The sequence below is a fragment of the Acomys minous genome (genome assembly GCF_964271855.1).
Source record: "Acomys minous genome assembly, chromosome: 17".
In the NCBI taxonomy this organism is placed as follows: Eukaryota; Metazoa; Chordata; class Mammalia; order Rodentia; family Muridae; genus Acomys; species Acomys minous.
This window is the reverse complement of record NC_140500.1, coordinates 16,549,059-16,621,147: the sequence shown is the minus strand read 5'-3', so window position 1 is coordinate 16,621,147 and position 72,089 is coordinate 16,549,059. Positions and strand designations below refer to the sequence as shown.

Sequence of the window (72,089 nt, the reverse complement as noted above, 5' to 3'; positions counted from 1 at the left end):
ATAATCATGTGTTTCTTTCTCTTAGAAAGTGATAGCTTTTCTTCTGAAATGTCAATGCTGCTGATATTTTCTTCCCTTTAGCATGGTCTTCACTGTACAAAGCACCCTCGCAGATGCCTGTTTTAGCTTACTGTTCCCTAGGATTAGGATAAAGGAATGGCTTGCTGGATAGAGCAGAGCTATCAACTCACCCCAAATCACAGCTAATTCACTCTCTGGCATAAAGTAGCTGGAGGTGGCTATGAGAAAGGCCAGACAGTATGCAATAAACAGAATAAGGAAGGAAATTACTGCCTTCATGGCTTTCACATGAGCTCTTGTGCTGGGATCTTTGTATCCTGTTACCTTGAGGTGCATCTTCCTGATGTGTCTCCAGAGGGAGAGGAGTAAGAGGAGGAATGAGACCAGGGCCATAGCAAAAGGGAACAGCATGACCAGGTTGAGATTTACCTTGACAGAAACATGTCCCGCTTTATTAACTTTGCATCTCAGGGTAGAGTTTACTCTATCCTTTGTCTTCACACAGCGTCTGAAATCGTCATTCAGATTCTCAGTGACTGGAAGGCTACAACACAGGGAGAGGATCAAGCAAGCCAGCAGAGTCTTGAGAACTAGCTTGTCGATTCTCCACTTTATCCAGAGGAAAAGAGGGTGGAAGAAGTTTGCTATTTTGAAGAAATAGAAAACGCTGAGGCAGGTGGCAAACCAGACACTTAAATGGTTGGTGAGTGTCCAGAAGAAGTCAATGGTCCTCATTTCTTTACCTCTGTTGTAGATGTCTGGATACCACACCAATATGAAACAGTCTAACAGGATTATACATTGTAAACAAATTCTGGACATGGCCAGACTCGTGAGGATTAAATCAATAGCGGCAATCTTCTTACTCTTGATCCAGCCCGTGAAGTTTACCAATGCAATGAATGAATTTCCTAAGATCCCTACCAAGGCCTCCCCAACAGCTACAAGCATTAAGGTAGTATCCACTTTAAATGTCATTTTTTTTTAAAGTAGAGAAGTATCCAGTTAGTTTCTGGCTGACTTGATGTAGTTTGATCTCTACTCTTGGCTGTTTAGAGTTTGCTATCCTTGTCTTTACCTCTTTAAGTTGTAGTCTGTCTTGTGATGAAGACTGGAGTTATACATGAAGACTGTAGGTAGTTTATCTAAACTTTAATTAGTCTTATAAGCAGTGTGTTTGATGATCCTTGGCCTGGGTATTGTGTGTCTGTTAATCTTCTCCGGAGGTCATTCTTTTCTATGCACAGTTCATTTAGGCTTGAGCTACTATTTGCTAAGATGCAAATTGACCCCAATTCCTCTTCCATGGTCCCATGCCATTTATCTGAAGCTAAGTTTTCCAAATTTGGGACCCACTCATCATACTAGTAACTCTAACACAGCTCCTAGATCGAATAAATAAAAAAACATAGGGCACCCAGTCACATTTGAACTTCAGGTAAACAATGAACATTTTTAAAAAGAACATTTTGGAACTTAGGCTGTGCAAAAAGATCAGAACTTTTAGGGGGTACTGAAGCTAAATTTAGCTGGGTGCCTCATGTTACATTAGGTGACCCAATGCTCAAGAACTTTCTAGCAATTAGAAAGATTGGAAGCGGCTGAAATTAATGGAAGACTTCTGTCTTGGTGGATAAGCATGTTGTTTATTATTAAAGAAGTTAAAACTTGACTCCGCATTGAAAAATGGACATTTTAAGAAAGTTTAACAAACTAAGTGTCCATATAATTTAACTCTGCATTAAACATTTTTATTGATTCTTTGTGAATTTTATATCACGTATCCCTACCCCACTCATCCCCCCCATCCCGTCTTGTCCACCCTCTGCCTTGCAACCACCTCCCGGCACTGAAACCAAACTAAATCCAACACAAACAACAGCAAAAACTCATCTTATTGTTGAAGATATAGTGTGTAATGGTGTGTGCCACGATATACCCTTCCCCCCCCCCCACAACTTTACTTGCAAATGTTCCTTGCAATGAGTCATTGGTCCAGTTTGAGGCCTCTGGCCTCTACTACACTATGAATACTAGATCTTAACCAGGACTTCTCTCTGATACTGTGTTTTCCTCTGTTACAGGGATTCTGCAGCTTTGAATCTTCAGGACCAGTCCCTTCATGTGGTCCAGTCCTTCATAGATGGGGTAGATGTTGGCGTGGGCCAAGTCAAGGCTCTGGATCTCTTCCTGGATGGTAGCTGACTTGGTCAGTCCATCAGCTCTCCTACATCCACATTACCAGGGAGAGTTCTCTAACACTGCCTTGGCTAGCTCACCCAGTACCATTGCTGTCAAGGGGCAGGACCAGCTCTCCCACTCTCATGCCCTTGGGAGTGGCTCACCTGTGACCATACCACCAGGAACAGCTTTACTGTGCTGAGGTGCACAGTGCTCCTCTGTGTACTGCAGCCTGTGAGGGGCTGGGACAGCTTTCCTGCATGCCACAGGTGGCAAGGGGTAGGGGTGGGGCAAAAGCATCTCTCCCTCACCCATATCACCACATGTCAGGCAAGTGTCAGAGCCAGCTCATCTGCACCCATGCCACTGAACCAGTTCCACTGTGCTGCCCAGGCAATGTGGTGGTGGTGGTGGTGGAGTTGCTGTCATGGCCTTTGATGATGAAAGACCCTGATGCTGCAGGGCCATGGACCCAGACATGGTGTTCAGTGGTAGCACTGGCCAGGGCCTCACTGTAGTCCCAGGTAGCATCACTAGCTACTCATAGCAGGCTGTTTCTAATTACTCTCGAGTCTCTTGTTCTGCCTGTCTTCATTGTACACACACTGTTTTGTTTCTCATGCATCTTTGCTGTACTTGCTTGCTTGTCTTAGTGGCACCCAGGGCTTCTTGTTGTCTGGGGGTCATCTCTGGCTTGTTCTCCCTCCGTGGGCCACATGGCTTGGGTCAACTCTCCAATTTTTTAAAGTTCATTATTTGAGCCAGGCATGGTGGAGCACACCTTTAATCCCAGCACTTGGGAGGCAGATCACTTTGAGTTCAAGGCCAGCCTGCTCTACATAGTGAGTCCAGGACAGGCAAGGCTACACAGAGGAACCCTGTCTTAAACCCTGCCCCATTATTTGTGTTATACAGAACACTAGTTAAATGATACAATGCCTTCTTCCATCCTCTTTCTTTTCTTCTTTTTCTTAAATGATACATTGTACATTATTAAAATTTAAACTTCTGTTTTTTAAATACACTGTGGTGAAAGTAGAAAGAGAATCTGTAGACTGAACAGAAACATTCTTACAAAAATATATATCACAAAGGGCTCACAGGTGGAATATTAAGGAATTCTGAAAATGCAGTAAATAGAAAATATTTCTATTAAGTAGATGAAAGACTTGAACATTTTATTGGTTAGGGGTTTTTTTTTTTGTCATAGAGAGATATGAACATCACATAGGCACACGAAAAGTTACTTGTCGGCGTTATTAGTAGCACTCTGCTAAGGTACCAATGGCACATCTGCCAGATTGGCTTCAGTGAATGCAAACAAGTACAAAGCTCCGGCAATGCCAAGTGTCAACAAACAGCTGAACTATGATGCTTTTTATCTGTGTCTCATTTATATGATCGCTGCAATATGCTTTCTAAAGAAACAGTGGTGACAGTGAGGATGGCCTTTCTTTAAAATCTAATCATGTGACTTAGGCATCCCAATCTGGAGTTTATCTACCAGTGTCAATGTGTATATCTAAAAATCTATTGATATTTGGGTGGTTATGATGTATATCATAACTCTCAACCTTGGAAACTGTCCAGACATCATTTATCAGTTCATGGACAGATGATATCTATAAAAACTATTTGACATTTAAAAGGAAGAAATGATTGACTCATCCAACATGGATCAATCTTAAAAGCACTGACATAGCTGAAAACTAAACCAAGATCTCTAACAGTCACCAAACAACAGCATTCACAATGTAGTGAACTACCGAACTATAATTATGTTTACTTGTGAAAAACACCTAAGAATGCTTTAAGTGGTAAAATTATCTTGGATAAACTGGTCTCTGGTCACCAGACAAACCATAATTTCACCATAAACTCTTAGAGTAAATGAATCTCTGAATCTGTGGACCAGGCATAAATTCTTATACAATGTGTCCCTGACCAATGCTTATGAGAAGTGCTTGACCACTGAACTGCTGTCTCTCTGCTTCTGTAACTAACACTTGCTCACTGCAGATATTCACAGTGTAGTGATAACCTTTAAAAACTTGTACCACAAAAACATGTATAAATTAGAGATCATGGATGCTTCCCACTACTCTGCCTGGACAGCCTCATCAGGGTTAAATAAAGACTATATGACTTATGTAGGCATCTTGGGAGTTTTTCTCTTCAGGAACTGCATAAAAACATTTCCAGAAGAACAAGTGTGCAGGGAGTAACATACTCTTCTTAGGTAGACCTCACACATTCTGGTTCCCATTTGAGGAAGAAAAGTTAAGTTTTAGTGTGACTAAGTTAAGAAGGCTAATGCAGATTCATCATAATATGTTTATAAGTGGAGTAAAATCTGTGAGAAACTTGTGAGTCTCTCAATAGTTTGAACTTTTAGCCCCTTCTAAAATTAATCACTGCTGATCTCTTGAGAAAAATGTTTTTAATGAGAAATAATACTCCATGGAGACTTAACAAACTATTTTAATTGTACTTTAATTATACCAAAAAATATAAAATGAGTTAATTAGAGCATGCTTTTAGAATTACTTGCAAGGGAATATATTTCTACTCTTAGCAACACATGGACATGTGGTAGGAGATTATTTTTCTTTCTATTTTTATTGAAAATACACTGTTTTTCTCACACAATATATCCTGATTATGATTTCCTCCCCTCTATTCTTTCTAGTTCCTCCACACTTTCCTTCTCATCCAGATGCATTCCCTTTCTGTCTCTTATTAGAAAACAAGTAGATATCTCAGCAATAACAAACATTTCAAAATAAGATAAAATCGAATACACCAGAATAGGACAAAACAAAGAGAAGAAAAAAATATCTAGAAAAAGCACTAAAGTAGACCCACTAATTCACAGTCCCAGGAATACCATAAAAACAGCAAACTGGAAGTCATAACATATACACAAAGTTCCTGGTGCTGACCTGTGAGGGCTCTGTACATGATGCCTCAGTCTCTGTGTGTTCATATTTGCATTGGTCATGCTGATTTAAGGAATGTTATTTTCTTGGTGTCCTCCATGCCCTCTGGCCCTTACACTACTTCTGAGTGCTCTTTTCAAGAGTTCCCTGAGCACTAAGGGCAGGGACTTGGTAGAGAGATCTCATTTCAGACTGAGGGTGTCAAGATCTTGCACTTTCTGTGGAATGTCTAGCTGTGGATCTTTGTGTTTGTTCCCATCCTTTGCAAGAGGATTCTTTGATGATGGCTAAGCAAGGCTCTGATAATATTTATCTTTCTGGATCTGGGTTACCTCACTTATGTTGATTTTTTCCTAGTTCCACACCTTTACCGGAAAATTTTATTTTTAAATGGAATATTCAATTGTGTAAATGCACCATATTCTTTCTTTATTCCTCTGTTGAGGCCTATCTAGGTTGTTTCGAGTTTCTGGCTATTACAAATGGGGCATCAGTGAACATGGTTGAACAAGTGTCTCTTTGGTAGTGTGAAGTAACCTTTGGGTTTAAGCCCAAGAGTGGTACAGTTGGATTTTGAGGTAGATTGATTCCCATCTTCCTGAGGAACTACCACACCTAATTTCCATAGCGGCTGCACAAGTTTGCACTTCTATCAGGAATAGATAAATGTTCCCCTTACTCCACTTACTCGCCAGCATGAGATGCACTTGTTTTTATTGATTTTGGTCATTCTGATGGGTATAAGAGGAAATCTCAAAGTAAAGAGTCTCTCTGTAGCCCATGTTGGCCTAGAACTCACTAGATAACCCTAGCTGGCTTCAAAATCATGGAAATCCTTTTGTGTCATCTTACCAAGTGCTGACTGAGATTATGGACATGAACTTCCATAGCTGATTTTATAATGTTTCTAAAGATGTCATCTTACTGCTGAAGTCACATTTATTGGTTAATTCATTTATGATGTGAAGTATAATTAAGTTTCTGGTTTCTTTGAAGACTCAGTTGTGTTACCTAGTGTTTTGCTGAAATCTTTCTTGTGAGAGGTTACATGTTTTTTTTTCTGGAAGAGAGGGCATGCAATGTTTTGCTGGGAGCAGACAGTTGAGAGGACATGTGATGGTGGGAAGGAGTATAAAAAAAATCACTGACAGTGAGAAGAGGCTTTTTGCATTTCTATGCCATACAACACTTCACTGGTCTTTACTGGACTTTGATGGTCTTCATTTTGCAGAGAGAAATGTTCCAGAGAACCTCTTGTGGTACTCTGGCTGATTCTGACCACATCCCTGGACTCATGCTGATTTGGCAGAGCCTTTCTGGTTCTGCTGGATTGTGCCACTGCTACAGATCCATGTGCTGTTTGGTGTTGGCTATTGGACTGGACTGATGGTATCTTGACAACGCAGAAATTGGCCCAAGGGACTATGTCTAAATAGGTCCATAAACCATTTTTCCTATTAACATTTTCTCCCCTTCCTCTGGTCTGTGGGTTAGAAGTGACGTCAAAGCATTTAAGAACCCTAAATAAAGTAGGTTTTGAAAAATGTACTTCTACATACCAGAATAGACTCTTTTTAAAAGTTGATTACTTTTATAAAATGTTTTGATCACATTCACTTCCTCCTCACAATTCTCCTCAGGTCCACCCTGACCTCTCTATGCATACAATTTCCACTTCATGTCCTCTTTTTAAAAAAGACTACTTTGTGTTATTCAAATATTTCTGAGTGTAGCGCCAATTCCCAGAACATGATTGACCTAGCAAGAGTCACATACTTAAAGAAAACTAATTTACCCACTCTCAGTAGCTATCAATTTTTAATAGCTCCTCATCTAGGGGTGGGACTATGTCAGCCTTCATGTTTGCCTCCATGTTGAGATTTTGTCTAGTCTGAGCTTGTATGAATATTGTGCTTGCTGTCATAACCACTGTGGGTTCATATGTATGGCTGCCCTATTGTGTCTGGACAACACTGTTTCATTGATGCCATATACAATTTATATAGAGAAAATTTAATACTGAACAAGGCTTCTCTGGAAAGAGCACATTCTAGGTTTGTTTCATCTCTCTGGAATACAGATGCACCTTTAATCCCAGGAGAGAGAGGCAAGCAGATCTCTGAGTTCAAGGCCATCTTGGGATAGAGCAAGTTTCAGGTAAAGAAAAGCTTATGTCCAGTTGTGGTGGCATATGCCTTTAATCCCAGAACTCAGGAAACAGAAGCATTCAGACCTCTGAGTTCTAGTAAGTTCTGTTCAGGCAGCTTCTGTTGAGTCAGTGAGTTGAGAGGCAGTGCAGTGGCATTCGTTCATGAGTTCATTGCAGGTCAGCAGAGGCGGTTGAGGCCAGAGAAAGAACAGCACAGAGAGAGAAAAAGAGGAGGCAGTTTTACCAGGACAGTTTTACAGAGACAGGTTGAAGAGAGAACATAGGCAAGGAAAGAATAGAACAAAGTAGACACAGGTGAAGACAGAATGAGCCAGAGAATAAGGAGCCAGAAGATCAGCACAGATTGCTAAAGCTAGTTTGAGGCCAAGCAGAGAAGCTGAGAGAGAAGACAGCCTGAATCAGTTAGCTAGGAGAGGAGTTTGAACAGCTAAGAACAACTCAGAATAGTTGAGTTGAACCAGCCAGCCAGAGTTCAGAAAGAACAATAAAGTATGAACTTGTTCAGCACTAGATCTCAGCAGCTGAGAACATTCTAGCCCTAGGTAAGATTGTATGGAGAGTAGAAGCTTTCAGGACTGTAGCTACATAAGCAGATGGAGGCAGTAAGCCTCCAAGATGACAATTACATCAGGAGAATAAAAGTTCCTTTTACACTCTTTATGGTTATTCTTCTTTGATGTCCTCTGAGCCCTGGGTGAAGGGGTACGATATTGATTTCCTATTTACGGGAGCAATCCCAAACTCTTATTCTCTACATACAGACTAAATCTTGTTTAGAATTACTGAGAAGTACTTCACTTTATAATATTTTAATAGAATAATTCTTGGTATTCACACCTTGTAACATTATAATAAACTACTCACAATCCCTATGGCAGCATCTTTGCCCAGATGTTTTGTAAGTATAATATGGATGCAGTTTACTACAGGCAAAATAAAAATCTTCGAAGAAGTGAACTAGGCAACTCATGCTATACATTTATATTAGGAAGACAAGAAGAAACCAATGTGCACAGAACTTTTTAGAGACCAGGGGATATAAAAATGAGTTGTGTTTAGGTCAGCCGTACTTCCTTGGATGGTCCCATGCCAAGTGTTATATGGAAAGCATAAATTGGAATCTATTGGTTACTAAATTGAAAAAAAGAAGTTGGAGATGGATAGGGAATAACTAAGGGAAGGATTTGTGAGTAAATATGATAAAAATATATTGCATGAAATTCTCAAATATTAGTAAAAATGTTAAAAAATGAGCCAGTTTGGATATAAAAATGTGCAAGGGATATATGTATTCATTAGTTTAACAATAAGTCCTGATCATATATGAAGATATATATTCAAAATGAATAAATTAAAAAGGAAAGATGGACACATTAGAATTTTTTTTTAGTTAACTCTTTTTTTCTCTCTTTTATTAATTTATTCTTGTTACATCTCAATGGTTATCCCATCCCTTGTATCCTCCCTCCCATTTTCCCCTTATTCCCCTCCCCTATGACTGTTTCTGAGGGGGATTACCTCCCCCTGTATATGTTCATAGGGTATCAAGTCTTTTCTTGGTAACCTGCTGTCCTTCCTCTGAGTGCCACCAGGTCTCCCCCTCCAGGGGACATGGTCAAAGGTGAGGCACCAGAGTATGTGAGAAAGTCATATCCCACTCTCCACTTTACTGTGGAGAGTGTTCTGTCCATTGTCTAGATCTGGGTAGGGGTTTAAGGTTTACCGCCTGTATTGTCCTTGGCTGGTGCCTTAGTTTGAGCGGGACCCCTGTGCCGAAACCTGCCTATCATCATGTTCTACTTGTAGGCTTCTAGGACCCTCTGGATCCTTCTACTTTGCCATTCTCCCATGCTTCTCTCATCTAGAGTCCCACTAGAATGTCCTCCCCTCTGTCTCAATTTCCTGGTAAGTGAAGGCTTTCATGAGACATGCCCCTTGGGCTAATATGCAGATATAAGTGAGTATATACCATTTGAGTCTTTCTGCTTCTGGGTTAACTCATTCATTATGATCATTTCTAGCTCAATCCATTTATCCACAAATTTGGGGAATTCCTTGTTTTTAATAGCTGAATAGTATTCCATAGTGTATATGTACCACAGTTTCTTTATCCATTCTTCTATTGAGGGACACTTAGGCTAGAAAATTTTATCATTTTGAAAAAAAGTAATTTTTAAATGTGTATAACTTGTGATCTGCTGTATGGGTATTGGGAATTGAACCCTGGTCCTCTGCAAGAGTAGAACTTTGTCTGAAGCACTGAGCCATCTCTCCTGCCCCATTTGGTTTTGTTTTTGAATCAGACTCTTGCTCCATTGTCCTGGCTCTGGGCTCAACTTGCTCTCCCTAGACAAATTTTTGTATTAGAAATTGAGATATGCTATTAATCTCTTTCATAAAAGGAACACTTCACATTATGCAGACTGTTTCTATATGTTAGTGTCTGGATAGTTCTGGTTAGTTTTCATCATCTTTGCATAAATTAGAATCAGCTGGGGGGTCGGAAATTTCAAGTGAGGATTGCTGCCATCAGACTAGTCCATGGAAATGTTCCTGGGGGCATTTCCTTGATTGCTGATCGATGTAGGAAGGCCAGCCTACTGTGGGCAGTGATATCCACTGTGGGTAGCGCCATCGACTGTCAGTATTTGGGCCTGGTTTGTATAAGTAAACGAGTTGAATAAGCCAGGGAAGCAAGACAGGAACAATGTACTTCTAAGGCTTCTTCTTTAGTTCTTGCACAGAATTCCCTTAGTGATGGACTATGACACACAAGTAACACATGTAAACTCTTTTCTTCCCAACCTACTTTTGTTCATGGTGCTTGTCACTGCAAGAGAAACCCAAACAGCATACTGCCAGATGCCTGTTGTAATTTATTATTTTCCAAAATTAAAATGAATGAGTGAGTCAAGGGATAGAGAACTGCTATAGTTTCTCAAAACACTAGAACTAACTTTCATTCTTGCATGAAATAGTTAAAGGTCACCAAAAGAGAATAAACACAATAAGTAAAGAAAAGGGAAGTGAAGTTACAATTTTCATGACACTATAGAGGCTTCTTTGCTGAGGTCTATAAAGCTGTCATGTTGAGTTTCATCAGCTTACTTTGTCCCCATAGGAATATGATTAAGAGGAAAAAAAACAATACCCGTGGTACAAGGAACAGTTTAAAGTTAATGGCTAGATGTATTCCTACCCTGTAGCCCCTTTTTTTACTCAAGGGATGAACATTTTGGTGACATATCTTCCTGCAGCTTCAAGGCTACAGATTGATAGTTTGAGGCTGACCAGTGATGAAATTGCAAAGTATCCCAACAGGACCAATGAGCTATTTTATCAATTTACCACTCCAGCCAGAAAAAGGTGGGTGAGGAGAATTGGCTATTATGGGGAAATAAAAGCCATTATGATGGTGGCAAAGTTTCTGGATACAAGACTAGTATAATGCCACTTAGTACCTACCATTGTACCAATCAGATGCACTCTGGAGATGAGTGATCAGGATGCAGTCAACAGAAGATAGTCTTTGCTTCTCATTTAAGTCATCCCAGTTATTAGTCAAAGTCTTCATTCTGCAATGTCCCTACTATGAGTTCTCCAGTTGTTACGATAATTCAGATTTCTTTAGTATTGACTATGTTTGCAGACACAGCACTTGATTTCAGGTTTTCACGGGCTCAGCTAGAGTATGATGGATTCTTCAAATTATGTATTATTTTTCCACTTCTATTCTTTGACATCATTCATGAAGTGCTCAGTTTTCCTTTGAGAGGACATGACTTATATATTTGCAAAGACCACACCAAGTAGTTTATGCAAATGGATTGAATTCCTTACACTTTGGATATTAATCTTTATCAGATGAATACAAATATGTGAGTCATCTCTCCTCTCTGATGATCGTCTCCTTTGATTATTATAATATGTCAGACATATCTCCTCTCTGTTGATCATCTCCTTTGCTATATAGAAATTTTAATTTTATGCTGTCCCACTTGTCTATTTTTGCATCTGTTGCCTGTACTTGCTGGGTCATATTCATTTGTCCCCCAGACCAACTCTATCTTTCCCAATTGTTTTGTTCCACAGTTTAGAACTATAAACTTTGCATTTGCTTTGGTCCATTTAGCTAAATTCCATATGTTGTGTAATAAAGCATTGAGGTTCATCGTACTGTATGCAGACATAAAGTTTTCTCAAACCTATTGATTGAAGTCTACAATTTCTGCACATTGTGTTGACACCTCTGTTGGAAATCAGTTTATGATAAATGCATAGATTTATTGTTGCACTTGATTCTATTGTTCTTTGAATGTTTCTAAGACAGTACTATGATTGTGTTTTTGCATTGACATCTAGGTATCTGGGTACATAAAAATTTTAATTCTGGGCTTGCCCTTATTGGGTGGGTGTTTTGTTTCTTGGGTTCTGTTGCCCCCTCTGGTTCTCAAGAGAATGTGGTGGTTGTGTGCTGCCTGGTGGGAAATTCTTCTCAGATTCTGCTATCAGTGGTCACTGGGGGTTCCTGGTAAAATTTGTTTGTAGGTATGAAGGCTGACAGGAGTAGAGATGGGCTAGGAAGGGAGATGCTGAGTGCATCCACAGGTGGGAACAAAGCAGGGTATTATACCTGGATCTGATTAGTCTTCTGGTAATGGGGGTAGAGAGTGAGGAGAAGTCACAATGGGTAGTCTACAGCGATGGGGATGAACCTGGGGGATTGGATATGGACGAGAGAAAGGAGAGTGAAGATCTAAAGCTACCATACTTGCTTCATGGGCCCTCTTGCTTCTGTCAAAGGCAACTGGGAGCTTCTAGGGAATGCCTGCTGGAGTTGGGTTCAGATTGAAAAGAGTAAGGGGAAGGAAGTGTGGAGAAGATCTGTGTGATCTGCTGGAGGTGGGGGCTGAGAGTAAATGGAGCACACAGCAGATGGTCTGTTACAGTGCTGGATAAGTCCGGGGAATTGGATTTGGAGGATCAGAGGAAGAGACAAAGATCTGATGTTAAGCTAACTCCTTTCCTGACCAGAGTATCTGTATTTTCTGAAAAAACTTTCATATAAAAGTTAAATTTGTGCCATAATAATAATTGCCAGTGATTATTTTAACATGTGCTTATATGAAAAAATCTAAGTGAAAGCACAATTTTAGCCTATTGTAGACAATTCATCACTCCAATATTATGTATAAATTAAATAATTATTTATATATGTCTCAATATTCTTAGTATATTATGCTTGGTAATGGGCATCAGTTCAGGATGAGTTTGTAAATTATGACATTTTTGTATTTCATTGTGATTTGATTTCACTATTTATTAATCTTGTGTTTAACACCTGTTAATATTACAGCTTTTATGCTAATTTTCCTTTCTTTTTATATTTACCTTTATTTATATAATGTGACACTATCAGAATTGAAAGAGTTTCATGTTTTAGACTAGCTGTTTGCATGTCTTCTCCAAGTTTTTATGATACAAAGGCTCCTTCTCTCTCTCTCTCTCTCTCTCTCTCTCTCTCTCTCTCTCTCTCTCTCTCTCTCTCTCCAGAAACAGGCGGGGTCCTCTAAATAGATTTGCTTTAAATCATGATTTGTATATCTTAGCCTTCTCTATTACTCATAACCAAACCAGATGTATGAGAGTTATGTTAATTTGTCCTGCATGTCTTGGTTTTTAAAGTCAGTGTTGCAAATAAGAAAAATATTGTTTGCATTTTAGTATGTGTTTCTAATAATCAGAGAGTGAATGAGTGTGTAGTATAAGTGTTTATTGTCACAGCATCTTACTATAGCTTAAGGGGATCTTGAAATCAAAACAGTCTTTCTGCCTCCTGAATTCTGGGGTTATAGGCGTGGACCACCATATGTGGGTTCCTGAGGTTTGGCGTCAGCAATACATATATATCCTGGTGTTATCTATATTTTATTCCCCTCTTTTGTTCTTGTTTTGAGGGTAAGAGGAAGGAATGTTTTAAAGTGTTAGTATAAAATGTACACATTGTAAACTGTACAAGTATTTACTTTGCCTAAGAAACATATAGAGGCAAACTATGTAACATGGGTATTAGAGGCAACCATATGTAGAGAAAATAATTTTAAATATTTTTTAGAGATTGTTATACATATGAAACAGATTTTGGAGTAAAGCCAGCCATGGAGAATTTCTGCCTGCCACAGACAATGTGATTTGCCTGCAGATAAACCCACCCCCTAGAACTCCAAGCACTGACTCCACTAGTCAGTTGTGAAACAAAGGAGGATGCCTTCTGCTGTGGTCAGCATCTCTACAGAGCCTTAAGGTTGCTTCCATTGTAACTATAACTATTTTAGCTTTTTTAAAAAAAGTTGCTGCCAAATGTTGCATATAATGGCAGCTTGACATATGAGTGATGTTTTCCTTCCATATTTAAAGATGTCAGAATGGCTCAGAAATGCCCTTTAGGGGAATAAGGAATATCTTTATGGAATTTCTTCTGTTCTTTAAGACACAACGTCATTAGAGAATGTGTGAAGAGTAATGTCTGCTTGCAGTTTGCTAATAAGCAAATGAAAGTTTCTGTTTCATGGATTTTACGTGTCCCTCTGACACTGTTTTGCATTTAATAAACTGAATGGTGGTATGGAAATGCTAGACACACTGACAGGATCCAAATCAACAAAGCTAACATTACCCTTTATCCCTTTGCACAGCAATTCATCCTTAGCTGGACATGGTAGCACCTGTCTATGCCTTTTACTCTTCCAAAGATTGAGACCTGGGAAGCACTTGAGCTTTGGAGATCCAGACTGGATTTGGTAACACAGTGAGAGTTCACAAACAAAAACAAAATCCACAAACCTCTGAAAACTCCAAAACCATACAGAAAAAATAAACAAGAAAGTAAAAATAATCATTAAAATTTTCATTATTAAAATAGTATATGTAAGTAACATTTGAATAAACTAGTTATTTAGCCACTTAATTGGGTATAGTAATAGTTTCACAAAGGAAATTTTATTTAAGTATTGTTATGTATCTCCAGTTGATTCCATTTTATTACAAATGACATAACTTTATTCTTGTTTATGACTCAATAAAATTCCACTGTGTATACACATCATATTTAGTTTATCCATTTATCTACTGATAGATGAGTAGGCTGATTTTTATAACTTGGTGGTTGCAACTAGTGGTGCAGACAACAGAGATGTAAATATCTCTGTGGCATGTTGATTTAGAATGCTTAGGATGTTATAATTTGGTCATACCGTCATTCTATTACCTTTTAAAAGCTGTCAACAGTTAGCACTTTATTTCGGCTAATAGACTGAACATTTTCAAATACCTTGCAAGATAGAAACAATAATTATTATTGCACTGCTTTTAATAGAGGAACGATCAATCTCAGAAAGACTGTTGTTTGGTCTACACACTTACCATCCTGAATATACACAGTATCATCTGATCCTGGACGATAATCAAAGTTAATGATGGCAAATGCAGTGTGGGAATAAAAGTCATTTGAAGAATAAATGGCATGTAAGAATTGGAGGAATTTAGGGCTTTAGAATTTCATCTTTTAACATACACATATATGTATAACATACCTACATGGATTCTACAGTTGGACATATATTTATACATATGCCTGAGGTCACACCTACATGCATGGGATATAAAGGAATGTATAGAAGAACACACATGTTGATGTGTACTAGGGCAGACATTAGACTCAGTGTACTTGCATGTATACCTAGTATATGAGGTAATATGGACACACGTGTGCATATCTGCTCTTTAGCCAGGTTACTGTCCCCTTTTGTACCCCAGTTTTCCTGACTGTTGAATAAGACACTGAACTGGAGTTTATGCTAAGGGTTTAACACAAGGTATAGTGCATAGGGCACCTGTACATGTTAGGTAGTTATCATCATATTATGCAAATAGAAAAATTTTAGTTTTCAATTTTCATATATCTCTCTACTTGTTTCTCTGAAAGAGTCACACTGTAACTCTGGGCTTTTGATCTGGTTTGAAGCATCAGATATTGTAGAGGAATGTTAATTCACAACATGGCTGTTCTGGCAAGAGATCACATCCAAAGACGGTCTAGGTCTACGTGATCCACTGGCAAGAGATCCAAAGATCTTCTAGGTCTGTGTGATCTTGCTGGAACACAAACATGCCTATAATCCAGGAGACTGAGGCAGGCAGATCTGAGTTCTGTTTGGTATAGAGCAAGTATCAGGTAAAGAAAAGCTTAGATCCAGACATTGTGATACATGCCTTTAATCCCAAACAAAGGTAAAGTTAGTTTGTAGTAAGAAGCACCCATGTTTGAAAGCGCTGTCTAATTGAATGACAGAAAAAGGACAACAAATCACAGAAGATTTGACAGAATAGGATGTGCCCAACTCTGACAAGAATAGAGTGGAAAAGGAGTCTACTTAACAGGCAGTTTTTACCAAACAGTGAGAGAGAGAGAGAGAGAGAGAGAGAGAAGAGAGAGAGAGAGAGAGAGAGAGAGAGAGAGAGAGAGAGAGAGAGAGAGAATTCAGGTGAAGATGTAACAGACCAGAAAATGAGAAGAAGGCAGAAGATTAGAGCAGATTGCTGAGGCCAAGCAGAGCAATTCCAAGTCAAGAGAAAAGCGAGACTAAGTCAGCTAGGAGAAGAGTTTGAGCCAGAACAGCTGAGTTGAACCAGCCAGCCCAGAGCTCAGAAAGAACAAGTAAGGGCGAGTTATTAAGCAGGCCTAGATTAGCTCGTACAGGGGCTAGAAACTTCCAGGAATAGGCCTAGGCTAGCAAAAGGAGACAGTTAGCCTCCCAGATAACAAATAATCAAGGAGAATAAAATTACTTTTACAAGATATGGATCCCATCATGTTGAAGAGGTCCAATCAGAAAACAATTGGTTATTCGGATAACGTGCTTGCCACTGTTTTACCAGTAGATACACCTTGCCTTGCAGGTCTATGGTGTAGCATGCAGAATACATAGTTAAATACAATGGTCAGTAACTCTCTTGTAAAAGCTTTCATAGCACCATGTGGCACTATGTAAGCTAAAAGAGCATGGATAAGACTTCAGGCTTAGTCCCAGCTTGATTTCTCTCTGCCCAGTCAGCAAAGCTTGTGGTGACTTCAGCAATACCTGTACCTACATTTGAGGAACTGCCTTCTATGAAGACTGGAAATTTTCAATTTTACTAGCACCATATAAATATTTCCTTTCCCTAACATCTTTATCAGCACTGATAGTCATTTACTGAACATTTTCTGAACAAGGTGTTCAGAAGCTGTCCTAATTAAAGAGGAGACATTTACATTGAAAGTTTCAAGCCATTGGAAAAGAAAATTAACAAAGATACTAGATTATGGAAAGAAGTTCCTGGATCAGCAGAATTAACATTATGAAAATGGTCATTCTACCAAATTTATGTGCAGATTAAATGTGGTATCTATTAAAATTAATAGATCATATTTCATAGATCTAGAAAAAATTTAAGAACTCTATGGAATCATGAAAGACCACAAATAGCCAAAGTCATCCCAAAGAGTAAAAACATAGCTGGATGTATCACAATAGATGACTTTAAATTGTACTGTAGATCTATATAGTGATTAAAGAAAAATCTTGCTGATAGCATCCAAGCAGATACATAAGGCAATGAAACAGAATAGGTGACCCATAAATAACCTGACAAAAGTATGCCCTTAATTTTGACAAAGGATACAAAACGTACACTGGGCAAAGGATTAGTTATGCACCAAATGCCTGCAAAACCAGGCATCCATGTGCAGAAGAACCAATTAGATTTGTAGCTTTCGCCTTGTATAGATGTAACTTGAAACAGTCCCAAAGCCTCAGTTTGAAACTGCTAGATGAAAACAAACTGTTCAAGACTCTGGGAAGAACTGTCTGACTAGAACATGAACAGCACAGGAACTAGGGCCAAGTGTCAACAGATGGGACTACATTAAATAAATGGAAATTTTAATTTGCATTTACCTGATGGCAAAATGTGCTAAACAAACTTCCAAATGTTTATTGACCATTTGAATTTTTTTTGAGTACCATTTGTATATCACCTATGCCTATTTCTTGATTGAATTGCTTAACTTTTCACATTTACTTAAAAATTTTATCCATAATAGATAAATATTAATCCTATTTCTCTGTCTCTCTGTCTTTGTCATACCTGCCCCCTCCCCTCCACACCTCTGCCAACACACAGAGCTAGCAATGGTTTTCTTTCATTCATATGGTCATCTCTTAACTCAGTTAACTGTCCCATTTGCTGTGTAGAAGCTTTTTAATTTCATGTAATCTTACCTGTCAATTTTTGGGGTTATTTCGTGTGCTAGTACAGACCTGTTCAGAGAGTCCCTGCCTGTATCTACCTCTTGAAATACTTTTTCGTATTTCTTTCTATCACAATTATAGTTTCACATTTTACATTAATGTCTTTGATCGATCTTGAGTTGATTTCTGTGAACAATGAGAGGTATGGCTCTACTTTTATTCTTTCACATGTGGACATGTTTTCCTGATACTATTTGTTAGCGAGGCTGTTCCTCCATTCTCAATGTCCGTTTTGACAACTTTGTTAAAGACTGAGTGGCTGCAGCTGTGAAGTTTTATTTCTACATTGTATATTCTATTCCATTGGTCTGAAATTATGTTTTGTGCCAATGCCATGTTGTTTTTGCTACAGTGACTCTGCAGTAGAATTTAAGATTAGGCAACATTATCCACACAGCATTGCTCTTTGTATTCAGGATTGTTTTGTATTGTGATTGTTTGTGTTTCCGTATAATTTTAGTATTTTTTTTCTAGTTCTGTGAAGAAAATCATTGCAACTTCAATGACTTTTCATTTAACTTACAATTTATTTTCAGTAGTAGAAATTTAAATAACATAGGTAAACATTAATTTTAATTAATTGCATAGCCTGACCCCAGCCCCAATTCCCCCTCTCCTCCCAGTCCAGTCCTCCCCTCTTCCCCCATCCCCCTGTCCTTATCCTCAGAGAAGGGGAGGTCCCTACACTGATTCCAACCTGCCCTGCAACATCAAGTCCCAGCAGGACTAGGGTCATCCTCTACCACTGAGGCCAAACAAGGCAGCCCAGCTATGTGAAAGGGATCCAAAGACAAACAATAGAACTAAGGACAGCCACCACTCCAATTATTAGTGGACCCAAATGAAGAACAAACTGCTCATCTGACACATGTATGTAGGGGCTCATTCCAGACACGCATGCTCTTTGGTTGGTGGTTCAGTCTCCATGAGGCTCCATGGGTTAGTTGGCTTTGTAGGTCCCTTTATCCCTCCAGCCTCCTCAAGCCCTCACATGCCACTCTTCCATTCTTCCCTCCCTGAGCTCTGCCAATTGTTTGGCTATGGGTCTCTGCATCAGTTTCCATCAGCTCCTGGATGAAGTCTCTCAAAAGACAGTTATGCCAGGCTGCCATCTGCAAGCATAGCAGAGTATCATTCATAGGGTCAGGGGTTGACCTCAAGTTGGGTCGGTCATTAGCTGGCCATTCCCTCAATATTTGTTCTGTCTTTACTCCTGTATTACTTGTAGGCAGGAAAAAATCTTGTGTTGAAGGTTCTGTGGGTGGGTTGTTGTCCCCCTCCCTCCGCTGGAAGTCCTACCTGGCTATAGGAGGTGGCCTCTTCAGTATCCTTATCCCCCACTGGAAGAAGTCTTACCTAGGATCATCCCTATAGGCTCCTGGAAGCCTCTCCCATCCCAAAGATGCTCCTGCCCGACCACAAATTTCAATTCTCCTTCGCAGCCTCCCCTTCTCACTCCTGATCCCCATTCCCAGTGCCCTCCCTATCCCTCTCTTACCCATTTTCCTCCCTTTATCTAATTCAGATGTCTATTTTATTTCCTCTTCTGAGTGAGATTCAGGCATTCTCTGTTTCACAGGATATTTGATCTCATTGTGAACCCAGAGGTTGTGAACTGTTAAAAAACCAGTTTCTTGTTTGGCATGGTTAAACCCTAACACACACCTTTAATCCAAGAACTTTTTGTTTATTTATTATGAATACATGATTAAGGTGTGGTTCAGCTATTCCTGTCACACATCTTTAATCCGAGAACTTTCAATACACAGGGTTCAAGAAAGTTAACCCTAGGTCAAGAGGCAGAGCAAGAGACCAGATGACGAGGATTAAAGAGTTGGAGGGATTTGAGTTGAAGTATCTAAGACAGTGTGTAGAAGTAGAAGTAGCTTTTAGCTCTTTAGCATCTTGGCCTTTTGGGCATTTTGATCTTTGAACTAGCAAGCCTTTAGCCTTGGGGTTTTTTGTTTGTTTTTATTTTTGTTTTTTGTTTTTCCTTTTTTTCCTGGGCTTTCAGCAGAGCTAGTGAGCCTTTTGGGCCTTTTCCATTGGGTCATGAGATGAGTTGCTGTCTTTGCTTCTCTGAGCTAGCAGGTTTTCACTTCAGCATCTGGCTCCTAAGTCTTTATTGGTAAAAATAGAATAATTGATATTTTCATTCTATTCTTTTAAAACAATAATCCTCCCTTGAGCTCTCCTTCTCACTTGGCATCTTTGGGTCTGTGGATTGTAGCCTGGTTAACCTGAACTTTATGACTAATATCCACTTATATGTTATAATGACCAAGTTGTGAAACCCCCAAAGACCACCAGAAATCAGCCGGATGCAAGTTACACAGGGTCTCATTTATTAGTCAAGCTCAGAGCCTGGACCTCAGCCCCCTCATGAGGAGAGTAGATGGTGGACTCTAGTGCTAGGGGAACGGGATTTTTTTTTTTTTGAGCTTGCCTCAGGTTTATTTGTAAAAACAGAAAAGGACACTGGTCATCTGTATATAGTGTGTATGTAGCTGTGTCATACCTGTCCATCTGTCTTCACATAGGCAGAAGCCTTTTCTATCGGGCCTTTACAGGGGCCTGGGCACCTTTGGGAGACTGAGCTGGGGCTGAAGCCTGGGCCTTAGCTGGAGCTGTGGCTTTTGCCTTGGTTTGAGCCTTCGGCTGTGGTTGGTACAGCCTACGACCCTTGCCCATGCAGCTTCAAATCTTCTTCCCAAGCTTGGGATGAGCTATGTAAGCAAGTTGGCTGAGTTTGTGGCTGGGGACCTTTGGCATCTTAGACTTAAAGGCCTTAGGCTTCACAAGGGCCTTAATGGCCTCTGCACGGGCACTCATTGCCTTTTCGTTGTTTGCCTGCATCTTCTTCAGGCCTTTCTTGTACTTCTTGGCAAAGCACATGTTCCTCAGGACCCCCTTAAAAGCTTTGTATCTTTGTGATTGGGGTTTCTTGATGCCATTTCTGTGCCATTTGTGGGACTGGTTGTGTGTGGTGTGGTTCTTAGACTTGGCCATGTCTGCATGGTAACCTGTGGCTCCCACAGTGCCTGGGACCCAGGAACAGGGTTTTTAAAAGCAAAAACTGCAGGCAGGTGGGGGCAGAGGTGTTCCAAGCCTTGCTATTACATAATAGGTTAGGGAGGTACAGGAAAGTTGTCCTTTAAGCTGATTGGCTAGGGGACCAGAGCTAAGCAAGGGGACCAGGGCCAGACCGCAGGAAGGAATTTTTCATTTGTTCTGGTCACTGTGACATGTAGCTCTTATTGGTCGGCCCCAGGTGCGGGCTCCTGGGAATAGTTGCTAGTTGTATGTTTGTGGCTGTCCCTGAAAACTCCAGCGGGGTCAAGTTTTCAAGCCTTGAACACAAAATGGCATTGGGTTTGGTCTCTACAAAGTGAGTACAAGTTATAGTTATTATATTTATTTTTATAAAATTGAGTTTGTTTCTCTGTTTCTATTTTAATCTATCAACCAAGTAATTGAGAATCATATTATTTTAACAAACTTTACAGCACATTAATTGAAATTCTTAATCCTCTAAGCTAATTTGGTTTCCTCTTTGCCAAAACCTCTGAGATGCTTGCACTTTGTGTTTTTCCTGCTCCAGCTGAATATTCCTCCTCTCTCCTGGACTTTTGTCCTTGATGAACCCCTACTTCCTCCTATAACTCCTCCTCCCTGGCTGCAGGAAGTCCAGCCCTACTGTCTTCCCTGCTCAGCTATTTTCTGTAATCTGTTTTATTGGCATATCAGTGGACAATTGGGGAGCAGTGCTTACACAACATTGAGACAGAGCCTCTACAACCAGATATGGGGAAAGGCACAGATATCAGCATTTGAATTATACAATAACCTTATGCTGACAAGTGCATACAATATGTGTCTTTCCAGAAGTGGGTTACCACACTCAGGATGATATCTTTTGTTCCATCCAATTGCTTGCAAATTTCATGATGTCCTTGTTTTTAATAGTTGAGTAGTATGCCATTGTGTAAATGTACCACATTTTCTTTATCCGTTCTTTGGTCGAGGGAGATCTAGGTTGTTTCTAGATTCTGGCTATTATGAATAAAACTGCTTTGAACATAGTTGAGCAGGTATCTTTTAGGTATATGCCTAAGACCAGTGTACCTGGCTATTGAGGTAGCACTATTCCCAATTTTCTGAGAAAGCACCAAATTGATTTCCAAAGTGGTTGTACAAGTTTGCATTCCCATCAGAAATGGAGGAGTGTTGTCCTTTTTCCACATGCTTGCAAGCATGTGCTGTATTGAGTTTTTTATCTTAGTCATTCTGACGGGTGTGAAATAGAATGTCAGAGTCATTTTATTTGCATTTTCCCGATAACTTAGAACATTTATTTAAGTGCTTCTCAGCTATTCAGTATTCTGCTATTGAGAATTCTCTGTTTAATTCTGTACCCAATTTTTAAATTGGATTATTTTGGGTTTTTTGGTGTTTAATTTCTTGAGTTCTTTATATATCTTGGATTCTAGTCTTTTATCAGATGTAGGATTGGTGAAGATCTTTTTTCCATCTTTAGGCATTTTGTTCTGTTGACAGTGTCCTTTGTCCTAGAGAAGCTTTTCAGTTTCAAGAAGTCCCACTTATTAATTGTTGATCTTGGAACCTGAACTGTTGTTGTCTCCTATGCCAAATGAGTTCAAGGCTTTTCCTCACTTTCTCTTCCAATAGATTTAGTTTATCTGGTTGTATGTTGAGGATTTTGATCCACTTGGACTTGAGTTTTGTTCAGGGTGATAAATATGGAAGTATTTGCATTTTTCTACATGTAGACATCCAGTTTGAGCAGGACCATTTGTTTGCTGAAGATGGTTCTTTTTTCCATTGTTTGATTTTGATACTTTGTGTGAGTTTATTTCTGGGACTTCAATTTGATTCCATTGATCAGCTATTAAAAACAAGGAAATCACATAATGTGTAGGCAAAGGGATGGAACTAGAAAAGATCATTCTGAGTGAGGTAACCCAGACCCAGAACGACACACATGGTATATACTCACTTTTAAGTATATTTTAGCCATATAGTGCAGAATAAAAATACTACAATGCATAGCCCAAAGAAGATAAATAATAAGGAAGACCCAGGAGAGGATGCTTAAATCTAACTCAGAAAGTGATATAGGATAGACAAAGGTAGTAGTTGAAGAGAGTGAACGAGATAGGAGAGGGAGTGCAGAGAGCAATGAGGGTGGAGATCAGACCTGAGGAGAGCAGGGTTGGGGGGGCGGGGCAGGAGGACAGAAAGCCTGGAGACAAAAGAGAAACTGTAGGCACTGAAATCTCTATGACACGCTAGAGACCTCAGTCAGGGTAGGCTTCTCGGAGCATATGAGAGGGACTCTAGCTGAGACTCCTAGTATCAGGGGCCATGGAACCTTAAAAGGACATTCTCTAACTAGACAAGACTCTTAATGGAGGAGGGGGGAACCACCAAGCCACCCACAAAAACTTCGACCCAAAATGTACCCTGTCGACAAGATCTGTAGGGATAAAGACAGAGCCGAGATTGAGGCAATGTCCAACCAATGCCTGGCCCAACCCAAGACCCACCCCATGGAAGAGACCCAACCCCTGACACTATTAATACTTGATTGCAGACAGGAGCCTAGCAGAGTTGTCCTCTGATAGGCTCCACCTAGCAGCAGTTTAAAACTGATGCTGATATTCACAGCCAAACATTGGGTGAAGCATAGAGAGTCTTGAGGAAAAGGGAGGGGAAGGGGAAAGGGAAATGGACCTGGAAGACAGAGCCAACTAACCGGAGTCCAGAGAGGCTTGTTGAGATGGAAGCACCAATGAAGGACCATGCATGGACTGGAACTAGGCACTCTACAGAGATGTAGCCAACGGGCAGCTCAGAAGGGAGAGCGTGTTGTATCTAACATGGGTTCTATTGATAGCTTTTTGATCACTTCACTTTGGTGGTACTGGCTCTCCAGGCCATGGGGCAAGAAGACACACTCATTCCCGATGTGACTTGATGAGCTGGGGTGAGGAGAGGCATGGGGGAAGAGGGAGGAGAGTGAGCCTGGGAGGCGAGGAGGGAGGAGGCTACGGTCAGGATGTAAAATGAATAAACACATTGAAAAAATGAAATAAAACTCAGGATACACAGAAGCATCCCTTTGGCTTCTCAGTTCCATGTTCTAAATGTCGAGGTTCATTATACATGTCTGTCTGTCATCCCTGTCCCACTTGGGTTTTTCTTGGCAAATGGATATCAATGCTTCAGGAAGCCAAGCAAATAACAGTGTGTAGTTTTGTTTCAGATTTTTGTTCTTACCATAAAAGTCTTATACTGCAGTACCTGCAGTCACAACAGTTGCTGAAGATTTCAAAGATGTTTAGCAATTCAGTTGTTGATAGTCAGTGTGGAAGGATACTGTGAACGGAAAGAGCTTCACGGATTTCCTTGCTGGATTGTGCCGGACCATCCATTTCTCTGTTAAGTCTCACAGCACTTTAACCCTTGCAGTGTTCTCACAGAGGCTTGCTTCAGCTGGCTGTTTGTTAGAATTAGGATATAGGAGTGACAACAGGGATACATGGATGACATTGTGAAACCAAAAATGAATAGAAGTTTGTTTTCCGTGAGAAACAAGCATAATGTTTCTATGAAAACACCCATAAAATATAAGATAAAGAGGATGATAAATGAAAATAAAACTTTCATGGCTTTCACATGAGCTTCTGTGTTGAGGTCTCTGAATTCTGACACATTGGATTGCATCCACCTGTGGTGTCTCCAAAGGGACATGATTAACAGGAAACAAGCAGTTATGGCAATCAAAAAGAAGGAAATGACCCCTATATTGGCAAAAGCATAGTTTATAAATAAGGCACTATTTTCCAGTTGAATCAGCCAGGATGTGTTGCTATGATTCATTTTAACATCCTCAATTACCTTTATAGCTAGTGGAAAAGAAGCTAGCCATGTTATAATTAAGTACCCCAACAGAAAGACAAAAACTTTATTACTTCTTCTCTTCAACCAGAGAAATATGTAGTGGGAAAAATTTGCTATATTCAAGAAATAGAAAACACTGAGGCTGGTGGCAAACCAGACACTCAAGTGGTTAATAATTACCCACATGTAACTCAGGCATTCCCTTAGATTGCTAGACATAGCCATATTCAGAAAGAAAACCTTTGCATATGCATCTAACATTATTATCCATATGGTAAAGATCCTGGAAGTTGCCAAGCCAATGAGAATGAAGCCAATCTTAGAAAGCTTCTTATTCCTGACCCAGTCCATGCAGTTTACAAATACAATAAATAAATTCCCTAAAACTCCCAGCATAGCTTCACTAGTCGCAACAGAAAGGAGGATGGCTTCCACTGCACTCAGCATCTCTGAAAATTTTCAAGACTGCTTCTGCTGGACCTGGTGTGGGTTAGTTGCTGCAGAGTTGTAGCAAGTAGTGGCTACTTGATACAGAAGTGATTTTTATCTTCTCTCCTTAGATAAAGACTCCAGAGTACCTCAGGTCTGTGTAGTGGTAAAATGAGAAAAATGTTAGTGTTCACTCCTGTAGCTTCTGTAAGATTCGGCTAGTCTACAGAATGTGTGTAGGCTAAATGTCTTTTTGCAATTTGTTAATGTGCAAATTGAAGTTCCTGTTTCATAGATTTTACTTGTCCCTCTGTGACTATTTTGCATTTAATAAGCTGATTATGTAATAAGAGCATTATATATTTATGTATAAAATACAAAATAGAAAACTAACCTTGCGTTTCATCCTTTAAATATGAAAATAAGAAAGAAGATAGTTTTCTGTGATGTAAGGAAGGGCCCATTGTAAATGATGAGATAGTACCTTAACAGATGAACATGAAAGAGGAGCCAATCAATAGCCTACTAAATGAGTAGAACAGTTTGAGCAAGAGACTGAACAAAAATGACTGCTTCTTTGACTGGAGGAGCAATACACAATCATCTTTCCAGTTTGACTGAGGAGGCTTGTAAAGGAAATGTGGACTGCATCCTGATTTGACTCTCAAAGAATGGACTCAAAAATGTCCAGTCCAGCAAAGATGACCTTAGTCTCTACTCAGTTTCTTCCTTACATCTCGTAGAAGGCTACTCATAGAAGGACAGCAAGGTAGTTTCCATCTCTTGTGACAATCCCTCCCACTCAAGAACTTCCCTAATAAATCCTAGGCTGTCTCTGTTTATGCTTGGTGTGAGACAAAAAAACAAAACAAAACAAAACAAAACAAAAAACCCAGAAGTCAATGACTCAGGACTTGTTTGATGAGTATGAACATCCAACAACCTTAGTTTCCTGGGTTAAGTTCACCAGGGACAAGGGAGGCTCCACCACATTCAAAGAACACATATTATTTGGACATACCAGATAGGTTTGATGGGGAATAGAGTGGACTGGGAAAAAGAGTTAACTCACCTCCCTCTCTCTCTCTCACTGTCTTTCTGCTATGCTCCTCCCCTCTGGACATTTCATCAAACGTTCAAAAGTGCCCATTTTTATATTCTTTAGCAATATAAAATTTTATAGTCTTTAGCAATATAAAATATTATCTACCCATCTGCTAAAGACACATGTTGTAAATACTATCTTATATATGACTTTCCTTGAAGCTCAAATCACCTTAGGTGTTGGGACATGGTAACAAGACTGAAGCTGTGTTGGAGTTAGGTGGCAGTGCAAGCCACCTAGATCAGCATGGCCCCTGAAAGCAACACAGCCCACACCATCAACATGGTTTCAGGCTGCATCACAGACCACAGGTATCTATATGGCCTTTTGTGGTAGCACAGACCATGAGCCTCAACAGACACCACCACAATAAAACCATGGATCCAGACATGGCCCCATGGGCCAGGATATCACCATAGCCCCAACTATAGCACTTGCCACTCAGATCACTATGGCATCCAGAAACAGCATGACACATGGACATCAACACGGACTCAGGCCATGGCACAGGCCGTGAACATCTGCACGTTGTCAAGTGACAACATGGTCTTCAGACATCAACCTGAACCCTGGCCACATCAAGGCCATTGATCCACACATGGCCATCAGTGGCAATCATGGGACGCAGTGGTCCTTTAAGGATGTCTGATATAGAAAGTTGACTGTTCCTTATTTTGGGTTTCCTTCTTTGCCCAAAGCTGTGGTGATTCTTGCCAGGCATTTGGTTTTGAGGCTGAGCCTCTGCTTAAGCTCCAGGCTGCGGCTCACTATCCTATGGACCTGACTGGGTAACGAAATGATCCATCATCATCAACCTCAGCTCTTTCTCACCACTGGCAAGTGACTAGTTCCATCTCTTTCCATAGTGCACTCACTGCTCCACTCTGTCACCACTCCCATCTCTTTGTCACTGTTCCCTCCTTTCTCGCTTGGGCCAGGGAGAGTGATGGCGCCACAATGACTTTTGTCAGGAAGGTAGAATGAATATCATTGGCCACATCTCTGCACTCATTCAGATGCTCATGCGCTCTTGTCCTTAACTTTGTTTTTGAATTTACTGTGTTTATTCATGTGCAGATGCAGAAACATCCTTGGATTCCTGGATTTGGACATGGCATGAAATCTTTGTTAATGCCTTTGTGAATTCTGTTTGAAATTGTTTTTGTTGTTGTTGATAAATTTTACATCTACGCCCATCATGAATATTGGCCTAGATAGTGTCCTTTTACTGTTTTCTTACCTTGATTTCATCTTAGCTTAATTCCAGATACTGAGATTTGGTTTCTCAGACTAAATTATACCGACATATACTCACTCTGGGGACAGTTAAGAGCAAGGAACTGCTGTGGTGTCATTCCAGCTTCGAATGAATTTGCATGATTATGAGATCAGCCTTTGATATGTGGGGTGTGGACCAGGGCACCTTTCCAGCTGTCCAAGTGCTGAATCATGCAGATGGTTTCTGTTTCTTCCCTACACATCTCATCTGCAATCTTAAGTTCATACTCCTTTCTTCAGCAAACTGCACATTTTTAAAAAATGTACTTCAGCCCTTCTTTACTGTAAATCTTAAGAGCAGTAAGCAATTACTGTTCCAGTCTGTATCTTTTGCTATCTTTAAATTTCCTCTTTGAAACTAGAATGTTAGTTAGTACCTCTGATTTCAGCCTCACTGATGTTTTCAGGCTATGGCACAAAAGAGCTAGGTCTTTGGCCTCTGTGTTACATGAGCAGCCTATCGCCCCATGCTAAGGGACTCTTGTTTCTTTCTGTATTCTCAAGAATATTGTCTTCCTGTTGTGCTTCTGGTATCCCACACCATCACCAGAATGTCCTACAAAACTTGGGATTGCTTCTGTGGCTTGGTGCACTACTTTTCTGCATCCATCCCACGAACAAATCCCAAAGCTTTACAAACTATGTGATCAGGTTTACCATAGCAACAGCCCCATCCTTCTGGTACCAGGTTCTATGTTTTTGTTTTGCATTGATTATTTCTCTAACTGCTATTAAATAAAAACCATGTGACATTGATAAAAAGCAGATTGTGGGAAAGAACATTTATTTCGTCTTACAGTAAGTTGGTGCAAAAAAGTCTTGGCTGCAGTTGCATGAAGCAGTTGCTCACAGTGTATTCGCAGTCAGGAAGGAGAGAACAATGAAAGCTGGTGTGCCACTCACTTTCTCCTTTTTATTTCTTTAGGACAGTGTCCTTCACATTCATGCTGTCTGGAAGCAACCTAACAGACACAGCCAGAGGTTTGCCTCTTAGATGACTCTATATCCCATCGTCTTGACAAACTATCACAGCTGTATATTCCGCTTGCCAAATTTATCTTTGCAATGAAAATTATATCGTTTGCTTGCAAGGTATTTTTATTTGTCAAGTTGTCTGTATTATTTTAAAAGGATTTTTTCACAAAGGAAATACATAGAAGCAAAATATAAAGGGACACCATCTTACATTACTAGAAACTTAACACCTTTTATATAACTCTGCCCAGTAAGTCAAATTGGGATAAAATCTAAAATATGTAATTTGTAATTACCTTTTTAGTGTGTGTGTGTGTGTGTGTGTGTGTGTGTGTGTGTGTTTGTGTGTGTGTTTGTGTGTGTGTGTGTATTTGTGTGTGGTGTGGTGTGTATTTAGAGGTCAAAGGACAACTTGCAGGAGTTGGTTCTCTCCCTCCTCCACATGGTGGCAAGTGTCCATATCTCAAATCCCCTGAGCTATCACGGCTGCTTCTGATATATTTCAAAATAAGTTAAAACACTCCTATGAGAATTTTTTGTACTTATTTTTATTTTTATTTTATTTTTCCTTTAGCATAAGTATTATCCTATTGGTATTTTGAAAGACATTAAAAATTAATTCCTTATTATATTCTATTTTTTTTCCAAGATAGGATTTCTCTGGTAGCCTTGGCTGTCCTAGACTCGCTTTGTAGACCAGGCTGGCCTTGAGCTCACAGAGATCTGCTTGTCTCTACTTCCCAAGTTCTGGGATTAAAGGCATGTTCTACCATTCCCAGCCTCTCTATCATATTCTTGTATATTAACATTTAAGAAATATCTGTTTGTCTATAATGCTCTAGGCTAACTTTTTATAGTTATAATTATAATATAGGTTCTAATAATAATTTAGAAAAGAAGTAACACTTTATGCAGAGTTTACTTGAAATATGAAAAAGCCACGAGCAGACATTAAGACAAATTTCTTGTACAAATTGCTACAAAATAATGTTAATCTAACTAGAAAAAGCTAATATTCATGGAGCTCAGAAAGTGAAAAATATTGTATTTTTTTGTAAAATAAATTGCTTTAAGCATTCATAGGAATGTTGTTATTATGGTTAAGGCAAGTTTATAAGAGATCCAGAATGCCATAACTGACTTAGAGTCAGTTCTCCCACAATATTGTAAATACATTTAGTACCCTAGAGTTATAATTTAAAATGGCTTAAATAAGAAATTTTGTCAATTATTTGTCATTGTATTACAGTGTAGAAACCTTTATGTGACTCTTTAAAAAATTATCAAAACCTTGGGCCATAAACCATGCAAAATGCAGCAGAGAAAGTTTAGAAATATGTAAGAAAAATGTTGAATATACTTTAAAGGAGATAAAGACTGGAAGCAGTCACAGCCTTCCTTCATAAGCAAAGCTGGGAGAATGCACTGTGAACAAAAACTTGAGGGCCTACTACATCTAAAGTTCTAATGACGTCAACTTCAACTTCAAAACTCACAAAATGGACTTATTTTTGGAAACACTGGGAATGCTCTTTCTCAGTCATCAAGAGCCGCACGTTTTTCCCCACATGTCTTAGCTTTAATTTAGTTATATTTTACTAAGTATAAGAATCATTGTATAGAAATTTCAGGAACTCACAAAGCACAAAAAAAAAAAAAAAAAAAAAAGAAAGCCAATATCACCTGTACTATATTATAAAGAGTTAAAGGGCCTATTTATCCAGTTTACACATGAATGAAACAATCATTTCTAAATGTCAATTATATATTCCTCACACTTATCAGTGATCATAACGTATCTATCACTGCCTATCATGTATCTACTTAAGATGTACACAGAAGCATTTTTACTGTTATAATCCTTATTTTTCTTTGATGGAAGGATTTATCAGTTTTGTGATGAATTTACCAAATTTTCCCATTAGAAATTCCCTGAAATAATCTAAAGTCTTCCCTGTGTGCATGGGTCCCACTGCGTTGCGATCTTTCAGTGTTCTCTGCTCCTACTGGTAACATTTGTTTTCCCATCTTGAAACTACCTTACTCCTTTCACCTCACCTTAGCTTATTCAGGCTCAGATGAAAGCATCTTCTCCATGACACCTCCCTAACACAATCCCAGGCCATTCGCTCAGCACTTTACGTACTTTTCTTTTCTTTTTTTTTTTTTTTTGACAAAATAGAAGTACATATTTTTGTCATTGCTTACTGCTTGTTTCCTACAAGAATATATTCATTGTATGATGGCTTCATCAGTGGTATCCATCCGGTCAGTGTTAGATTTTTAAAATAGTTATTAGATATAGTTAAGGCACTGTTTATTGAGAGACAACATTCCAAGAAGGCCTGTATGTTTCCTATATGTGAATGAACGTGTGTGTATATGTGTTTCACATGTGTGTGTATGTGTTTCAAACCCTTAGCAGGACATTGCCGACTCCATACAGGTCTCGCCCTTGGTTCACCATTGTCTGTTATTGGATGTGATCTGCGATTGAACGTCTCCTTAGCTTTAATTGATCCATGCCTCCTCACTTCAAATCCCTGAAGTTGAAGAGTATGAAGACTTCTTTTGTGGGAGCTTTTATAGTTTCTGCTTCTTTAGCTATTTGTCACAGAGCCACATCCACTGTCATAACCATTGCTGCTTCATCAAGCATCCGCCAGTAACATGTACTTTGAGATTTCATGGATGAAGTAAAGTTACTGTAAGTAGTAAAATGGAAAATAAAGGAAGCACCCCTTTCTGTTCTTCAGCTCCATGTGGTAAACGCTGAGAATGGCCTCAACTATCTGCGTTGGTTCTGTACTGGGAGTCTTTCTGGGGGAAAAAGTATGGGTGCTCAGGGAAGTCATGTTTCTCACAATGAGGTCTTGTTTCAGACATTTATTCTGTCTGTAGAAATCTCTACACAGAGTAGTCTGCAGTTTGATTTTTTTTTCTGCTAAGTACATGGGAACAAATGGCAGAGTAGAGGTGGACTAAGCAACCCAATTTTCACATGGTATTAAAATCCCACCACAGGGTGAGATTCCAAGAGATACAGCCAGAACAGTTGCAGAATATTTCAATAAAGTTTAGTCCTACAGTTAAAAATCAATATGAAGGGCTCCACAAGGTAGATGAGTGGGTAAAAATGATTGCTGTGCATGCCATGCCACCTCAATTCAATCTATGAAAACCTTGTTATAAAGCTGGAAGTAGTGGCATGCATCTGTAATCCCAGCACTACTACCATGAGAAGGGAGGTTTAGACAGGTGAGCTGCGTGAAAGCTCTTAGCTCAGCTAGTTAGGAATATCAGAGTGACAGCGACAAAAGAGAGACCCTACCTTAAAGTGGAAGGAGAGACCCAACTCTCTGGCTTGTACATACCCATGTCAAAAATACCAACATTGTATACATCTCCTCTTACAACTCCTAACACACACACACACACACACACACACACACACACACACACACACACTCATTCTCTCTCTCTCTCTTTCTCTCACTGGATAATAAATAAAAATAAAGAAGTTATAGGTCTCCCCAAACTCAATGCAAGAACACTATACAAATGAAAAAGATCTTTTATAGTTTCTTCATTATTATACAAGACCACTCATTTCTGTTCCAGACTGTCACTTGGCCCTGAGATTTTTTCCATTCGCAAAGAACTTTAATCCCTGAAATACCCTAATACAGGCTTTCTTCAGCTGACTATTTGTTAGAATTAGAATAAATGAGTGACAGCAAGGGTATATTGATGCAGTTGTCAAACCAAAAATAAATAACAGTTTGTTTTCTGGGTTAAATACACAGTAAATTTCTATAGAAATACCTATAAAATACAAGATGAAAAGGATGATAAAAGAAATCAAAACTTTCATGGCTTTCATATGAGCTTCTGTGTTGAGGTCTCTGAGTTCTGAGACATTAGACTGCATCTGCTTGCTGTGTCTCCAAAGTGAAACAATTAACAAGAAACATGCAGTTAAGGCCATCATAAAGAGAGAAATTACTCCAATGTTGAATAAAACATAGTTTATAGTGAATTCCTTTTTCTCCCAGTCGGTCTCCCAGGTCCTGTTCCTATGCTCCACTTTATTATCCTTCATCACCTTTACAACAGGTAAGAAGGTGATTAGCCATGAAATTAGCAAGCACCCCATTAGAAAGACAAAAACTTTATCAGTTCTCCTCTTCAACCAGAGAAATACATAGTGGGAAAAATTTGCTATTTTCAAGAAATAGAAGATGCTAAGGCTGGTGGCAAACCAGACAGTCAGGTGATTCACAGTCACCCATATATAAGTGATACTTTCAGTTAGATTGGCAGACATACGCATCCTTGGATAGAATAGCTTTGTATATGCATCTAAAGTTAGTATCCATATGATAAAAATTCTGGAAGTTGCCAAGCCAGTGAGAAGAAAGCCAATCTTATGGAATTTCTTGTTTTTGTTCCAGGCAATGCAGTTAACAAGTACAATAAACGTGTTCCCTAAGAATCCCAGCCCGGCCTCAATAGTTGCAACAGAAAGGAGGATGCCTTCTGCTATACTCAGCATCTTTGCAGGTCCCTAAGACTGCATCTGTTGTATCTGTTGTCGATCTGCTGCAAAGTATCCTCTATATTGAGTGCTTTATAGAAGATCTTCTTTTTCTTCTCTTCCTCCTCCTCCTCCTCTTCCTCCTCCTCCTCCTCCTCCTTCTTCTTCTATGTAAAGACTTCAAAATTCATCAAGAATATTTTGTTATAGAATTTGCGGTGTCTTCATAGAATTCTGTGCACTTGACCCATAAGACTTAGATTGTCTACAGAATGTGTGCAGACTCAATGTCTTTGTGTAATTTGTTTACAAGAAAATGAGTTTCTATTTTATGTATTGTAGTTTCCCCCTCTGAGACTATTTTGCATGTAATAAATCTAGTAGTTGAGTAGGGGTGGCAGATATACATGGTTAGAAGTTAAGCAGCCATAATAGTACCGAGTTTCATATTTTAGATTGGAAATCACCATCATGAGTTGTTCAAGGTAGCACATACATGTAGTGCTAGTTCCTTGAAAGGTGAAGTGTTGCACCACTTTAGCCTGTGAGTTTGAGGTCAGCTAGCTAAACCATAGCTCTCTTCTGAAGAAAAAAATTTCCATAACTCATAAACCAAAAGGACAAAGAAAAAAAAAGAAAACCAAAAATAAGAGAAAAATCATCACAATTTTATTGTTTATAGACATAATCTTAATGTATAAATAACTAATTAGATATAAAAGAATTATTATTACTTTACTCTGATACTAACTTAATGTTTAATTAAAATGTAAGCTCATTTGTAGGTATGGTAAGTTTCAGAATATTAAAAAGTTGTATTTGTGCATAATAGTTGTACATAGTGATAGGTTTTGTAAAAGTATTCTCATTCAATTACATTATGGTTTTAACATTTTCAAAGTTCCACTACGATTCTCTTCTCTTCCCTTTCATTACAATTTCCATCTACTTCTCTCTCTCTCTCTCTCTCTCTCTCTCTCTCTCTCTCTCTCTCTCTCTGTGTGTGTGTGTGTGTGTGTGTGTGTGTGAATTTATATATGTACACATACATTTTATCTATGTAAAAATCTAAGTTTTGTCTTTTGGTGACACTCAGTATTTTGAACTTTTCAAAATAAGATATTAATCTTATGTTTGATATAAAGATTTTCTCCCATTCTGTAGGCTAGCTATTTTGTTTTTTTTTGTTTTTTGCTGATTTACATATGGAGAAATGCTCAACATTTATCTTTCTGGGTATGACCTATTTTGCTCCAGATGTATCCATTTTTCTGCAGATGCCATACTTCACTAATTTTTATGGCAGAATAGATTTTAATTTCCTTTGTATATTCTTCTCTTCATGGACACAAAAGCAGATTCTTTAACTTGGAAAATGTGAATAGTGTTGCAATAATCACTGTGTCCAAGTATCTTTGTGGTATGGTGACCTGGAATCCCTGGGATGTATAGTCCATATTGCAGTAGGTAGGTCATGTGGTTGTTCTTTTTCATTTTGTTTTGTTTTTGTTTTTGAAAATCATTCATATTAATTCTTGTAGTGGTCAGACTAAGTTACTTTCCTACTAGCAGTGTAGAAGACCTCCTTTTCCCAATGCTCTTGTCAGCATTTGTTATAATTTGCATTTTTGATTACAGTCATTCTGACTGGGTTGAGATGGAATTCCAATGTAGTTTTAATTTGTATTTACTATATAGTCAAAGATGCTGAATAATTTTTGAAATATTGACTGGAATTTGGGTTTTCTTTGAGACTGTTTGTTCATCCCATTAGCCTTTTAAAAAAATTTGAGTTGTTTGGTTTGGTAGCATTTAATATTTTGAACTTGTCATATATTATAAATATTAATCCTGTGATGGGTATATGGTTAGACAAGAGAGATTTCCTCCCACTCTGTTGGCTGTCTTTCACTCAACTAGCTATTTTCTTTGCTGATTTGTATAGTTCCTGGCTTAATTTCACAATATTATCATATATATATATATATATTTTTTCTTTCCCATCCAGGTCAATACATGTTTCAGCCTCAATGTCCTGTGGCCTAAGATTGTCTTGTTTTCTTCAATAAGGTCTTATAAAATTCTAGTGAGGAAGCAAAAATAATGGCAGCGGGCTGTTTTGTTTTAGGGGACCCCTTCTTGACCAACAAATTGAAAGACAGAACCTGGTACTGAAATTTAATTTGATGGTGTCATTGGTATTGATCTGTAGGCAGAATCATTTTATGAATGTTCTGATCTATTTTTCTAGCTATTTATCAGAGCTAAATCAACCATTATAACCATTCTACTATATCAAACACTTAATAAAACAACAACTTTGTTGCTTAATGGGTAAAAATAAAGGCAACTTTATAAGAAGTAAAAATGTACATAAAAGTTCCAAACATTGTAACTGTCTTTCTTTTTCTTTCTTTCTTTCTTTCTTTCTTTCTTTCTTTCTTTCTTTCTTTCTTTCTTTCTTCCTTTCTCTTTCTTTCTGAGGAAAGGGTGTCAGTGGCCCAGGAAAGCCAATGGAATCACAGTGAATTGTAGTTTTGGACATTAGGCACACTGTCAAGTCTTTCTATCCATGGGATAGTCTGGTTGACGTTTTTCCTCCTGCAAATGTATAGGAAGAGGTTAAAGAATCAGGAGACTGGCTGAACAAATGAACCTGTACATCAGGGAGTGTGATTCCTTGAGAGGTAATCACAAGAGTTCAGAAGATTCCAACAATGTTTGATAATGGTACTGAATCAAGAAAAGAATATAGTACAAATGCAAAGAATCTTCACAGACTATTCCAGATCATTCTTTCTCTTCCAGACTTTCATATGACCCTGTGATCTTTTCCTTTCTCAGAGCATTTTAATTGTTGTAATATCCTTATAGAAACTTGCTTCAGCTGACTGCTTGCTAGAATTATAATAAATGAGTGGCAGCAGGGATAGAGGAACGCTGTTGTCAAACCACACATGAATAACAGGCTGCTTTCTGGAATCAACAGACCTATTGCACTGATGGCCATACCTATGACATGCAATATGAAAAGGATAATAAAAGATAACAAAAATTTTATTGCTTTCACATGGACTTCTGTGCTGATGTCTCTGAGTCCTGATTTATTCCATTGCATCTGCCTCCTGTGTCTCCAAAGAGAAATGATTAACAGAAAACATACAGTTAACATTATCATAAAGAATACAAATACTCCCGCATTGGTGAAAACATAGTTAATGAGTAACTCACTTCTCTTCATGCGGATCTGCCATGATGTATTTATATATAACACTTCATTATCTTTAACCATCTTCACAACTACCAGGTAAGAAAATAACCATGACATGAGCAAACACCCTATCAGGAAGAGAAAAATTATGTTAATTCTTCTTTTTAGCCAGAAAAATATGTGGTGGGAAAAATTTACTATCTTCAGGAAATAGAGGATACTGAGGCTGGTGGCAAACCAGACACTTGCTTGACTGATAACTATCCATAGGTAACTGAGGTACTCAATCACACTCTTAGGGGACAGCAATTGTGGAGAGACTATCTTAATGTATGCTTCTGTGATTAACATCCACAGGAGGCAAATTCTGGAAATTGCCAAGCCAGTGAGAATGAAGGCAATCTTAGAAATCTTCTTGTTCTTGGTACAGTCCATGCAGTTCACAAGGGCAACCAATGCATTCCCTAAAATGCCCAGCACAGCCTCACTAGTTGTGACAGAAAGAAAGACACCTTCGCCGGCACCCAGCATCTCCGCTGTTCTTTAAGATGACTTCTGCCGAAGCTGCTTAATATTATCTGGTGAAGAATATCCAATCTATTGGCTGCTCAATAAAGGAGTGGCTTTGTCTTCTTCTCTTAAAGACTTAAACGTATCTCAAAAATTATCTGTGGTAGAATCTGGAAATGTCTTCATGGAGTTGCCTCCATTTGCTGCTGTAAGTTTTAGCTTGTGTACAGCATGTGGCAGATGGTCTTCTTGCAATTTGTTAACAGGCAAATAAAAGTTTCTGTTTCATGTGTTTTGCTTGTCCCTGTGAGACTATTTTGCATTTAAAGACGTGTCACGTTGTGAGGGCCATCATCTGACAGCAGGAAACGGGGAAGGTCACTGAGAGGCTGGGATGTAGGTGAGAGTGTGAGGAATGGCAGACTGGACAGACATACTTTATTCACTCTGGATGAAGGCTTCAGGGAGTGTATCTGCCAGAAGGAAACCACGCATGTTCTGGTACCCAAGGACCATACACAAGTGTGTAGCATGCTGGTTGCACAGAGATAGGTACACAGGCCCTGCAGACACACAACTACTGGTAACAGTAGTGATGATAAGGTTCTCTGACATCATGGTCATATTTGCCCATAATTATAGAAAAGTAGCACTCAGCAAAAAAGTGGATGAATATAAAATAGTTTACTTTACTTTTGCGTTTCCCCACCCACTTGATATAAATGATTTTGTGCTGACATACAGTGAATACCCATGTCAACGCTATACTATCTAAACATAAATTGGCCCTTAGACATCGTTTCCTACAGAGATATGTGCAAAAAGAATACAAAACACAAAATCTAACATTGATTTTTCGTCTTTTAAATTAACAAATCACTATCGCTAGCTGGTCACAGTCACACTCTTACGTTCATGCTCTCTGCTGTGCTTGGACAGAGGCATCATGCGACTTCAGGGCTTTGAAGCCAACGTATGTAACACAGTGACAGCTCTCTTCTGAAAAACAAAAAAACTGAAACTCAAAACTTCAAACAAACAAAAAGAAAAAAAATAAGAAAAGGAAAGGAAAAAAGGTAAAATCACCACAATTTTTCATTTATAAATACAATTTAAATGCATAAATAAAATTGTATATAGAATGACATATGCAGACAAACTGATAATGGTACAATGATGTAAGCCATGAATGTTATATGCTGTAAGGGCACATCTGCGCTTTATTCTGTAGAAAGCCATCTACCTACACACTCTACATAACAAAGCATTTACTTTGTTCTGAGCTGAAGTTCTAGTCGATGTCATCAAAGGCCTGGCTGAAGAGGAAAATGAGACTAATTGGCAGTGCTGTTCATAAACACATTCTTTCCTATGGAGAGCAGAGGATAAAGAGAAAACTACTGAGAGCGAAAGAAAGAGGTGTTCCTTCCTCACAGATCTTTAATCTTTGCAATACCCTTAGAGAGGATTGGCTCAGCTGGCTGTTTGCTATAATTAGTATTAAGGAATGACAACAGGGATACATGGATGCAGTTGTCAAAAATGAATAGTTTGTTTTCTGGAGTAAATAAACACAACATATAGCCATACTTATGGCTAAAACGATGAAATATATTATGTAAAGGATGATAAAAGAAAATAAAACTTTCATGACTTTCACATGAGCCAATGTGTTGAGGTCACTGAATTCAGAGACATGTGTCTACAAGTAAAATAACTCACAGGAAGCATGCAGTTAGGGTCATTATAAAAAAGAAAACAGCTTCCACACTGACAAAAACATAGTTAATAATGAACTAACTTTTCATGAGGATCTGTTGGAATGTGTTTCTTTTGTTCTTATGAGTTAACTTCTCAAGTGCTGGAAAAAGAAAGTAACCATGACATAAACAAATATTTTATCAGGAAGATAAAAACCAATTATTTCTCCTCTTCAAGCAGAAAAACCACACGGCATAAAAAGATATGACTGAAGAAATAAATACAACAGTCAAAGAAAATGTTAAATCTGAAAAGCTCCTGACAGAGAACATGCAAGAAATCTGCCACACTATGAAAAGACCAAACCAAGAATAATAAGAATAGAAGAAAAAGTTATGGACAAGCCAGAGAGAGGTGAAGCTCACTGTTTTTTCTCGTTAGCACCTTTGATTCTTTAGTCCACCTCTTGTCATAGGCTTTAGGAATTTACATTTAAAAGTCAAAGCCTGTCCCCAGAGCTCCACTGCTCTGCTTGCCTTCTCTAGGAGGTCTGCTGTCTCCAGGAATACCCAGGCTAGACCCCTGCCCCCCAAGCCCCTCTCTGGGTCCCTCTGTGGCACAGCCAGCATTGGTGAGTTGCACTACATCCCCTGACCCTGACCATTAGGGCTATGGTCCTGCCTGCCTTCCCCAGGAGGCCTACTGGCCACAGGAACATCCAGGCTAGGCCTTTCCACCCCAAATCCCCAGCCTTCTGGGTCCTCCTGGGGTGCATCCTGGTGAGTTGTACTGTCCGTTGAACTCCATTGCCTAGTGCATGGCTCTCCCTGCCTTCCTGGAGAGGCCTGCTTGTCCCAGGAACATCCAGAATTTCTGCTGGTACCAGAAACATCCAGGTGGCCAGTCAGCACCAAGGACAATCAGGTGGTTAAAGGCCGGATGAAGAACACAAGCAACAAGAGCCGGGGCAATATAGCAGCACCAGAACCCAGCTATACTATTATAACACGCCCTGAATAGTCTAACACAGCCAAAGCACCAGAGTATGGTCTAAAATCCAATCTTATAAAGATAACAGAGACCTTTAAAGAGGAAATGAATAAACCCCTTAAAGAAATATAGAGAAATATAATCAAACAGGTGAAGGAAATGAATAAAACTGTTCAAGACCTGAAAATGGAAGTAGAAACAATATAGAAAACACAAACAGGGAATTTTGGAGATGGACATTTATCTCTCTCCATCTGTGTGCCTGTCTATCTGTCTGTCTATTTATGTATGTATGTATGTATGTATGTATGTATGTATGTATGTATGTATCTATCTATCTATCTATCTATCTATCTATCTATCTATCTATCTATCTATCTATCTATCTATCTATCTATCTATCTATCTACCTATCTATCTGAGACAGAGTCTCCTTAAGTAGATCTCACTCTGGAACTTGATATATACACCAGCCTGGACTCGAACTCAAAGAGATCTGCCTGTGTCTGGCTCCTAGGTTCTGAGATTAAAGGTGTTTACAACAACAATTCCTTGCACAATTGTAGTTGTTTTCTTCCACTAAAAGATGTCTTGGTAGTTTTCCCCTATCTGAGATCTCTAACAGCTAACGGAGGGGGACATTGAGCCTGAATTTGCCATGTCCTGCAGCCAGGTGGGATTTTCTGTTAAGGGCCCTTCAGGAGGAAGAGGAAAATAGCTCTAGAATGTATGGAATGTGGTCCACCAGTTAGAATACCCATGATGGGCATAAACCTCAGGGACTATGTGCCCTGAGAACTTCATGCTGTTATGGAGCATAGCTGTGCTTGTCGTCCTTGTGGTCACCACATCCCTCATAACATATAAGTTGTGTGAACGCTCATTAGGCAGTATCATTGGCACTTACAGGAACAATGTTTGATCTCTTTCAAGCATTGTTGCAAGAGCAGACTAATGATTAAACCAGCACCCTTGAAAATAACTTAGAGTTGTAGATTGTTAGAAAGAATTTGAAAAAGTAGATTGTTTAGCAAGGCTACATAAAGATGTTTTTGCTAGTGGTTCTGATGTAGAAAATCTTAGGGAAATATAGATTGTTTAGAAAGGTTAGGTAAAGATGTTTTTTTTTCTTTCTATTGGCTCTGATGCAGAAAATCTAAAGAAACAATTGAAGTTAATAAAAAAAACACACTTTTAATTGTAAAGCTAAGAACTTTTTGAGGTTTGTGAGCAAAAACAATGGCCCAGAGTAGCACTGTTTGAAGTGACTCAAGCTGGGCTGTTTTCTGAGATGATGTTTGATTTTCTTATACCTATTTTTTGCTCTCCACTTCCTAATATGATTTAATAAAAATATTAATGTGTAAATGGGCACCTTTAGGATTTAAAATAGAAATGGCTGGTTATTTTTATATAGAAATTTAGATTTGTGATTATTTCAAGATTTTTTAATAAGATTACTTTTTAACATAATTGATTCTCTCTTTTAACCACAAACTACAGCCTGCTGGTAAAGAAATAAAACAAACATAGGGTATCAAGTCTCTTCTTGGTGACCTGCTATCCTTCCTCTGAGTGCCACCAGGTTTCCCCCTCCAGGGGACATGGTCAAATATGAGGCACCATAGTTCGTGTGAAAGTCATACCTCACTCTCCACTCAACTGTGGAGAATGTAACAAGAATAAATTAATAAAAATTAAAAAAAGAAATAAAACAAACAAACAAACAGACAGACAAAAAAAAACCTAAACTGGCTAAGAATTTTCCTTGCTTGCTCACACTTTGTTAATATAAAACAAATATCTTAGTTAAAAACATAGATGTTCTTGGGAATAACTTATTTTTCATGTTTGTTTCTCACCCATAATACACTAAACAGTTGATCTTGTGAAGGTATTGGAGAACATATTTTTCACCATTTTAGGTTTTTCCAGGATTTATGTTTAGGCTGCCACATAACAGTCTTGTCACAAGGTGGTGTTGTAGACTTTGGATTCATCTGAAAATTCTTCATGATTCAAAAGATGGTCTAATATTTGTTCTATTGTTTGTAACTTAACATGGATTTTTTTTTCTAATCCTATTTCTTACATGAGTCTGTTTTATCCTAATCTTTCTTAAAAAGGATATATAAAATTACAATAATTACTGAAAATACATTTATTTGTATCCTGGTAAACTTAACAAAATCATAACTTAACCAAATGCCCTTTGTCATTGTGTTTTGCATTTTTATTTGTCATATTGTTTTTAGATTTTACTCAATTCCCTTTTAAAAGGACTTTCCAAGTGTCTTATCAAGTGTGGAGACTTTTCACCTTTTCTCCTTGTTTCACATCTGTAGTTGGTGTCAGCCAAGCCTTTCTGCCATCCAGCCTGCATGTCATATTGGCTGCTAGCTTCTCTACACTTTTGAACAGCTGCAGGCTTTTACAGCAGCACCCTACCTCCAGTTGTCCTGAGACCATGTGCCCTTCCATGCCAGACTGGGCTGGCATTTCTGGCGTCAGTCCAATCTGGGAAGGTCGTGAGCCACCATGGTAGGATGGGTCCAGAACTTGTGTGGCCCCTTTCCAGCCTTCTGTCTGGAGCTCTGTTTTTGGGTGCTGGGTGTGTCTGAGACTCTATTCCACTCTCTGTCTTAGAGGGCTATGCCTCCTCTTCGGCTAGCTAGCTGCGGCCTGATTTTCTAGTCGGTCTTCCAGTGTCTGGAACTTTTGGTCTAGTGCCCAAATCTAGTGTCTAAGATTAAATTCTTTATGAGTTCTTGCCCCATCTTTGGTACAACAAATTCTGAAATAAGATAAAAGCAGAGGCCTTTTCTAATACCCACCCTAGCTTCCAAAAAAAAAATGAGATAGGGACGTGTTATATTTATTAAAAGCCTTCATCTTTACAGCTGTACAGATTCTTATCCATCCTAATCTGACTATGCCAGCTTGACCTACTACCCAGCAACATACCTAGTTACCTGCCATCTAGTTGTGCCTTGGCAGCTTCTGTTCCATCTTTGTCATCATGGTTAGTTCTGCATGGTGACTTCCTCCTGCCCCATGGCCTTATCTTTCTCTGCTGCATCTAGGACACTCCTCTTGAGACTGCAAGTCCTGTCTTAACTCTACTGCCTGCTATAGGCTGTTTATCTCTTTATTGGCCAATCAGAGATGAATGCGAGTTTTTTAAACGCAATATTGAGACAGGAGATTTTTTTTTTCAATAGTAATGATCATTTTATAATCAGTCTGCATTTAGCTTTCTCTAGGTTCAGCAATTGAAAATTGAATATATAGACACATCTTAATACAATATGAATGAAGATCACCTCTGTTAGGATTCTGCTTCAGTCTGCCTGTCTGTGAAGTCTTTGCCTACATGCCACGGAGGCATGGCCCTGCCTAGGGCTATATAAAAGGACAGACCCACCTTGCCCTTTTCTCTTACCCCCTTACTCCCTCTCTTTCTTCATCTCTCTTCCTCTGTCTCTGTCTTTCTCTTTTTCTGGAGGGGGCCTTCCCCCTTTTCTTTCTTTTTTTAAAAATATATTTTATTAATTTATTCATATTATATCTGAGTGAGTTAACCCAGAAGCAGAAAGAATCAAATGGTATGTACTCACTTATATCTGGACACTAGCCCAAGGGGCATGTCCCATGAATGTCTTCACTTATCACGAAAGTGGGACAGAGGAGAGGACATCCTATTGGGACTCTAGGTGAGAGAAGCATGGGAGAATGGGGAAATAGAAGAATCCAGAGGGTCCTAGAAACCTACAAGAAGAACATTCCAATGGGCCCTCCACCTTTTCTTCTCTCACCAAGTTCATTTAATAAACTTCTCCATATGTAATATCTGTTGCCTGGCATCTTATTATGTTAATATATACTATCTTATTTTTATTTATTAATTTATTCTAAAGATTTTTTTTATTTTCTTTGGAAACGTTCCCATTTTATCTGTGTTCTCTGAGGTTTATTCATCATAATATTTTTCTTTTCAAATTTTATTTTATTAATTTACTCATATTACATCTCAATGGTTATCCCCTCCCTTGTATCCTCCCATTCCTCCCTCCCTCCCATTTTCCCCTTACATTCCTCCCCTATGACTGTGCCTGAGGGAGACTTCCTCCCACTATGTATGCTCATAAGGTATGAAGTCTCTTCTTGGTAGCCTGCTATCCTTCCTCTGAGTGCCACCAGGTCTCCTCATTCAGGGAACATGGTCAAATATGAGGCACCAGAGTTCATGTGAAAGTCAGATCTCACTCTCCACTCAATTGTGGAGAATGTCCTGTCCATTGGCTAGATCTGGGTAGGGGTTTGACGTTTATGGCCTGTATTGTCCTTGACTGGTGCCTTAGTTTGAGCAGGACCCCTGGGCCCAAATCTGCCTATCATAATGTTCTTCTTGTAGGTTTCTAGGATCCTCTGGATCCTTCAACTTTGCCATTCTCCCATGCTTCTCTCATCTAGAGTCCCAATAGGATGTCCTCCCCTCTGTCCCAGTTTCCTGGTTAGTAAGACTTTCATGGGACATGCCCCTTGGGCTACTAAGCAGATATAAGTGAGTATATACCATTTAACTCTTTCTGCTTCTGGGTTAACTCATTCATTATGATCATTTCTAGTTCAATCCATTTATCCACAAATTTCAGGAATTCCTTGCTTTTAATAGTTAAGTAGTATTCTATAGTGTTAATGTATCACAGTTTTTTGTTTTGTTTTTGTTTTTGTCCATTATTCTACTGAGGGACTCTTAGGCTGTTTCCAGGTCTGGCTATTATGAATAAGGCTGCTATGAACATAGTTGAACAAATGTTCTTGTTGTGTGCTGGAGCATCTTCTGGGTATATTCCAAGGAGTGGAATAGCTGGGTCTTGAGGAAGCCCTATTCCCATTTTTCTGAGATAGCACCAGATAGATTTCCAAAGTGGTTGTAGTAGTTTGCATTCCCACCAGCAATGAAGGAGTGTTCCTCTCTCCCCACATCCTTGCCAGCATGTGGTGTCGCTTGAGTTTTTTATTTTAGTCATTCTGATGGGTGTAAGATGAAATCTCAGAGTTGTTTTGATTTGCATTTCCCTGATGACTAAGGAGGTTGAGCATTTCTTTAAGTATTTCTCAGCCAATAGATATTCCTTTGTTGAGAATTCTCTGTTTAGTTCAGAGCCCCATTTCTCAGTTGGGTTATTTGGTTTGGTGATGTTTAATTTCTTGACTTCTTTATATATTTTGGATATTAGACCTTTGTCAGATGTAGGGTTGGTGAATATCTTTTCCCAGTTAGTAGGTGGTCACTTTGTTCTGTTGATAGTGTCTCCTGCCTTACAGAAGCTTCTCAGCCTCATGAGGTCCCATTATTAATTGTTGACCTTAAGGCCTGGGCTGTTGGTGTTCTGTTCAGGAAGTTGTCTCCTGTGCCAATGTGTTCCAGGCTGTATCTTCTGGGACTCTAGGTGAGAGAAGCAAGGGAGAATGAGGGACATAGAAGGATCCAGAGCGTCCTAGAAACCTACAAGTAGAACATTATGACGGGCAGATCTGAGCCCAGGGGTCCTGCTCAAACTATGGCACCAGCCGAGAACAATACATGCAGCAATCTTCGATCTAGTACCCAGATCTAGCCAATGGACAAGATATTCTCCGCTGTTGAATGGAGAGTAGGAACTGACTTTCACATGAACTCTGGCGCCCCATATCTGACCATGTCCCCTGGATGGGGAGGCCTGGTGGCACTCAGAGGAAGGACAGCGGGCTACCAAGAAGAGACTTGATACCCTATGAGCATAAACAGGGGGAGGAGGTCCCCTTCAGTCACAGGCATAGGGAAGGAAAGTAAGGGAAAAAATGGGAGGGAGGGAGGAATGGGAGGATAGAAGGGATAGGATAAAAATTGAGATGTAATGTGAATAGTTAAACATATTTTTTAAAAAAGGAATCTATGACTTTCGGATCCTTTTTCCTCTTTATCCTTATTGCTAGAAAGGCAGGTGTGCACCACTATTCTTTTCTTTTGTGGTGTTGGGGAACTGAGCTAGTGCTTCAAGTGTGCTAGGCAAGCACAGGGCTATGTGCCCAGCCCGTGATGTATTCATTGTTGGGCGATTTTTTAACCTGAGCCTAAATTTTCAGATCGTGTATTATTGGCCATGTTGAGAGCAATTCTCATCCACTGAGTGTCAGGAGTGAAACCTCTGCTGCTTTCCCCTATTTAGAGAAAATTTTGCCTTCAATCATAGTTCTCCAAGTTGAAAATATGGCTGTTCGATGATTTTTCTGTTTCATGGGTTCTTTCCATGCTCTTATTAGTCCTGTAGAATCTTAAGAGTTAGGGAACCTAAGGGACAAATTCTGACCTCATGAAAGCAAGAACAACAACCACCACCACCACCACCACCAACAGAACAACAGCAACAAAACTTTTGGGAAAGGTAGCTCCAGGATGACTATGTGCATCCAGCACAGGGATTGCCTTCGGGGAGCAGCTACTAGATAAAGCCCTGCTGAGAGGAAAAAAAATGTGATGATGAGTTTAAAGAGGGATGTGAAGTTAATTATGTGTTGAGAATTTCATTCTGATATTTGATTCTGGATTTGAGCCGTATGTGATGTAATACATCTCAACATATGATTAGAGATTATTTATAATCACATCCCAAGGTCTAGTAACTTGTTATGCTCCAATTTGTTTTCATCAGCACCAGATGACATTTTTACCCAAGTACAGGAGTAAACACAAAGATCCACAAAATCAGTGTCTCTAACCAGGTTTAGGAATTTTCAGAACTAAAGTGTTGGTGTCTCAGCTCTCTCTCTCTCTCTTCTCTCTCTCTCTCTCTCTCTCTCTCTCTCTCTCTCTCTCTCTCTCTCTCTCTCTGTTCCTCTCCCTCTCTTTTCTTCATATTCTATTTCTTGCTCTTTTTGTTTGTGTCAGGTCTCATTACATATCCATATTTTGTTCTGGGACTTTCTGTAGACCAAATTGTGATCTTCCTGAGACATACTGCTTAATAAGTTGACCTTTTAAAAGTTCTCTCTGAACTCAAAGCTGGCTGTTTCAACTCAGCTGTTCTGGCTCATATTCTTCTCCTTGCTAACTTTTTCAATCCAGTTTTTCTCTTGGGGTCTGAATTGTTCTTCTTGGCCTCAATCTAACTGCAGCAATCTTTTCTAATTTCTGGCTTCTTATCATTCTCTGGCTCATTGTGTCTTCACCTGTGTCTAGCTTGTTATCTCATTCAGCATCTTTCTGTTTAAAACTGCCTCCTCTCTTTCTCTGCATGCTCATTAAATAGCTTCCCTTTCCCCTCTCTTCTAGCAAGAGTTGGGCATATCCTATTCTGTCAAATCTTTCTTGATTCTTCATGGTTTCTGTCTCTCAATTAGACGTCAGTTTTATACATGGATGCTTCTTTCCACAAACTAACATTACTGTCATTGGTATTAAATGCATGGACCATATTTTTTTTGTTTTAAATCTGAAATTTAGTGTATACCAAGCTTGCTTTGAACTCATATCTGTTCACCTCTGTCTCCTATATTAAAGACATGTTTGTATTCCAGCTTGACTATACAGACCTAGAAAGTTTTGGGGTATGATCTTTTGCCAGAGAAGCCATGTTCTAATTAAAGTTCCTAAATTATTATTAATTTTTTGTATAGTTTCATTATAAAATGACAACTGTTAGCAGATAATTATGTCCTGATTATGGAAAAATTATACTGTTTTTTTTTATCTCCATGCTGACATGGTCTACAGGAGACAGAATAATATGTACTTGGTCCAAGACACTACATGGGCTACATGGGAGGGAACCAGAGATGAGCAGTCTTGACCAGGGTCATATGGGAGATCTTTAGATAAGAAATTAGGCTAGAGAGAAAACCAAAAGAGAGAGCCAGGAAGACTTGCTCATGTTATGAGTATTACTTTGTACTGGCAGTCCTGGACTCCACTGTTTACTCTTTTGTAAATAATAGCATTGAGTCTGCCAAGTATTATGAAGCTCAAGTCCTTCCGTATTTTCTTCCACTGTTGACAATGATTTAAGAGATTAAAAAGAATGAAATGGAAATATGAGCTATGAACTTATCGGAGATAATAAAGACAGAATCTAGCAAAAGGCCTACAAGGAATATTGAGTTAAGATGAAAGTGATTGAAGCAATAAGCACCATGTAGCACCTAATTCTGTGGAAGTTCTGTAACTGATTTTTCTTCAAAATCTAATTCAAAAGCCAGATGCCAAAAATATTATTATTAAATTGTCACCCACTCCAGCCACACTCATTTTTCATTCATTTACCATGATTATCAAAAGCCAAACCAAAACAAACAGAATGTAAGCCAGACAATTTCACAGACTAAGTGGAGCAAAAGCAGAATTTTATTTTCACATTGGTTGTAGGCTCAAATGACAGGTTTGCTTCAGAGGAATGTTCTGTTTCTTCAGAAGCCTAATCTCTTAGACTCTAGAGCAGTGTTTCTTGCTGTTTTCTTTTTTGCATATGCACCACTATTCTGTCTATGTTCAAATGTCTGCATCTTTCAAGGACCACTGAGACTAGATTACAGCTTCCCCAAAAGTCTTGGGCTTCATCATTTTTTCTCAGGACTTGTTATCATATCCAGTCATCTTTTGGAAACAAACAGTGCGTATCATATAATTTTTAAGTTTTCATTTCCAGCTGGTCAAAAGTGTTTCTTTTTTCTCCAACAATTTATTTACGTACTTTATGGCCCCTCCCGTCTCTATTCTCTGTCCCACCCTCACATTGTCATTCCCTATTTATCCTCCCCCAATTCTTATTAGCAATGGTTTGGTCCCTTTGAAAATCAATTTTGATATTACCTTCAAGTTATATCTCATGTATGCTCATTTATATAATCTATCTTTTAAGCCATTTTTTTCCAGAAATAAATTTCTTTACCATTTGGGAGGTTTGGTATCATTCTTCCCTTCAGTAAAATCTTCTATTACTTCCCATCACAATAGGTAGAGTGGTAAAACCAAACTAGATATTAGACCAGTTCTCATTCCTGCTAAAATCCTGAAACACTTTCTAATTGTACCTGAAGTAAGTTTTACATTTCCAACATCTCTACCAAGTACCAAACCAAGCATGTTCCTCAGATTTTGAAGAGTAGGCTGCCCTTCAAATGCATCAAAGAGTAAAATCTATCCCATACTTTAAATCATTGCTCTCCATTGTGGTTGTAAAATTTCAATGAGATTTACTAGGGTGAGCAGTGAGAGGGCAGATGTTCTTGTGCTGAAAGTGAGTAAATTGCATGTGGTCCTCTTGCTCTGGGAAATATTTTTCTGTCAATGAATTGGCTAATCATTTTAGAGACATAAGTAGCAATAAGCAGTATGTCTAGAATCAAACTAGAACCCTAGGATTTGGGATGCAGAGGAAGGAGATAGAAAGTCCAAGAAAGCCTTGTCTTCATAGTTAGCTTGAGGGTGGACATATGTGAGACCTAGTCTCAAAGCAAAGAAAACAAAACAACAGAAAAACCAACCAATGCCCCCCCAAATAAAAAACAAAAACAGGAAGCAACAATCAAGCAATCAAGGAAGAAAAACAAAACACAAACAAAAATAAAGCATGGATTAATAAGATTAAATATTAAAGAGAGCATTACAGCATATTCTATTGAAAGCCCCACGACTGATAAACAATATCCAAGCATTCAGGTTTGAATTAAGTATCCAATTCCATTCCTATCTGTGAAGCTATTGGAAATTGTTAACTTTTTGGAAAGAAAGGGTGAGAATTTTTTCTAAAAATTTACCCCCTGATAAGTTACTACTTATCTGTTGCAAGGTTCTATATACAAGAATGTTCAGGCAGCATAAATTGGCCGTGATGGTCATGGGCGTGCATGAGCATATGCAAGTCCCCACATGCGCGCGCACACAGGAACATGCACACATACACAGTCATGGGAGCATACCTAATTTCCCTTTAGAGAAGACTGAGAAAAGCAAGAACGGACTGATGTAGTGTCAGAGTCGCATACGAGAAAAATACAATGATATGTGTTTATGAATATATAACAAGAAAATCTACTATTTCCTGTAATAACAAAAGTAATAACAAAAACATAAGAAAAAAAGTAAAAGTGCGTTATTTTCAGAGAGTAGAATAGAATAGAGCATTATTATATTAATCCAAATAATCTAGTTCTACACCTATGCTCATGCAGATGGATTCAGTAAGTTTAATACACTAGCACAATAAATTAAAAAAATTAGAGTGAATAGGAATTTTGAGTATAGAAGGTAGTGTGATTTGATCAGAACCCATTATGTATATGTATGGCCATCTCAAACAAACAAACAGGCATTGTATACATAAACAATTGTATTAAATATTACAAAATAAACAAAAAAGGTGGTGGTGTGTAATATCACATTGATGCCATCCCATTTCCTCATGCTCATCTTGTCCTTGGTAGGTAGCTTTATTTGTCAGCTCTTCTGTAATCTGATTTCGCAGCATTCATTGAGTTCAGAGGTAATTTGATTTTCATGATAGATTATGCTCCATTTCCTCTTTAAACAGGAGAAGGTAAGGCAAGAAATCTGTGAGTGCATTTGGCAGAGTAAACCTCTCTGTTTCAGGACACACTAAGCTAAGATTAAGGATGGCTTCCACCTAGACTTTTACTTCCAGCTGCACATAGTGTGAAATTCAGTCTTGGTCTTCTCTTAGCTGTTTCTTAACCTTTCCCACTTAGAACCCTTTCTAAACCACCTATTAAAATCCATGTCAGTTATGGAATTCATATGTTCACATTACTCCACAGTGAAAATTTCTTTGTAGTTTTTATTGGTCACTTTTACTTTTACAACCTATGTTTGCTAATAAGGAAAAGAGGAATTTGGATTATGTAAACTGTATCAACAAGACATCTCTGCTTAGAGTCAGACCCTTTGAGTGTGGGAAAGTCTTTAAGGTCCTAACCAGACTAAGGGTCAATATTCTGTTGCTAATATCATAACACATTAGAGTATTTGGAAGACATCAAACATGTATCAACTAAACAGTTAAATATCACAACTATCACAATTGATTGAAATCTGGCCATATAAATAATCAGGAAGAGTTTTAATACCCTTTCCATGATGTTTTTCTGAGTCTTAGGTATAGAGCATGTATTGAATAAGTATAAGCTGGTGTTGGGCAAGCCATGGTTAATTGTTCTCTGGACTTAGGCGTGTAGAACTTTTTAAGATGTTCCCTGTCTCATGCAAAGAGAAGCTTCTTTGAAGAAAGTGGAGAGCCACAACATCTATGTTTATTGGGGTTTAAAATTTTAAAATATAGTTAGAAATTTAGGAGGTATCCATAGTGTGTTCTTTTCTAGGGAGAGTATTGATTGATTTTCTTTCTTAGCAGATTGTTTAGTACAGTTAACAACAAAATATATCAGCCAGACTTCAAGCAGGAGATTTTTTTACAGTTGTTCAATCTTTATTACTCCAAGTCCTATGTCTAAACTGTTCAGAGTCACATTTATTAAGACCTTACCTTCATTATCTGGAAGGCGGCCACAATACCTTATAATGAATTTGGAGCTGTCATAGACCAACAACTCTAAGGGAAATCTGACATGCTTTGCACCAGAGTATTCATTAGTCCCTCTAAATGGAAACCAATGACTTCAGAAATGGTAAGGATTTTTCAGTCTCTACAAGTTCCTCACATTTTAAACATCTCTTTAAATTGATGCTACTAGTTAACATTTTAATTTATTGTATATTCTGACAACAACTTTTCCTCCCTCCTGGCCTCCCATACTGTGTCACCTGGCATCCCTTCTCCATCCTCATTCACTATCCTTTTTTTCTCTCCAGAAAGAGGTCAGCCTCTGATGGATATCAAACAATGATGGCATATAAAGTTGCAAGAACATTAGGCACTTCCTCTTCCGTAAGATTATACAAGGCGAACCACCCAAGGGAAAGGGTTCAATAGGCAGGTAATTAGGTTAGAGAGAGCTTTTGTTTCCAGTGTTAGTCCCGTATGAAGACCAAGCTCCACAACTGTAACAGAGGCCTAGGTCAGACCCATTTAGGCTCCCTGGCTCAGTCTCTGTGAGCTGTTATGGGCTGAGGTTAATTGAGTCCGTGATTTTTTCCCCCTGTGGTGTGCTTGACCAGTCTGTCTCCTAAAATCTTTCCTCTTCTACTTATGCAGGATTCCTCCAGGTTTTGTCCAGTGTTTGGCTGTGGATCTCAGCATTTCTGTTCATGAGTTCCTGAGTGAAGCCTCTTTGATGATAATTAGGCTGGATGCTAATCTATTAGTATAGCAGAATATCATTAGGCATCATATTATTGTCTTTTTTTTGCAACTCATGTTTGGTTTTCTTTTGGGTCTCTTGGACATCCAGCTTCTGGTTCCTAGTCCCTCACACGGTATCATAGATGAGCCTCTACTCATGGCATGGCTGTCAAGATGTAACAGTTATTGTCTGGCCTCTTCTAAAATTTCAGTGTACTCATTATCCACAATATCTTATAGGCAGGACAAATTAAGGTTGAAGGTTTTGTGGCTGTGTTGGTGTTGTAATCTCTGACCTGGAAGTCTCAGGAGGTGGCTGGTTCAGACTTCATATCTCTCTTTGCTAGGAGTCTTAGATAACTTCACCATCATAGATTCCTGTGAATTTCCATTGCTCTTGATTTCTAGTTCATCCCAGAGATCCAGTCCCATTCCAGTTTTCTCTCCCAGAATTTTCTACTTCCATCCTCCCCATACCTTTTCCCTCTTGTTCCTGTACCCACCATCCATTCCCAGGCAGATCCCTCCTCCTATGCATCTGACAAAGGTCTTCTATTTCACCTTCTCAGTGAGGTTTACCATTCCCACCATGAAACACTCCTTGCTGTTTAGACTATCAGACTTTGTGGATTGCAGTACTTTTTTCATTTTCTATACAGCTAATATTCACTAGTGTGTGAAGTACATACCTCACTCAGGATACTATCTTCTGGTTCTGTTCATTTTATGGAAATTTTCATGATGATTTTGTTTTTTTTACAGCTGAGTAATCTCCATCATGTAGATGTACCACATTTTCTTTATCCATTCTTTGGTTGAGGGACATATAGATTATTTTTCCAGCTTCTGGCTATGTTTTTTATCTCTGTGGTAATCTCTTTTTCTGAAGAGACAGTTTCTCACTATTAGGAATAAAGCTGCTATGACTATAGTTGAGCAAATTTCCTTGTGTTAAGATGGAGTGTTCTTTTGGTATATGCCCAAGAATGGTATAACTGAAACTTAAGATAGGTTGATATTGAATTTTCCCTTTCTTTCTATTTTATGTTTGTTAGCACTGAATTTGATTATTTCCTGCCACAAATTCCTCTTGGTGTGTATGTTTCTTTTTGATCTAGAGCTTTCATGTGTGCTGTTAAGTTGCTAGTACAAGATCTCATAGATTTCCTCAAGAATGTTCTTAATGTTAAGAACCATTTAGCATCAGTTTCATGTGGCTCAAACGTTTGAGTATGATGTTCATTGGTTTTTATTGAATTCTAGTAAGTATTTTATTTCTTTCTTGATGCAGTGTTCATTAAGTGGAGAGTTGTTCATGGCTTTGTAGGCTTTGTATTGTTTTGGAGGTTGTTGAAGTCTAGTTTTAATCCATGGTTGTCAGAAACACATTTGTTTTTTTTTTTAAATTTACTTCTATCTGTTGAAATACGCTTTGTTACTGACTATTTGGTCAACTTTGGAGAAGGAAGGTTCCTTGAAGTCCTGAAAAGAATTATTAGTAGACATCTGTTAGGTCCATTTGAGGCAAATCACCTGTTTGTCCCAGTATTTTTCTATTCAATTTTTGTCTGGGTGACCTACTCTTTGGTAAGAGTGGGGTGAACTTTAATCTTTGATTTAGCAATGTAATTATTGTAAAGTTTCACTTGAGTTAAATTAATTGAGGTACTTATAATCTGATTAGAGTCTTTAGAATTACTGTTTATATACAGATATCCTGAGTGCATACATTTCTACCTCTCAACACAGACATGACCCAGTTATGAGCAGTTCCACAGTTACTAGAACCAGACAGAAATTTAAATGAAGGAAATATTTTACTTCTTATATCTATGTGAATTGCTTACATAGTGTTCTTTCAAAAATGTCATCCAAGTCACAAATTATATCTTTAAAATGACATTGACAACCTTTTTTTCTCCACTTCTGGCTGGGCTAAGATCCCAAAGACAAATAAGATGTCCAGTTCATCCTAGTGTGGCAGCACATGTCAGTACACCCAGTGATTTTATTCTTCTTTAATGAGGAAATTGCCTTGCTTCCTGAAGCACAGACTTGAAAAAAGGGCAACAGCCTCTTCAAGATGTTGTTTGTCTTGCTCACAGTAGCCCATGTGACTCTGACCTCAACTCACAGAGCCCTGATGACAGTATGAGAGCATGGATGTGGGGGTTATGGAGGGGAGAATGGAAGGCAACAGTGAGATGAAAGAATATCTTTGTGAGTTCATACCATGCTGGTGACTATTATAAAGAAATTGTGCTTCTTCAATGTGGATGATTGGGTGCTGATCTCTGCCTCTTAAAGTCAGCTCTGATTTTCACTTTAGGGTAGAGACTATTTGGGAAGTCCTCTTTAGAGATTGAAAATTTTATACATAATTTTACTCTTGAAAGGTAAGAGGGATTTTGTTTTTTCCACAGTGCAAACATAGTTGCATTCTAAAGAGACACCTGTTAACACACACTAATTTTTATCTTGACTATGAGAAAAAGTATACAGTCTTTCATCCATGCTTATGAAGTCTCCTAGAGACAGAAGGTAAGTAGGTGGTCCAAGACACCTCATGATAGAAAATCTCGTAACAAGTGTTCTGGACCAGAAGCATATGGTAGAAATTTAGGAAAGAAATTGGGTTAGAGAAATGACAGAAAGAAAGAGCCAGGCAGACTTGCACATGCTATGTGGATGACCTGGGATGTGGCAGTACTGGGGAAAATCAACAAAGTCCATTGCTTCCTTGTTCACAAATGAAAGCATGTGAGTCTGTAAATGTCACTCAGCTCAAGCTCTTACATTTTGTTATACAATAGACGATGAGTGAAGAGAGTGCGGTATCAAAAATAGATATGTAAACTATGAACTCTTCAAGATAATAAAATAGAATTTAGAGAAAATCTGACAGGAAAAACTGAACTGGAAAGATTGGAAATGAAGCAATGAACCCTATGTACCTGGTACTTTTAACACTTAAGGTGTTGGAAGTTCTGTACCTGTCCTTTGTCTTCTAAATCTGCTTTGAAGCAACATACCTCACATATAATTATTAAAATTTACCCTCACAGCCATACCATTTTATGTATTAGTTTACCATAGCTAACAAACCACAAAACAAGAAAAGTGAAGCAAAGAAAATCAATCAGCCCCACAGAATAAGTGGAAGAAAAGCAGAATTTCATATGAACATGGGATCCAGGCTCAACTGACAGAATTACTTTGGAAGAGAGTTCTGTACCTTCACACACCTTGATCAGCACAGACACACATGAACTTGCTCAGAGTCATGTGAACATAACTAAATTCTTTAGAAGAAGAGAGAATACTGAGAATGAAGGATGTTAGTGAAGAGATAAATATGAGAATAGAACAGTGGTGTACATGCATTGGAATATCACACGAAACAGCATTATTTTGAATGATAACGTAAGTCAAATGCATAATACAAAATCATGTTCTATTATTTTCAGAAAAAGGAAATAAAATGGGGCATTACCATAAAAAAATTAAATAATTTAGCCCTACACTGGTGTACATGTAGGTAGTCTCCATAGGTTTAAAAGAGAGCACATGAAATTAAGAGAAGAAATCTAGTTGAATGGGTAGTACAGGATTTAGAGGGAGAAGGAATTGGAGTGAACGTGGCCAAATCCCATTATATACATGTATGGACAACCTCAATCATTAAATAATAAGCATTTCATTAATAATAACTGCAAAAATACTTTAAAAATAAAGCAAAGCAAAATGTTTGTGGTGAGAAATTTTTAATCGCACGACCCATTTTTTCCTCCTCAGTTTCCTACCTAGTATCTTTGATTGTCAGCTCTTCTATAACCTTATTTCACTGTGTTCACTGAGGTCAGGGGTGGTCTGATTTTCTTGATGCATCTTCACATATCGCTAACACTGAAGGTGGGAAAGAAAGAGATTTGAGTTGACTGACACTTGGCCAAATCTACCCCTTCTTTTCAAGAAATAATAAACCAAGATAAAGGACAGCTTCCAACAGGATTATTACTTTCAACCATGCACAGTGTGAAAATTTCAACCTAGTTCTCTCCTCTGGTGTTTCCCTTGATCTTTCCCACATGGAACCCTTTCTAAACACTTGTTGACACCATTCACACATTCTTACTTTGCGTTTGGAATTGGGAGAATCCAGAAAGTGACCTGGCATCAAACAGAAGGATCTGTCAGGACTAGGAATCTTGCCAGCCTCTCTTAAGACCTTCAAGTCTAAAGAGAATTTTAAAGCATTTCATAACTGGTATAAATTTGCCACACCCTAGCACCTGTCTTTCAGAATACATTACCTTTCAGAATACAGGACACTATGGGATGAAATAAACAATATTATTATTGTCAAGCTTTCAGGGCTGCAATATCTGCTGCCATCACCATTGTGGATGCCTTAAAAATCACTGTATATAATTAGTCAGAATTCAAGCCACAGTGATCTATATTGGTTGTAGGGGACTTGTTAGGGATTTTCACCCATATGGCCGTAGATGCCTTACCTCTTTCTCTCACAGTATTACAAGGTTAACATCCTGCATTTAACCAGAGAGTATTGTATGATACAGCCAGCTGAAGGTATTTAATAACTTTAAATTTTGAAGAAATGCATTAATAAGGAATGGTTAGATATAGCAAATCAAACTAGAAGAGAAAAAAGAGCCATAAGCCTATGTACCCCAATTATACAAAATTAAGAACAAAAATAAGATAATATTACTAATTATATTTGAAGGTCAAATGTAGAATTTCCCCTGCATCAATGTGATATATGTAGAAAATGAATTATTCCAGAACAGAGAAAATTTATCAAACCTTTTTAGTAGGAAAATGGTGAAAAACAAGAATCAGTATTGGATAGAATATCCTCTGAATTGAAAAATCAATCAGAGAGCACTATAAAAGAGGGATGTTAAAAAAACAAATAAAAATCAGAATCATAATAACTATTCAAAAGAAGAATATACTAACCTAAGCACATGCTTAATATTCATCAATCACAAGTTTTGACAGTGAATAGAACTATTTATAAGAAGGAAAATCACCCAAATACAGTCGTATGGAGCATCAGGAGAAAAAGAAATCCCATAAGAGCTCATACAATATGAAACATTTGTTAATTCTGGAAAATAAATATTCATATTGCTGTTTAGTGGAAATTACATTGTAATTTTATTGACCACTTCAACTTGAGTAACTTTAAGTCTCTTAGTAAGGAAGAAAGGTGTTTTCAATGATGTAAACTGTATCAACATATGATCTATGCTTAGAATCCTAACGTCTGAGATTGGGAAATACTCTGTTGGCTCAAGAAGTCTGAGAATCAATCTTCAGAAGCTAATGTCAATGTAATATCATAACAAATTAGAGGTTTGAAAACAATCACAACCGTTTTAACAAAATTAGGTATCACATGCAGAGAACACAAATTTTGATTGATGGATATCTGTCTATAGTTATAATCAGATATGCTCACTGTTCATTAAAACATATATTATCTCTATTGACACACTAAACAACAGTGAGTATGATGAGAATTAAAATAATAAAGGTAATTATAATCCCTGAAATTGTTACAAAAATAATATACTTGATTTTTAAATTTTGTTTGAGAATTCCATGAGTAAGTACTGTATTTGCATAATTTCTATCCCCTTTTCTCACCCCTCCAACACATTTCTTCTTCCATTTTCTCTCAAATTCATTACGTATTATTTGAATATTAAATATACATACATATATGCATGGAGATATGACTTGCCGAGAGTTCATTTAGTGTTGTTTTTATATGTTTAGGAGAGACAACTTTATACTGGGTGTATAAGGAGCTTCATCCTTGCAGAAAACTAATTTTAGATCTTTTAGCAATCCTTAATTTACGCAGGCTGTTCATTTAGGAGTGGGGCCTTATGTGATTTCCTGAACTATGTAGACATGTCAAAGTCGGTTACTCAGTTGGTTTTTTTTCTCCTTTATTAATTTATTCTTGTTACATCTCAATGGTTATCCCATCCCTTGTATCCTCCCTTTCTTCCTTCCCTCCTCTTTTCCCCTTATTCCCTTCCCCTATGACTGTTCCTGAGGGGGATTACCTCCCCCTGTATATGCTCATAGGGTATCAAGTCTTCTTGGTAACCTGCTGTCCTTCCTCTGAGTACCACCAGGTCTCCCCCTCCAGGGGACATGGTCAAAGGTGAGTTTCGTTTAGAAAACATCTTTAGAGATTTGGGAGGTGCTTTTCACTGTCATATATAAAGACATTATCACACAGTGCCAGATCTTCCTGCTCCTACAGTCTTTCTGCTCCCTCTTTCCTGATGCTTTCTGAGCCTTAGGAGCGAGGTCTGTGTAGTAGAAGCACAAACTGGGGTTGGGCACCACATGGTCAGTTGTTCTCTGAACTTGATCAGCAGAATTTTTTTCTGTATTCTTCCTTCCTGATACAAAAAGAAGCATTTTGATGAAGATGGAGAACTACATGCATCTGTGGGTATAATGTATATTTAGAGTATAGTTAGAAAATTATACTTGTTTAGGAAAGTGCCGGTAATTTGTTCTCCTCTAGGGAGAATACTGGCTGTTTTTCTGCATTGAATGATGTAAGAGTAAGTTTTCAGGCAAGAGATTTTCCACGATATTTCAAGCTTGATGCCTCCCCATGTCATGTCCATAACACTATGTGTGTGTTATCATATGTAATAAGGTCTTACATTAATGTTCTGGAGGGCAGAAAAAGACAATTACATTGTCATGGACAAACAAACTCAAATGCAGATTCCTATGCATGTTCCTGAGTTATTTGTTAAGTGGTCTGTGTCTCTATGTGGCCTTAAGAGAGTAACATATTGTTTATGCAAGAAACTAAAGAAATGAAGAATTAAAAACAAAATAGCTCAAGTAAAAATTGACCAGGGCTCTAAATGTAGGATTCAAAAAGAAGAAATAAAAATGGCTAACAAATATTTTAAAAATTCAACATATCTAGAAGGTTAAAAAATTCAAACAGAAAGGCTTTGACATTTCATCTCACCTCAGATAGAATAGTCATTGTCAATAAAACAGCTCACAAGAAATGCTAGAGTGGTTGTACAGAAAAGCAAATACTCATTTATTGTTGGTGTGATTGTAATCAGGAATAGTCACTATAGAAATAGGATGAAGAAATCTCAAAATACAATTACCCTATGGCCAAGCTATACCATTCTCTGTCATTTGATGAAAAGACTCAACATCCTATTCTACAGAGACTTGCTCAGCCATGTACATTATCAAACTCTTTACAATACCAAGTGGAAATATCCTAAGTGTCCAACAACTAATGAATGCATTGAAATGTGACACCTAGAGACAGTAGAATACTACTTTGCTATAAAATGCAATGTTCCTTTAATAACACCACATTAAGTGTTATTTCATCTAGGTGGGACATTTTCATAACTTCCTGTACACTCCACCTAGCTGAGTAAAATTCCAAAAGAAAAATAATGGGGCAATGTCACCCAACTGAGGCGCAAAGACACCATTGTTTGGCATCTTTTAAAAGGAGGAATGGCCTTGCTTGTCCCTGCACTAATTTGAGAGAAAAATTCAGATCCTCCTTTAAGATGTTGGTGATTCTACTAACGGTGGCATTGCTGTCTTTGAGCACAGCGCAGTGCCCACATGAAGGTTTAAACCAATGTGGAGTGGGAGATGGGGGCGTTCAAGAGAAGGAGGGGTATAACCATGAGATAAAGTGGGAGGGAGGAAATGATGGAGTTTGGTGAGAAGATAGACAGGCCCATAGATTTTTTATGACAAAAACATAGAGTTCCTCGGAACTCTACAAGGGGACTTTCTGTTTGGCAATCTGCAAGGCACAAAATGCTTGAGCAGTAAAACAAGATGATCTGTTTTGTGTTTAAGATACAACTCTGTGTGATAAAGACTCATGAAAAAAAATGGCCAGATTTTTTTTTTTAGCTCATCCTTCTAGTTTGAGTGACTATTAGGAGCCTGCAGCCTCGCTGCACATTGGATGTCAGTCAGATAATACAGACAACCACACCAGGACTAGTAAAACATTGGAGAAGTACAGGATGAATTTAATACTCTTGCCACAAAAGTACAAGTATCCAAGCCAAGTCTGCATATTTTACTGTACCCCTGTTCAAAATTTTAACATGTTTCAAGCAGTATGTATGAGGTAGTGTGATGTATATAATAGGATTTTCCATTTGAGATCGGTAAAGAATAAAGGAGAAACAAATTGGTGAGAAGTTCTTGTTAAGACTATGAAATAATGTAGAATACTTAGGGAAAGAGAGCAATATGTTTTGTGTACGTTCAGGATGATAAAAATGAAACGATTTATTATTAGAGTTGCTGTGTAACAGGACAGGGAAATCCCACAGGTTCTCGCATCCCAATATCTTCACAGAAGCGTCTCAGCGACCGACTCATGACTTTACTTGTGCTTAGAAGTTTGAGTCTAGAAGGCACATTTTCCTGTAAAACTTCTATAATTTCTGAAACATGATATGATTTTTTTTGTTTCTCCATATGAAGCTGAGAATTTATCTTTCAAAGTCAGTAAAGAATTGTGTGGGTTTTTCTATGGGAATTGCATTGAATCTGTAAATTTCTTTTGGTAAGATGGCCATTTCTTGGGCTATAGAGGGTAATTTTAAATGGGAGTTGGTTAAAATTTATTATTGGTGTTATTTAGATAGAAAACAAGATTGGACTCAAGGCTGTCTCTCTTTTCTTTTATCTTCCATGCTTGGGTTTGGAGATAGGAGTTAAAAACAAAGAAGGGAGAATGCTGTGATCTTTCTCAGTTTTGGAATTACAGTCACGCCGCGTTAATCCTGGCATGATCTTTTTCCTTCTCATTCTATCTATTTCCCTCCATCCCTCTCTCCCTCCCTCCTTCCATCCCCTTATATCCCTCTCTCCAGTTATATCTCCAGTAAAGAAAAGAAGTCTTCTTCCAAACTGAACCATTCTCAGACATGAATGGCTGTCACCCCACAAAGTAGTGTGACATATTGTAAAATATGTCAAACTGTCCATTGTAGCTTCCTATTTCTTATTTTGTTTATTTTGGTATGGGACTGGGATAAGGACCAGCATGGTATGTCCTGGAAAAACTCCAGGTCTCATCTACTGCAGCCCTGCAGGCATTGTAAAGTTCCCTTATCTCGATGGCACCAAAACTGAGTCCTGAGTGGTGCCAACCTCCTCCTGAAGGATCAGCAGGCACTACAACTCGAACCTTATATGAAAAAAAGCCAATTCTTACCTGATAATTCACCCTTCCCCTTGCTTTTGACTTTAAGAACCATCCATATTGGGTCCCATACAGACCCTAGACTTCTTTGGGCCTCATACCCTAGGAATGGTGAACCTTGCCTGAGAGCTGCAGAAGTAAACCTGAGCTTGTTTGTTGCCAATTTTGCTGATCTGCTTGCTTGGTGTCTCCCCTAAACCATTTAGTGTAGCTACATTTATTATTTGCTTTTGTTATTTCTCTGAGAGCATGGGAGTCCCTGATGAGCTGTAATAACTTGTTAGGCAACTGCTCTATCTGTTCAGGCCAGATCAGTTGTACCCCAGTATGCAGAAACAATCCCCTGGGATTGGGATGGCTGGCTAGGTTTCTGCCAGATACATTCAGACTATGCAGCCTTAGATCAGTCAACCCACGTGTGGCTTAGGAACTGTAGCTTCAGAACTTGTGCACAGCAGCCTGGACACCCATGTGGGTCCTGGGTCCCTCCGTGGACTGGTGGGATAACGTGAGGTCAGCTCTATCCCCGATCCACAGTCTCGGGTTCCCCTGGACAAGCCAGCCCTGATGCTATTACTGTGTGTCCCACAGATGAGTCAGAGAGAGAGAGAGAGAGAGGAGAGATTCAGGAAAGGAAGGCATACATGCTCGTCTGCGCTGGGCTTTGGATATTGTGCTCATGTAGTTGCCAGCCCTTGTTGCTTTCTGTGGACTCATGGGTCATTCTGAGGCCAAATCCACCATTTTCTTGCATTTTCCCCAGGCCAGCAGCTCCAGAAACTGGTGTTTTCACTGCCAAAACTTGAGGCTCAGATACTGAGTTCCTGATATAGTGCAGGGCAGCAGCTCACAGGTGGGTAAGGGTCCAGACTCGGGGGACTGGGCACCCATCCTCAGTGGGCTTGTTGGATGGCCCAAGGCAAGACTCGTCTGTGCTCTGTGCTTTGTGGACCACTCTGGCCTAGGGATTTTCAGGTCTTGTGGTCTGTAGCTCCCAGCCAGGTCCCTCGCCTCTATCCTGCAGATCAGATACCTTGCATGTTCTGTGCCACCATCTTGGGTCTCCTAGATTAATGTTGTAATTTTAAAACTGTAAGTGCATACATGATAAAATAAATTGAGAGTTTTCCAGTTGAAAAAAAAAACACCTTAGTGTTAGGTGTGAAATCGTGTCCCTGGAATGGATGCATAAGGGTTTCCTGGCCATTGTCCTTGCTGCCCACCAGAACATTATTTTAAAATAGTATTACCAAGAAGACACTGGATACCCTATGAGCATATACAGGGGGAGGTAATTCCCCTCAGGAACAGTCATAGGGGAGGGGAATAAGGGGAAAATGGGAGGGAGGGAAGAATGGGAGGATACAAGGGATGGGATAACCATTGAGATGTAACGAGAATAAATTAATAAAGGAGAAAAAAAAAGAAAACATATACAATGGTCACTGGGCATGAAGATATCAAATCGGTACTGATACGGATGTTTTTTCAATGCAACCTAGCGTTTACTATGGAAAAGTGCTATTTAGGCTGCCGAGGATGGAAAAAGTCATCAAGAGCAAGCACCAAAGTTCAGTCCAAACTGGGGGGGAAAAAGAGTAGACCTGACAGGACCAAAACAATCCCGAAAACTGCAGCTTTGCTGACCTGCACCACATCAGAACAGTTAAAATTCTAGAAAAAGGTAGAAAGAATTTTCTGAACCCCCCATTACTAATTGTAGAGTGATAGACATTTGGTGGCTTCTGGGGATGGTATACAAAGAGGTGCTCCTGGTAGTTTGGGAATACTCCTGTGAATGGCCCATAAGTATGTGGACAACAGGAATTAATGCCTAAGGGGTATTCAAATATCAAAGAGGGTTACATGGTGAATCCAGAACTGGAAAGGGTTAAGGAGTTAGCGGAAAATTTAATAAAAATAAGTAAATTGGCACATTCAAATAATTAACAAGATATTTTTGAAAAATAATAATAATGATAATACATCTTAAGGCCTTGGGAAAACAAATGCAAACCAGGTGCAAGATGGATGACATGAAGGATTATGACTAGACAGAGAAGAGTAAGAGTAAAATAAAAACCATAAAGATTATGTATATATATTATATGTAGTTCGTTCCTTAAAACGATAAATATGATTTTAAAATATAGAAGGAAAATCTTGTATATTGTATGAATGTAGTACCTCTAAATTATAAATCTGAGGCCCCATAGCATTGGGAAAATGTAGGCGGTAGACATAAACTGTCCAAACGGATTCGGGGATTGTGCCAAGCGTGTGAGATTCAGCTGGCAAGATGGGATGGAGATAAACATGTGATGCCTGAGCTAAAGTAAGCATCCATGTGGCAGAAGGTACATTAGTATTATGAGTTATTTTAAGTTATGAGAAAGTTGGAGAAGAGCTTGGCTATATGACCTAGGTACTTTATAATATTTAATGAGTACCCTGAGTCGTTTTTCCAGGAACAATGGGATAGAAGGAAAAACCACTTACAACATATTGCATTTCAAGCATGGACCATAAAATCAAAAGTAACCTAAAAAATTCCCAGGCAGAGGCACAAATCCTCCCTGGAAATAAAACAGTTTCTAAGCTCCATCTCTTTATTAAAGGAGGCTTGGTTTCTTTAAAAGAGAGTGAAAGGTTTACCGCCTGTATTGTCCTTGGCTGGTGCCTTAGTTTGAGCGGGACGCCTGGGCCCAAATCTGCCTATCATAATATTCTACTTGTAGGCTTCTAGGACCCTCTGGATCCTTCTACTTTGCCATTCTCCCATGCTTCTCTCATCTAGAGTCCCACTAGAATGTCCTCCCCTCTGTCTCAGTTTCCTGGTAAGTGAAGGCTTTCGTGGGACATGCCCCTTGGGCTAATATGCAGATATAAGTGAGTATATACCATTTGAGTCTTTCTGCTTTTGGGTTAAATCACTCATTATGATCCTTAAACCCCTACCCAGATCTAGCCAATGGTCAGAACACTCTCCACAGTAGAGTGGAGAGTGGGATATTACTTTCACACATACTCTGGTGCCTCAACTTTGACCATGTCCCCTGGAGGGGGAGACCTGGTGGCACTCAGAGGAAGGACAGCAGGTTACCAAGAAAAGACTTGATACCCTATGAGCATATAAAGGAGGAGGTAATCCCCCTCAGGAACAGTCATAGGGGAGGGGAATAAGGGGAAAATGGGAGGGAGGGAAGAATGGGAGGATACAAGGGATGGGATAACCATTGAGATGTAACAAGAATAAATTAATAAAGGAGAAAAAAAAGAGAGTGAAAGATCCTTTGTCCAAAATTAACTGTCCCTATGAGTGGGGGTTTATTTCTGAGTCTTTGCTTCAATTCCTCTGATCCTCGGGTCTACTTCTATTCCAGTACCATGCAGGTTTTTTTTTTTTTTTTTTTTTTTGCTATTGCTCTGAAGTTTAGCTTGAAGTCAGGGATTGTGATACCTCTAGAAGTTCTTTTATTGTGCAGGATTGTTTTAGTTATTCTGGGTTTTTTTCCCCCATGGGAAGTTGAGAATTGTTATTTCAAAGTCTATAACAATTGTGTGGTTATTTTGAATGGAATTGCATTGAATCTATAGATTGCTTTTGGTATGATGGCCATTTTTACTGTTAATCCTACAATCCATGAACATGGGATATATTACCATCTCCTACTTTTCCCTTCGTTTTCTTTCTTCAGAGACTTGAATTTCATAAGCAGCTTGGGTCCCCGACAGATTTGGTGAGGAGTTGTCTCTGACCTGGGTTCTGTTGCCTGCATTTGATCACTCCCCACTGGTAGGGCTACCTTTCCATGCTAAAGGGGAAGAGGATCCACTCAGTCCTAATGTAACATGATAAACTGGGGTGTGCGGATTGGGGGCTCTTCTTTTCTGAGTAATACGGGTTAGGGGATGTGGGAAGATGGAGGAAGTTTGCGACCTGTAGGAAGGGGAGAGGGTGTTACTATCTGGATGAAAACTGAATAAATTGTAGGCTTTGACCTTTTTCAATCATACTTTATTTGGGGCTATTTAATGCTTACACATCCATTCCAACACACATACCCTAAATAGGAGAGAAAAGAGGTTAATGTGAACAGGAAAAGCAGACCTTTTAGATTCAGGTCCTTGGAGTGATTCCACTCTTCATAGTCAGAATTTCAGCAGAGCCACTAAACAGCAAAGCAGCAATTCAGTACAGGTGACAGCAACCACAGTAGCCAGAATCCATATCAGGAGCCAAAACTCAAGAGCTTCAGCTGGAACCTTGGAGCTTCCTCTAGAGTGGTTCTCTCTAGGAGAGTTTTGAAGTGGAGCAATGAATAGCCAAGCAATAAGAAGCAATGCCAAAGCCAAAAAGGCCAAGCTTCTTGCTTTGGGATATGTATATATCCTCTCAGAGTTTGTGCTAGGATGACAGTCACTTGGAAAATATCATGTACTCACAGGAGGTGGTTCCTCTTCTGGTGGACAAACATCACCTGTTCTCTTACAAGGTTGTTCACAGTGTACACCATCACACAAGTCTGTTTTACATCCCACACTTTGGATCAAAACAAAAACATGTTTACATCCACCACATAAGCCACCATCTCTTTAAAAAAACTACATAGAATAAGAATATTTATGAGAATTATCAGGTAAAAGTAACATTACAAAATGTAGTCCATTTGTATTTTACAATCTTGGAGAAAGTATTCCATCATCTATATTATCCTAGTGAGTTCCATCCTAGTGTCTAACGTTTTCTTAAATCATTTTTTCACAAATTACATTTATCAACATAAAAGCATGCCTTTATTTCTTTTTTATGCCTTTATTTCTTAAGAAAAGTAAAAGGAAAAATTTTAATACGTATGTGTATGTGAATTGCATACAAGGTGTTCTTTCAAAAATGTCATCCAAGTCACAAATTGTATCTTTAAAATGACATCGACAACTTCCTCCACACCACATCCTGCTGGCCCATAATCCCAAAGAGAAATAAGATGTGCAGCTCATCCTAGTGTGACAAGCACAAAATGTCAGTACACACAATTAGAGTTCAAATGTATCAATATTTGGTTGGTTGTTGAGGAAGCTGCCTTACTTCCTGCGGCATAGGCTTGGAAGAAGCTCCAGAGCCTCTTCTAAGATGTTGTTTGTCTTGCTCATGGCAGCCCCAAGGACTCTGAGCTCAACTCAAAAGCCCTGATGACAGTATGAGAGCATGGATGGGGGAGGGGAGACTGAAAGGCAAAAGTGAGATGAAAGACTATCTTTGTGAGTTCATACCATGTGGGTGACTATTATAAAGAAACTGTGCTTTTTCATTGTCAATGATTGGGTCTTGAGTTCTGCCTCTGAATGTCAGTTCTGGATTTTGCTTAAATGGTTTAGAGACTATTTAGGAAGTCCTCTTTACTTAGGGATTCAGATTTTCATCCATTATTTGACTTTTGAAAGGTAAGAGGAATGCTTGTGCTTTACACAAAACAAACACAATTGCATTCTAAAGAGACATCTATTAGCACATACTAACTTTGTCTTGATTATAAGAAAAGTATACAGTTTTTCATCCAATCTGGAGAACAGTATTCTGGACCAGAAGCATATGGGAGAAATTCAGGTCAGAAATTATGCTAGAGAAAAGACTCAGAGGAAGAGCCAGCTGACTCACACATGTTATGTGCACGACCTGGGATGCAGCAGTGCTGGAGAAATTCACCAAAGTCCATTGTTTCCTTTTTCACAAATGAAAGCATGTGAGTCTGACAAATGTCACTCAGCTCAAGCCCTTACACTTTATTATACTATCAACCATGAGTGGAGGGATTACACTGTATCTTGAAATAGAAATATGAACTGTGAACTCTTTAAGATAATATAAGTAAAAATAGAGAAAACATCATCAGAAAACCTGAATTGGAAAGAGTATTAATGAAGCAATGAACACCATGTAGCTGGCACTTTAACACCTAAGGCTGTGGAAGTTCTGTATCTGTCATTTGTCTTGCAAATCTACTTCAAAGCAACATGCCTCAAATAGGATAACTAAATTCTACCCTTCACAGCCATATCATTTTCTATATTAGCTAACAAAAACATACCAAAATGAAACACAGAAAACCAATCAGTCCAACAGAATTAGTAGAAGAAGAACATAATTTCATATGAACATGGGATACAGGCTCAATTTACAGAATTGCTTTGGAAGAATTTTATGTACTTCCACACACCTTGATCAGCACACACACACACACACACACACACACACATTTGCACAGAGTCATGAAACATAAGTAAGTTCTTTAGAAGACGACAGGGATTGGTTAGAATAGGGAATGTTAGTCCAGAGATAAATGTGAGAAAAGAACGGTGATATATATATATATATATATATATATATATATATATATATATATATATATATATATATGCATTAGTGTATCACATGAAGCATCATTATTTTATATGACAGCACAAGTATGAGTAAAGCATAATAAAAAGAATAAAATTGTATTATTTTCAGGAAAAGTGAATAGAACAGGGCATTATCATATAAAACTAAATGACAGGTGCACATGTAGGTAGACTCCATAGGCTTAAAAGATGGCACATGAAATTAAGAAAAGAATGCAAGTTGAAAGGAAGGTATAGGATTAAGAGGTGGAGGGAATAGGAGTGAATTCAAACAAAACCCATTATATACATGTATGGACATCTCAAGCAATAAAAAATAAATGTTGCATGAATAAATGCTTAAAATTAAGGTGAAACGAAATGCTTGTGGTGTGTAATTTAAGCTGACAGCTCATTTCTTCAAACCTATCTTCCTACCTAGTATCTTTGCTTGTCAATTCTTCCATAACCTTATTTCACTGTGTCCACTGAGTTCAGGGGTGATGAGTTTTTTCATGATACATTCCCTCTTCATTTACTGATAACACTGAAGAAGGTAAGGAAATAGATTTGAGCTGAGTGATATTTAGCAGAAGCTACCACTTCCTTTTAAAAAACACTAAACCCAGTTCAAGGATAACTTCCAACAGAATCATTACTTTCAACCAGACACAGTGTGAGAATTTCAACCTAGTTCTTCCGTCTGCTGGTTCTCTTGATCGTGCCCATTTGAAACTCTTTGTAAACACTCATTGAACACCATTCAGGCATTCTTACTTTCCATTTGGAATTGGGAGAATCCACCAAGTGATCTGGCAACAAAAAGAATGATCTGCCAGGACTAAGAATCTTCTCTGTGCTGGGTATGGTGGCACATGCCTTTAACCCCAGCACTCAGGAGGCAGAGGCAGGCGGATCGTTTTGAGTTTGAGGCCAGCCTGGTTTACAAAGCAAGTCCAGGACAGCTAATGCTACAGAGAGATGTCTCAGAGATTAAGGGCATGGCCTGCTCTTCCAGAGGTCCTGAGTTCAATTCCTAGCAACCACATGGTGGCTCACAACCACCTATAATGTGCTCTGATGCCTTCTTCTGGCCTGCAGGTGTACATGCAGGAAGAGCACTGTATACGTAATAGTAAACAAATAAAATCTTTATAAAAAAGACAGAGAGAGAGGGAGTTATATTCAGAGATGCTCAGTGTTCACTAAAGCATATATTATTTCTATTGACACAAAGAACAATACTCAATGTGATGAGCACTAAAATAATAAAGATAATTTAATTATAATACCTGAAAATTTTGCATAAATATTTGTTTTTAGAATTTTATTTGAGAATTACATGAATAAATAATGTATTTTCATAATTTCTATCCCTTCACACCCCTCCTACACTTTACTTCTCCCATTTACTCTCAAATTCATGACATATTATTTAATTATTAAATGCACATACACACATACAAGGAAATATGACTTGATGAGAGTTAATTTAGTGTTGTTTATATATGTTTAGGAAAGACCACTTGAAATTGGGTATATCAGGAATGACACCCTTGGAGAAATCTAATTTTCCTTCTCTTAGCAGTCCTTAATTTACTCTAGCTTTTTTATATAGGAATGGAGCCTTATGTGACTTCCTGAACTATGCAGGCATGCCAAAGTAGGTCATTCTGCTGGCTGTGTTTATTCAACCACTGTAGAGATTTGAGCATGCTCTCCCTGTCATAGTTAAAAGACATTATCATGCAGTGTCATGATCTTCCAGTTCTTACGATCTTTCTGCTTCCTCTTCTATGATGCTTTCTGAGCTTTAGAAGTAAAATTTGTGTAGTACAAATACAACCTGCAGCTGGGAACTACATGGTTAGGTGTTCTCTGAACTTTGGTCAGCAAAACTTTTTTGTATTCTCCCTGTCCGATCCAAAAAGAAGCAGTTTTGTTGAAGGTGGAGAACTACACAATATCTGTGCGTATAATGTTTCAAGTATTTAGACTATAGTTAGAACTTGTACTTGTTTAGGAAAGTGTCAGTAGTAGCTTCTTCTATAGGTCAACTATGTACTGCTTTTTTTCCTTAGCAACTTGTTCAGTGGCATTGAATGATACAGGAGCAAGTTTTCAGGCAAGAGGTTTCCAGGATATTTCAATGTCGATTACTCCAATTCCCATGTCCATAGTGTGTGTTATCATCTGTAATAAGGTCTTACCTTAATATTCTGGATGACAAGCAAAGACAATTACATTGTTTTGGGAATTTCATGGGTAAACAAATTCAAAGGTAGATTCTCATGCCTGTTACTGAGTTATTTGGATAAGCTGTCTATGCCTCTTGGTGTCCTTAAGAGACTAACATACAATATGCAAGAAACTAAAAAAACAAGACTTAAAAATGAAATAGCTCAAAAAATTGGCTAAGGTTCTGAGTATAGGATACTAAGTATAATCATCCTAAGTGTCCTATAACTAATGAATGGGTGGGAAATGTGCTACATAGAGACAGTAAAATACTACTTTGTTGTAAAGATGAAATGTTCCTTTAAGAACATCACCACATCAAGTGTTATTTACTGTAGATGGGACATTTTGATAACTTCCTGTACACTCCAGCCAGCTGAGTAAAAGTGCCAAAGAAAATTAATAGAGCAGTGTCACCAGATTGAGGATCCAAGACACCATTGTTTGATTCCTTTTAAAAAGGAGAATTGCATTGCATGTCTCCACATGCATTTGAGAAAAAAGAAATTTAGATCCTTCTTTAAGATGTTGGTGATTCTACTCACAGTGGCATTGCTGTCCTTGAGCACAGCTCAGAGCCCAGATAAAGGTATAAACCAATATGGGGTGGGAGATGGGGCTATTGAAAAGAATGTGGAGAAAAACAGAGGAACAGAGGGGAAAAGAAAGGATGGAATTTGGTCAGAAGATAGCAGGGTCATAGAATTCTTATGACAAGTCCGCAAAGAGTTGGGTCCTCAGCACTCTTCAAGGGGACTTCCTGTTAATCAATCTGAAAGTCACAAAATGTTTGACCAGAAGAACAAACTGACCTGTTTTGCATTTAAGATACTTCTATATATGGTAAAGATGCATTGAAAAAAATGGCCAGAGTTTTTAGCACATCCTCCTAAGCTGAGTGACTATTGGGAGCATCCAACCTTGCTGCATAACTGGATGCCAGACACATAATACAGATAACCACATGATGATGAGTAAAATGTTGGAAAAGTACAGGATAAATTTAATGCTCTTGCCACAAAAGGACAAGTCTCAGAGTAAAGTCTTCATATTTTACTAGCCCAAATTCAGAATTTTAACATGTTTCAAGCGGATATTTGAGGTCGAGTGATGTATGAAATAGGAGTTTAATCTTGAGATTGCTAAATATTAGAGAAGAGACAAATTAGTGAGACATTTTCATCATGACTTTGAAATATGTACAATACTTAGGAAAAGAGAGGAATACAGTTTGTAGATGTTCAGGAGGAAAAAAAAAGATTTATTATTAGAGGTGGAATGTAACGGCACATACAACTACCACAGGCTTTACATACCAGTCTCTTCCCAGAAGCATCCGAGAGTCTGACTAATGACTTTACTTTTGCTTGGAATTTTGAATCTAGGAGGCTCATTTTCTTGTAGAATGTATATAATGTCCGAAAGACAGTGGTCTGAATTTTCTTCATCATGTTTTATTTGTAGAGGTCACCAAAGATAAGCCTTCAGCTGTCCCAAGAGGTAATGCCTAATCTATCATCTGCTCATGCTGTGTAATTGTCTGTGTTTTCTCTGTGTCATCTTAGCATATTATTTGTTTTATGGATGAATGACTATTATTTTTTTTTCTAAATATATCAATAGATATTTCCCAACCTTTATACTGGGGACCATGATAGATTTCAGGACACAAAAGGAAAAAGAGAGAAAGCTTCCATAACAGCAGAAGAAATTTGTCTGCTTCTTATTGAGAAGTGAACACTGTGAGAGGAGACAGATACCGAAAGTGCCTTAGTGCTGATTGACCTGGTAGAGGGAGGGTTCATGGTTTCCTTCTTTCTTTGTGTTCCTGTCTATAATTATACGTCTTTTACCAGATGGACAAATATTTGGCTTTCTTCTTTTTTCACTGTCTTCCCACATACTATGTAACCATGATTGGTTTAAAATGAAAGGACAAGTTTCCCCCAGGTATTTAGTTAATTTGATGGAGATCACCTTTGTTATTCTCTTCCCTCAGAGTATGGAGCTAAGGTAGTGAAAATGTAACTTAAATTTCATCTTGGTGCTCAGAAGCCCAGACTAGAACCCATGCATAGGCTGAGTTAGTCTAGTGTCCTGAAGCACAATTAGAACACCCCCAGGATGTTTATATATTTTTCTTCTGCATTACTGCCTGTTTGTCTTTGAACACATATCATATATAAATACATGTCCCAAAACCTTCCCGCTTTCCAGATGTAGAGACATATTATTTCTAGGAATACACATGAAAACCCTTCTTTATCTTTGGAAGTTGAAGTAAGGAAGCTCAAAATGAGCATGTATGGGAGAGGGAATTTGTAGTTGGCAGACACGTACTGAGAGGAAGCATTGTGTGATCAGGACAGGAAAAGAAATCAAGACAAAATTCTCTCACCAATGTGCTCATCTATTCTGGCCCTTATCATACAGATTCTAAGGATGGAGATCTGAGATCAGCACCAGACTCCTCTACTGATCCTGAGAATGAACTGGATAATTCAGATAAGGAACCAACACCAGAAGAGGTACTAGGGCAATCTAGCTCTCTTCCTGAAAAGCTAT

At 38.6% G+C, this 72,089-nt stretch overlaps 4 protein-coding genes across 4 annotated transcripts; all 4 read right to left on the bottom strand.

The window, feature by feature from the left end:
* Positions 1 to 51: 51 nt before the first annotated feature.
* LOC311587953 (taste receptor type 2 member 7) lies at positions 52 to 999 on the bottom strand (the record flags this gene model as incomplete). The annotated part of the gene is made up of 1 exon (XM_084765291.1): positions 52 to 999. The coding sequence occupies one exon, from the start codon at positions 997 to 999 to the stop codon at positions 52 to 54; it is 948 nt and encodes a 315-aa protein (XP_084621417.1).
* A 23,126-nt stretch (positions 1,000 to 24,125) lies between these two features.
* Positions 24,126 to 25,034, bottom strand: LOC311588192 (taste receptor type 2 member 104-like; the record flags this gene model as incomplete). The annotated part of the gene is made up of 1 exon (XM_084765676.1): positions 24,126 to 25,034. The coding sequence occupies one exon, from the start codon at positions 25,032 to 25,034 to the stop codon at positions 24,126 to 24,128; it is 909 nt and encodes a 302-aa protein (XP_084621802.1).
* A 6,965-nt stretch (positions 25,035 to 31,999) lies between these two features.
* Positions 32,000 to 32,929, bottom strand: LOC311587949 (taste receptor type 2 member 105-like; the record flags this gene model as incomplete). Its single annotated transcript, XM_084765288.1, has 1 exon — positions 32,000 to 32,929. One exon carries the CDS (start codon positions 32,927 to 32,929, stop codon positions 32,000 to 32,002), a length of 930 nt encoding a protein of 309 aa, XP_084621414.1.
* A 2,794-nt stretch (positions 32,930 to 35,723) lies between these two features.
* Positions 35,724 to 36,653, bottom strand: LOC311587948 (taste receptor type 2 member 114-like; the record flags this gene model as incomplete). The annotated part of the gene is made up of 1 exon (XM_084765287.1): positions 35,724 to 36,653. The coding sequence occupies one exon, from the start codon at positions 36,651 to 36,653 to the stop codon at positions 35,724 to 35,726; it is 930 nt and encodes a 309-aa protein (XP_084621413.1).
* Between the last annotated feature and the right edge of the window lie 35,436 nt (positions 36,654 to 72,089).